The following is a 72,089-nucleotide window of genomic DNA, read 5'->3' as shown; positions in this document are numbered from 1 at the left end:
GCCAGACACGCTAGACAGATAGACAGATAGATAGATAGATACTGCTATTATTACTACTGTGAATAATAATGATAATAATAATAATAATAATTAATATTATTATTATTATCACTACTATTAATATTATATCAATTATTACTATTATTACTGCTATTATTACTATTACTTTTTATCTTTATTGTTATTACTGTTATTATTACTATTATATCACGTGTATAAATCACGTTCTTTGGGAAAGCGTAAACATGTGAGAAAAGTAGCCAGAGATAAAGAATTGTCTACAACAAAAATAGTTCCATCATAAATCAGGGCTATTATTAGATCTATCAGATGCTGTATTCTAACCCACCAGTTACTGCAGTAAGTCTGTTTTTTTCTTTGTAACAGGCTGTTGCTAGGAACGCTAGATTCATAACATCGAATTTCAAACAAAAAATTGTCTCAGATCAGTTATTTCACCGGTAATCAGCTGTGTAATACACAGGATGATGCAGAGAGCTGTTAGATCATGGGTAGAAGCCAGACACAGAGCTGAGGGGTTCTATCCGTCTTCTCTGCGTTTATTTCACTCTAGCTATGACAACCTGCTAACAATATATTATTCCTTACATACATCTTACATGTGAAAAGTAATCCCATGAGCTCTTGTTTCCTTACAGCGCTCATTAGAGCATCCATAGGCTGAACAGAAGTCTGGCATCTTTAAATAACTATGCTGGAGTCAGAGGGAGATGGTGTGTAGCTTAAGTGTTGAGTGGCAAAACCAGCATTGTAAAAAATATCCGAGCAGCTTGTATAGTAGCTACACGTGTGACGATTCTAAAAAATCAAACAGTTTGGCAATCGGTTCAAAATTCAGTGAATAATTCCACTTTGAGATTCAGCAGTACCTCTTGCCTCCATAGATTTCTATGCACTGCTGCCTCCGCTGGTCCCTAAGCAAGATGGCGGCTCTGTAAGCACGCCTCTCGACAGCCTATGAGGCGTTTACCTATATATGTCTATGCCTTTGAAGGGGTCAAGGGTCACTAAATCTGAAGACTTCAAATGGAGACATTTAGTGCAACATATCAAGTATCATAAAAGTCATTCCCAGTGGAATTCAAGTCTGATATTGTGTGGGACTATTCAGAGCAGTCACATGAAGCACTGTATCTGTTTTCAAGGGTCTAGCCCCATGAGAACCTGCTTTTTTCAGCAGTGAGGCCTGCTAGCAGTGATGCAGCCTGAGGCCTTCAGACATGTAAAAAAAATTCCTACTCGGTCATTTTTGGGTCTAGTGACACCAAATCGTACACGCTCCTAGTAGACCACCTCCTGACCTTGCATATTTTTTTCAGAGAGTTTACTCAAAAGGGGCTCGATCACGGCCCTGTTTCTGACTCTACCATTAACCCTTTAATGTCCAAATGCTTCAAAACGGGCTAAAAAGGTCAAAATCTCACACATTCCTTCACCAATTTGGATCAAACTGCACAGGTTCTATATACAGAGGCTAATGTGAACGCTCATGCACGTTTCAGACCACCAGGAGCCCTGAAGAAGGAATGAGGGCCAAAAAAAAACACGTTTTTTCATAAATGTCCCTCTTTTGCTCTCATTTCTCTTCTGTTACACTCAGAGAACTTAAACCTGGGATCTGGTACCTCTGAAACATCTAAAATCTAAATCCACTGGAACTGTTTTGCTAGCCCCTCCCAAACTGGAAGTAGCTCCAGAAACAACCTAGAGTCTTGTGCTTCAAATCAATTGTTCACCAAGGTCACCTGAATCCCCCCTAAAAGTTTCAGCTCATTTGATGCAAAAATTACTAATTTATGGGGCTTCAATGTCCAAAAATGTGACATTTTGACCCTGCGCCAGGGGTCACAGGAAGGTCAGAGAGACACCAAACCAGCACAGTTCAGCTCCAAATATAGCCTAGTATAACATAGTAAAAGATCAGCCCCAGGGTCCCAGTAGAAAAATCTGACCAAGTGTTCAAGTTGGAAAATCAGGTCTTGTCAGATTTTTAAACCCTGAGAGCCTTCTGCCAGTGGAATGAGACCCTCACCCTCATTTTTTACCCAAACGGGACGAAATCTTAACCACAAGTACTTGGGCCCCCGGTGAGTCGGTATGTACAATTTCAGCCTCCTAGGTCAATGGGGGGCCAGATGGTACCTCACATTTGACTGAGTAGGTGTGTTCTCCATTCTCCAAACTTCAACATGGTACCATCTGGCCCCCTGTTGACCTCGGAGGCTGAAATTGTACATACCGACTCACCGGGGGCCCTAGTACTTGTGGTTAAGATTTCGTCCCGTTCGGGTAAAAAATGAGGGTGAGGGTCTAATTCCACTGGCAGAAGGCTCTCAGGGTTTAAAAATCTGACAAGACCTGATTTTCAAACATGAACACTTGGTCAGATTTTTCTACTGGGACCCTGGGGCTGATCTTTTAGTATGTTATACTAGGCTATATTTGGAGCTGAACTGTGATGGTTTGGAGTCTCTATGACCTTCCTGTGACCCCTGGCGCAGGGTCAAAGTTTGACATTTTTGGACTATGAAGCCCCACAAATCGGTCATTTTTGCATCAAATGAGCTGAAACTTTTAGGGGTGATTCAGGTGACCTTGGTGAACAATTGATTTGAAGCACAAGTCTCTAGGTCGTTCCTGGAGCTACTTCCAGTTTGGGAGGGGCTAGCAAAACAGTTCCAGTGGATTTAGATTTTAGATGTTTCAGAGGTACCAGATCCCAGGTTTCAGTTCTCTGAGTGTAACAGAAGAGAAATGAGAGCAAAAGAGGGACATTTATGAAAAAACGTGTTTTTTTTTGGCCCTCATTCCTTCTTCAGGGCTCCTGGAGGTCTGAAACGTGCATGAGCGTTCACATTAGCCTCTGTATATAGAACCTGTGCAGTTTGGTCCAAATTGGTGAAGGAATGTGTGAGATTTTGACCTTTTAAACCCATTTTGAAGCATTTGGACATTAAAGGGTTAATGGTCGAGTGAAAAACCGGCCGTGATCGAGCCCCTTTTGAGTAAACTCTCTGAAAAAAAATATGCAAGGTCAGGAGGTGGTCTACTAGGAGCATGTGCGATTTGGTGTCACTAGACCCAAAAATGACCGAGCAGGAATTTTTTTTACATGTCTGAAGGCCTCAGGCTGCATCACTGCTAGCAGGCCTCACTGCTGAAAAAAGCAGGTTCTCATGGGGCTAGACCCTTGAAAACAGATACAGTGCTTCATGTGACTGCTCTGAATAGTCCCACACAATATCAGACTTGAATTCCACTGGGAATGACTTTTATGATACTTGTTGCACAAAATGTCTCCTTCATTTGAAGTCTTCTTCCGCGAAGCTGTCGGGCTACTGAACAGGTCTCTGTAGACTCTGTTTTCATATCATCACCACCTCTCCCCCGCAAATACACATGCATGCACACATCCCCACATACACACACAAGCATACACACATTCATACACACACTGCACTACTGGACTAGGCTCTTTATTCATTTACCTACTAAATATTGCACAAACTGTTGGTTCACTGCACATATATCTATGTTGCAGATTTGTATATATTAGTGTGTCTCTTTATACTTATATTGTCTTTATGAGAGTGTTTTTATATTTTTTTGATGGCTGAAACTGGGACCAGGGTCAAATTTCATATTGTTTCATGTGCAAATGTGGAATGATACGACAATAAAGTGAACCCTTGAACCTTTGAACCTTGATTTAGTGACCCTTGACCCCTTCAAAAGTGTTTTCACTGCAGACTTGCTCCCAGAGCATTCAGCACCATAGACATAATAAAGAGTAGACGCCGCATCGAGCGCTACTGCCTATTGGGGCTGACGAGCGGTGGGGCCGCCATCTTGGTCCGGTCAGCCGCTCCACTCAGCGCTGTTTGACAGCGCATTTAATCCATTTTAGCTCTGAATATTAAACTGATTTTCACGCGTTTTTTAATTTTTTTTTGCTGCAAACGTCATACATGTAGCTATGATACAGGACAAATGGTTCGGCGTATTTTAATATTCATAGTGGGATTAACAGTAATAGAATATTCTGATATTAAGCTCGACTGTAGACAGGTATTTTGCAAACACTGTAAACACACACACACTAATATATGTTAGAGAAGCAGATAATGGCAGCAAAGTCAATTATTTTAATAATTTGAAGAGACAATATATGATTACGCTATACATACATATATAAACAAAATACTGACTAATGAACACATATTTCTATATAAAACAATAGCTAGAAGTTATATATCAGAGAAAATTATTATATAAATCACATATAGACTATCAATATAATTCATACATATATATTAAAAAAGATATGTCAGAAATGATATTTTATATTTATATATATATATATATATATATATAGTTTTATATAGAAATATGTGTTCATTAGTCAGTATTTTGTTTATATATGTATATATAGCGTAATCATATATTGTCTCTTCAAATTATTAAAATAATTGACTTTACTGCCATTATCTGCTTCTCTAACATATATTAGTGTGTGTGTGTTCACAGTGTTTGCAAAATACCTGTCTACAGTCGAGCTTAATATCAGAATATTCTATTACCTATCATTATTATTATTATCTATTATTTCCGCTATGAATATTACTATGTTCAGCACCCCATTGATTTACACCTGCATTTTGTGCTTCATGGCGCTAGGTGTGCTGTTTGCATGTTGGACATTGTTTTACACAGACACCACCGAAGAAGAAAGGTGCCGAAGTGCTGCACGTTTTGTTTTGTTTTTTTTAAATTGAAACAGGAGTCTGTCCGCATGAATGTCCAATGGGTTAGGAGTTGTCCATGAGTTTGATATCTTCAGTCATGTTAAAAAGTTTTACAGCAGTCCGTTTAGAAATCTGCATTTGTGTATGAAAAACTTCCAAAATATTATAATAGAGCAGACCTGAATCAAACCTGCATCCAAGACCAGCTCTTGTACATGAGTCACCTGCTTAACATGCTGAGCTATACAGGCATCAGATACCCACTTGTCAAAATTATTTAATAAATACCAGCACACCGGCCCGTCGGTCAAACCGCCAAATAATGTTTACACATATTTTGGCCCGAAGCCACATCTAATTGCCGGCCCCTGCGAATGCAAAATATAGCGTTGGATTCGCAATGCTTTTACATTAAAAATATAATATACCGATTCAAAATGCCCTACGTAACTCGCTTAAATCAGACCGAGGAGAAACATGACACACGAGGAATATTTGATTAATTAAACGTTCTATTCAGGTGTGATTAAGACTCAGATATGAAAACAAAATCAAACCCGTTTGCAAACAAACAAACACTAACGTTTTTTAATCTCAAATACCCAAATCCTGCAGCAAAAATAAAGGCATCACATTATATGTATGGGACGATGTAATGCAAAATATAGCGTTGGATTCGCAACGCTTTTACATTGAAAATATTCCTTTGAAATACGTTCTGAGTGGCATGAAAAGTCCTCCGCTTGAAATACATTGGTTTGAATTTCGTTGTGAGCAACACGTAAAATATGAGAAATCGTGTTGGTGCGCACGTAACCATAGATTAATTTACGTGACAGTTTCACGAATCCTTGTGAGACCGGGTTGGCTGATTAATCACCCCTGCAATAAGAACCGGCTCATCCTTCCACTCCCTGCCAGATTGTTGAACAAGAACCACGCATTCAGCTGTCCGGGATCCCTGCCATTCTCCTTCCCCTCCGGCTCTCCCCAGACCAGTCATCACCGGTTTCCCCTGCCTGGAACCCCCACTCCTGCCTGGACCCCCACTCCTACTTGGACCCCTTCTGTCCCTGCCTGGAACCCCCCGCTCCTGCACCCTGGTTTTCCCCCACCAAGCCACCATTTCACCCCCTAGCAATAAAACACTTCATTCCAACCAGCCTTGGTGGTGTGGCTCTCTGCTCGGGTCCAACCAGCTCAGTACGTGACAGTAAGAGGCAGCGAGCAACATCTTTTTGATAAACTTCAAGAGGCCGAAAGGTTTGTTTTTGGATTTGAAGCTTCCTGAAAAGTCTCCGATACTGGTAAGACTTTTCCTGGACTTTTCACATGAACACAAGTGGTGCATGAGAGTTTGACAGTTTGTTTATCTCTTGACGGAATGACGATACATGATGACGACGTCATACGTGGATACGTGGAGCAGTGCCTGTTTTGACTTCTATTTTTTTCTTCTCTCTCTCTCCTTTCAATTGAACTGGCATTAAAAAGAAGGAGAAGAGGGAGAGGGAGGGGGGAAGGAAAGAAAAAACTTTCTTTTTTATGTTCTAGGAAAAAATGGAATATCCAAGTTATTTTTGTTTTTGTTTTTCTTCCTATCTGAGATTATTATAAAGTGGTGAGATCAATTTATTTATGCTTGCTAGTTTATTTGTCTGCTCTTGGTTATTTTATATCGGATGATTTTGTTCATTATCTATGGATAAAATAGGGTTATGTATATGTGTATATATATGTGTGTGTGTATATGCATGTATATATATATATATATATATATATATATATTTCTTACTTTCTTTTTTTGTTTGTTTTTGTACATTTGTTGTGAGCATTTTTTATTCATTTATTTATTTATTTTACCATTCTTCTCAGATATGAGATGTAGTGTAGGGAGACTGGTGCTGGGATTTCTCTTTTTAATCCTAGTATTTTTATTTTCAGCAGAACTAAGGAGAAAATTGTTTCCACTTGTTTGACACTGGTTATGGATTTTTGGGGTGTGGATGCGGGTGATGTGTGTGTATGTGTGTGGCTATATAAAATGGATCCTAGCAGTTGCAAAGTTATTGAGACATAATACAAATATGGTGACTATCACAAATTTGCCAAAGAAGGGACTAAAACTGGCACATTTAAATATCTGTAGTCTTAGAAACAAGATAATAGATATTTCAAATATTCTACTAGAAGGTCATGTACATTTATTAGGAATCACTGAGACTCATCTGGATTTAACATTTGAAGACTCTGCTTTAAATATCCCAGGGTACAGTATTTACAGGAAAGATAGAAATGCAAATGGTGGTGGTGTAGCAATATATGTACAGGAGCATATACCAGTCAAAATGAGAACAGACTTAATGATTTCTGAGATAGAAGTATTGTGGCTTCAAGTCCATATTCCACATTTAAAACCGTTACTGGTTGGTTGCTGTTATCGTCCACCTAAAACAGATTCTACATACTTGGATGACTTATGTGCAATGATAGACAATGTTTGTGATACTAAAAATGAAATTTATATTATAGGTGATTTTAACATAGATTGGAATTCACAACAGTGTCCGTTAAGGAACAAACTGCATTTCGTTTCTGAGGCATGTGGCTTAAAACAACTAGTAACAAAACCAACTCGGATATACTGTAGGAGTGACGGATCTAAAACCTCGACGCTGATTGATCATATCTTTACAAATTCAGCTGATTACTGTACTAAAGCTGTATCAATCCCAGTAGGTTGTAGTGATCACAACTTAACAGCAGTGGTGCGAAAAACCAAGGTTCCTAAAGGCGGACAAAAGATAATATTAAAAAGGTCTTACCAACATTTTAATGAAAATACTTTTATTGAGGATATCCGCAATATTTGTTGGGAGGATGTATTGAAAAATGATAATCCAGAGGAAGCAGTGGAGGCATTTAATAGGCTGTTTTTACAAATAAGTGATAAACACGCTCCTCTTAAAAAGAGAACAGTCAGGAACATAAGAACTGGTTGGATTGATGCAGAACTCAAGGATTGTATGAAACAAAGAGATGAGGCCAAAAAAGTAGCAAATGTTTCAAATTATGAATCGAATTGGCAGATATATCGCAAGTTAAGAAACTATGTAACAAATTTAAAGAAAAAGAAAAAGAAGTTATATTATAAAAATCTGATTAGTAATGAGAAACATGACAATAAGAAATTATGGAGTATTCTCAACAATATGTTGGGAAGGAAGGGAAAAACGACACCATCATTTCTTGAATCGGGAGGTACTTTTATAACAAAGCCACAAGAAATAACTAACCATTTGAATAATTATTTTTGTGACAAAATACAAAAACTTAGAAGTGAGATGGGACAAACTAATAATGCACAATCAGAAACATTAATAAGGAACAGTATTATGGTGGGAAAAAATTGTAGGTTTGAATTTCCTAATGTTACTGTGGAGCAAGTTAGGAAATTATTGTTGGAATGTAAAGAGAAGCCAGCTGGTATAGATAATATTGACTCGAAACTATTGAAACTTGTTGCAGACATTGTGGCAAAGCCTATTTCTCATATTCTAAATTTGAGTATACATAAGTGCATCTATCCTCAGGCTTGGAAAACAGCAAAAATTGTGCCATTGCCGAAAAGTCCAACTGTATCATTCTGTGGCCCCAACAGTAGACCAATCAGCTTGTTGCCAGCTCTCAGCAAAATTATGGAACGAATTGTATTTGAACAAATCCCAAAATATTTTTCAGACAATCACTTAAATACAGATTTTCAACACGCATACAGAGCAGGGCATTCTACGACTACTGCTATGGCCCAGATGACAAGTGATTGGGTGACAGCATTAGATAACAAAAGACTGGCAGGAGCTGTGCTTTTAGATTTTAGTTCAGCATTTGATCTTATAGATCACGATCTTTTATTACGTAAAATGCATTGTTATGGGTTCAGTTCAACAGCATCACATTGGCTTCAGAGTTATTTAGGAAATAGGAGCCAAAAAGTATTCTTTAATGGAAGTTTCTCAAATGGAAATAATGTTTCCTGTGGTATACCGCAGGGAAGCTGCCTAGGACCACTCCTGTTCTCTATATACACAAATGACTTGCCATTAGTATTAAAAAAAGCAAAAATAGCAATGTATGCTGACGATTCAACAATCTATTCATCAGAAATTAAAATAGAAGAACTTCAAAATGTTTTAATGACTGATTTAAGATCTATAGACGAGTGGGTTACAAATAACAAGCTTGCTTTAAACATTGGTAAGACAAAGAGCATTGTGTTTGGAACCAGAAATATGTTGTTGAATGAACCCAAACTGAAATTGGTTGTCAAAGATACAACTGTTGAGCAGGTCATGGAGATAAAACTTCTTGGTGTTGGGATTGATAATAAGCTATCCTGGTCTAAACATATTAGAACTGTGGCCCGTAAGATGGGCAGAGGTCTCTCAACAGTTAGAAGATGTTCTCACATGTTACCTCTGAACATGACCACAGATGTTATAAAAACACTTGTGCTGTCACAATTAGATTACTGTTCTGAAATCTGGTCATGTGCCGCTGCATCAGATTTAAACGTTTTACAAATAATTCAAAACAGAGCAGCGAGATGTGCTCTCAGATGTCCATTTAGAACGAATGTAAACTGGATGCATAATGTGTTGTCTTGGCTAAAGATAAATGAGAGATTTAAAGCATCGCTGCTAAATTTGACAAGAAATATTATTGAATCCAAATTACCAAATATACTCTATCAAAGATTAGATTTCAGTTCCGATGTTCATTGTTATGAAACAAGACATGCCACAGAGGGCAGATTTAAATTACCTTCAGTAAAAGGAAATATGGGAACAAGTCGTGTAATGTACAGGGCTATGATAAATTGGAACTCTTTGCCAAGTGACGTCACTCATGCAAACAGTAAACGGCAGTTTAAATTTCTTTTAAAAAGGCATCTTTTGTTATATTAATTTTTTGGTCCAAAGGTATTTGTTTGTGTTTGTCTTTTTTAAGATCTTTAAGTAGGTGAATGTGTGTGAATGGTTGGGGGGTGGGGGGTCACTTTTATTTTGGTATTATGTGGTGAAAAACAGGTGTAAAATGTTTTCTTTGTAATGCTGTTGGACTGACTCCAGAAAGAGTAGCTGCACATGTTGCAGCTAATGGAGTTCAGAATAAATACAAATACAGTAGATTGATGCATAGCATCAACTTTGTCTTTACAATTTTTTTCTTAAAATGTGACAGTTATGGTGCCGTTTCTTCTCTGCTTCTCCCAGTGTCTTACCTGCCACTAGGAACATGTCACTCTCCAGCAAGATTTGAGAGGTAGATGGAGTCAAGTGATCAGGCTCACCATCAAAGAGTCTTGTAATATCTGTGTTTCCTGAATGGAATGTGGCTAGGTTATCATCTTGCAGCAAAAACTCCATTGTTTCAAACATTTGTGTCAAAACTCAAACAAGATTTTCTTTTAAATTGTTCTCTGCTCCACTGAACCATGCTTCCTTTCATTATTGTAAATGACATACCAAAGTTCAGATGAAAACCAATCTGTACAAGAGAAACTGTCTTTGAGAAGAAGAATCTCTTCACGCCCTCCCCAACAGCGGCATCTCCTGGAATATTAACAAATATTTTAAAATCTATCAACAACGTATAAAATGGATTTACTATTAATATTTTTTGGGAAAAAATATTAAATACAAATGAAAAATACCCTACCTCATGCATTTGCTGATGTGGTTTTTAATTTTATATAAGGGAATGTCTGTGTCACAACTCAGACATTTTGTAAGCGGCCCTTGTTGCTGGATGTTACAGGAACTCTACAAAAAAAAAAAAAGTATATTTAATGTACTTTTCTGATAATGATAGAAACAATGTGCACAATTGCCTGTTTAAATCTACAGCGTATGTAATAGTCCAAAATGGGGAGGTAAACTGACTCACCACTTTAACCCATGTAATGACTTACATTGTTTAATTCAATACTTTTCTGCAGTGGCCTTATAAAGATCGTTGCCTGTCCAATTCCAGTCAAAGGGCTGCAGGGGTAGCGCACACTATATCCAGTGTCCGGGCATGGGATTGTGCACAGGTTTCGGCTTCGCGTTGTACCAGAGATTCTCAGCAACTCAAACCCTCCCGTAGCTTTTAGCTGAGGATAGTTATCCTCAGTGGTCGCCTTGAAGATAAGTGGATCATCATCCCTTGCTGCACAAAGGATTCCATAGAGTTATACTACATCAATACATATTTATGTTGGAAATTTCTAAATTGTCTTTACTCCTTAAACTCTTACACACAGCATTACCTCGAAATGAGATCCGTTTCTCCCCAAGTCCAGCTGCTGTTAGTTCATATTTCACTGCTTTGGTTGGCACTGTGTCTGACATGTGCAGGGGAGCCACCAGGGAGTTTGGGCCCCATGAAAAGAAATTGTACTGGGCCCCTGTAGCGCCGGACATAAGGCCGGCGAAAATATTTTGTGCTGTTTACATAAAACTGTGCATTTTAATGATATTTTTGACTATTATTTCCCATATTTGTGAAAAGGACAATGTGACAGTTACTTGGTAGGGGAAGCATTGAACACTCTGAATACTCTGAATACAATGTTTCATTTGTTTACTGCAAGACTGATTCTCATTCTTCAGCATAAAATTTCCCCAAATTAAATTACATACCTGAATAATACAAAACTTGAACATAAAATAACCTCTTCCATTAAATAAATTGCAATTATCATCTGTGAAGAAACAGATAGAATAAAAAATAAATAAATAAAATACAAAAAGCCAACTGCCTTTTATGATTTCTCATCACCATTTATAGAATCATACAACAAGCACAATAATAAAATCAGCTGGAGATGTTAAACTAAGTAAACAAAGGAGGTCCATTCATAAAGAAAAAACATAACAGGCCAGATACAACCTTGCTCAGCCAAGCTTCCTCTTGCACACATATTTACAATACATATTTACAACTGGGCCTTGCTCAACCTTTCTAACCAAGAGCCCAACGCCGAGCCTTCTCAGTAGCAAAATCATTGATCAGGTCTTTGAAGTCTAGATTTCTAGCCAACTGACTTTCAGTGGACAGCATGGCAAGACTGCAGAGCCTTTCCTGTGACATTTTGGACCTAAAGTAGTTTTTTTTAAACATTTTTAGCTTGCTGAAAGCTCTCTCACCGCCTGCAACACTAACTGGCAGTGTGCAAAATATACGCAAAGCAATACACACTTCTCCAAAGATGCTTTGAGCTGCAGCTTACAAACAGCATTCAGGAGTTCAAGAGGAGACAAGTTAGGGAGGAAACTGGAAGCGTATGCACTGTTAAGGTGTCCTACTTCATTTTCAAAATCAGGTGTAAGATCACCAGAATACTTTGTGATCAATTGTTGGCACAGAGAAGAGATTTTGTCCTCACTAATCTGCCCAACTTTCAGAACAGCAGAAAATTCATTCACAATATTTGCTGTGGTCTGGAACCTAGTTCCCAAGTCACTTATGATCCTGTCCATAGCAGTAAAAACACAGTGTTCTGAAACACAGTTTCTGCACTCTCCTGAGACCTCTCCTCTTCAGAGGTCTCATCATGGAATCTTCGCCTTTTCTTCTGGCGGCTGCAGTTGCTCACCTCCTTCCTCAGTTGTGGGTACTGGGGCTTGTTCAGGGGTGGGGGGCTCACAGGCCTCATAGACAGCAGCTGCTGCTGCTGCACTTGACGTGTCTGTTCAAACATGCATCATTTTGACACGGGGGGGGGGCTGATTAAATATGGGCAGCTTGCTAAATGTGAACAGTGAAATATAAAATTCCAGAGTTTTCTTCAAAAATATGAGCTAATATGGGGAGAAAAGTGAGCTAGCTTAAAAATCAAAGTTAAGATAGAGTAGAAACAACAACAGGCTAATGTTCCAGAACTTTCCACCACATGAACCAAACCCACCTTGTTTTTTGAAAAACTGGGTAACATATTGCCGGCCCTTGGCCTCTCTCTCCTGCCTTATCTTTTTTTCTTTTCGTTTCTGACTACCTGACTTCTGAGGCATACTGTCATCACCCTACTCAGTCTGACTGAAGCACCGGCGTGCAGCAGTTCAGTGGATTCAGTAGGACTGAACCATTTTAGTAAAAGGGGGGGGGGGGGGGGGCTTGAGAAATGTTTCCAAAACAAATAAACTTAGTGTTACCAGCGCATTGTAAATAATATTTATTTGTGATTATAAATTAACAAGATAGTGCCATATTCATTTTGTCAGTATTATAATTTTGTCAGGGGCCTTTCTGGGCCCCTGTTAATGATGGGCCCCTAGAATCCTTCCCCTTTTTCCCCCCTTTTCGGCGCCCCTGGACATGTGATCACATAAGCAGAAGAATGTGTGTGTGTATGTGACACGACAGGCTTTTTGGATGGTTGGAGGGTCAGAGATGAAAGTGGCGTTGAGGAAGGCCTTGCTCTGTAAGGGGCAAACAATCTTGCGACCTCGGCTGTAAAAGGTGAAAAAAACAGCAGTGACAAAGACAAAGTTAAGGTGCAGTCGTAATAGAAACTGATGATGTAACTTCAGTCATAATTTAGTTGTGTGGTCAGCTTCACTATGTTAAAACGATCTGGGCTTATCTAGGCTCTTTTATCATGTGCATAAAGTAGATGTATTTAATATCTACATAACTAAGAGTACAGACATAAGACTAGTTGTTCCCGAAGACTGTATATAGAATATTTGTATAGAATATGTGTTGTATAGAGTAGACTATGAATTTTTTACACAGTCTATGGTTGTTCCACTAACAATCAGTCATAACGTTAACTACTTCCTTCATAGAGTTTCTTTACTTGTATTGTTATATTCTTCTTTTCTACAAAAATACTTAGGAAACATTTTAAATTTCGAGGTTTGCTTACCTTGAACAGGGTTTCGTGGAGTGCGGTCACCTGTGCTAGCATTTGGTAGCGTCGATGCTGGGCTGTTGTTTTGTGACCTTCCATACACCACCTCATTAAAAACACGCTGCTGCTGCTGCTGAAATCCTCTCTCAGGCTCAGGTCTTCCGTTGCTATCCAACCGATTTGCAACTTCCCTGAGCAACTCGGAAACTGTCTTCTGTCCTGCGGCCATTCTTTCTGAAGGGTAGCATGCACTCCCGATTTTTAAGCTTTTCCAGACTGAGCGTCTTCACGTTTGAATCGATGTTGCAAGTGCTGCTGCAATGTCTGTGTAAAGGATCAACCAATTACTGAACTGGCTCCGCCTTTAAGCTTTGATTGACAGACCAAGATATTATGCTGAAAAACGGCATTATGAAATAAAAGGCCATTGTGAAAAAGAACATTTTGAAATAAAATTGACTTTGTAAAAAACGTTTTTTTATTTTATAAAAGCTTGGAAAATTAATAAAAAGTAATTATTTTTTAAAAAAGTATGAAATTGTTGAAATAATCATTATGAAATATTTAATTATAATAATTCGATATTAAAGAATAATAAAACATATTTCATAATAACATTGCCTTATTTCACAATTTAATGGCCATATGTCTGTTATTCTATCAAAATGGTATTTATTTCAAAATGTTGTTTTTATTTATTTAACTATGAATCTTTTGGGGTTCCATACAATGGTGGCCGAGCCCTCTGGCCCAACATTTGATCAAGTATTTTTTCACAAATCCAAGGTGGCAGCCCTATCAGCCAAAGCGGAGGATTATGGAGTGACAACACTGACAGTAGGGTAAGGGTCTTAGCATTGATATGGACTGGATAATGTGCTAGGAATGAAAAGTGCCACATTGTTTGATGGAAATGAAAATTATCAACCCCCTGGAGGGCTAAATTCAAGACACCCCAAAATCAAAGTTAAAAACTGATGTGGCAGGCTGGTCCATCTTTCTGAAATTCCTTGGCAGCAACTCACAATGGTATTCAGTAGTTTGTATGGCCTCCATGTGCTTGTATGCATGACTGACGATGCCGGGACAAGCTCTGAATGAGACGATGGATGGTGTCCTGGGGTATCTCCTCCCAGAACTGGACCAGGGCATCGCTGAGCTCCTGGACAGTCTGAGGAGCAACCTGATGGTGTCAGATGGAACAAAACATAATGTTCCAAAGGTGTTCTATTGGATTCAGGTCAGGTGAGCGTGGGGGCCAGCTAATGGTATCAGTTCCTTCATCCTCCAGGAACTGCATGAGTTCTCTTACCACATAAGACTGGGCATTGTCGTGCACCAGAAGGAATCCAGGACCACTGCACCAATGTAGGGTCTGACAATGGGTCAAAGGATTTCATCCTGATACCTAAAGGCAGTCAGAATGCCATTGTCCAGCCTGTAGAGGTCTGTGTGTCCCTCCATGGATATGCCTCCCCACACCATCACTGACCCACCACCAAACCAGTCATGCTGAACAATGTTACAGGCAGCATAACGTTCTCCACGGCGTCTCCAGACCCTTTCATGTCTGTCACATGTGCTCAGGGTGAACCTGCTCTCATCTGTGAAAAGCACAGGGCACCAGTGGTGGACTTGCAAGTTCCTGTGTTTTATGGCAAATGCCAGCCGAGCTCCACGGTGCCAGTCAGCGAGCACAGCGGGCACTAGAGGACGCTGGGCCCTCAGACCTTTCTCATGAAGTCTCTTTCTGATTGTTTGATCAGAGACATTCACCCCAGTGGTCTGCTGGAGGTCATTTTGTAGAGCTATTGCAGTGCTCATCCTGTTCTTCATTGCACAAAGGAGCAGATACCTGTCCTGCTGATGGGTTGAGGACCTTCTACAGTCCTGTCCAGCTCTCCCAGACTAACTGCTTGTCTCCTGGAATCTCCTCCATGCTCTTGAGAATGTGCTGGGAGACACAGCAAACCTTCTGGCAATGGCACGCATTGATGTTTCATCCTGGAGGAGTTGGACTGTCTGTGGAACCTCTGTAGGGTCCAGGTATCGCCTCATGCTACCAGAAATGACTCTGACCCTAGCCAAATGCAAAACTAGTGAAAAACAGTCAGAAAAGATTAGGAAGGAAAAAATGTCAGTGTCCTTCACCTGTAAACTCATTCCTGTTTTGGGGGTGTCTCATTGTTACCCCTCTAGTGCATCTGTTGTTAATTTTATGAACACCAAAGCAGCTGAAACTGACTAAAAACCTCCTCAGTTACTTACTTGACCAGATCAGTATCCCACATGTTTGACTGACTTGATGAAATACTTAGATTAAAAAGTGCTCCTTTAATTTTTTTGAGCAGTGTATATAATACTATATCATAGTCTGTCTTGTGTTAATGGTATTTTAGCTGTTTCTTCAGACCTGTGATGTGTGCTCTTTTTTTAGGAATATGAAGCAAATGCCATGAAGCAAACAAAGAATCCCTCCTGTCAATGTTAATGTTTCTGTAGTTAACAACTCAAAGCACTTATAAACTAGCTAGCTTAGCAAACAATGGCACGTTTGCTAAATAGCATGACATGAAGCATAAAGTGATTCTAACAACACAAGGTTCTACATGGAAAAATCCCGACTTGCTTCCATTGCTCATGGTGTTTGATCATCACAGCCACAGGGAGAACAATGTTGCTGGGAGCCGACAGAGACGCTCTCCTCTCACCTCTCCTCACAATCTGGAAGTGCGTTCTCACTCACCAAAACACCACCAGTAATTTGAAACTGAAAAAAAGAAAACTGAAGCTGAAACCAGCAGGTTGAAACTGAGAACATGAGATACTCAAAAAGTGTAAAAAAAATCCAAAAAAAAAAATCTGATAATTGGAATTGAAAAAACATAATACAAAAATTATCCAAAAATAACAGTGTTTTTAAAGGGCTGTATTTTATTTTTGAACATTTTCAGCATTCAACATTTTATAATGTCAATACTTTGAGTGTTTGAGTGTAAAAAATAAGTAAAACCCAACATACAGTATGAACCCAGATAACTTTTCAAGACAATGCTTTCTTTTTTCTCCTTTTCCTTCTATTTTTGTCACTTTTCTCATGGATATAATGTAATGATGTCAGTTAACAACAAAAACAACAGCAGCAACAGCAACAAACAACACTGTGTGAGTTGGAGATTAATTTGCGAGGGGGCTAGCCCGAGCAGATGTAGAAGGGCCAGTCACAGCAGCATCCAAATCAATTCAATTCAATTTTGTTTACATAGCACCAATTACAGTTAAATTATCTCGGGACACTTTACAGAACCCATATGAACCCCCAGAGCAGCCCAAAGGTGACAGTGGCAAGAAAACACACTTTAACAGGAAACAAACCTGGAGCAGAACCCGGCTCTTCATGTGTTTTCAATCAGCTCTAAATGTTCTATGGTGGAATCATTGAAACACATGCATTTGTGTCACAAAAACAACTATGCATTATGGTCTTTCCTTTGGTTTATTACAGGTCTTCTGGAAATATGACCAAACCTGATGGGTCAACAATATACATTCTGATATGCTGATATTTCACGTCACCTAGTCGCTTTTGGTAGGAATCCACAAGCATCCTGATATGGAACACCTGTGAGGTGGGATGGATTATCTCAGCAAAGGAGAAGTGCTCACTATCACACATTTAGACAGATTTGTGAACAATATTGGAGAGAAATGGTGATATTGTGTATGTGGAAAAAGTTTTACATCTTTGAGTTCATCTCATAAAAAATGGGAGCAAAAACAAAAGTGTTGGTTTATATTTTTGTTGAGTGTAGAAGAAATACTAGAAATGGAAAAGCTCACATACAAATTAAAAATAAAAGAAGAAAGCTTTGCAACAGACTGTGAAAAATGGCTAATGCATATATCAATCACTAAAAAGACACAAACAGTAACAGAATAAGCAAGTATCCCCAAAGACTCTGTTCATCACACCAGATGTGTTTTATATATTGTGTTTTTTTCTTCTTTTATTTTTTGTTTAGAAGCATGTCACTGTGAAATGAATATTGTATTGCAACAAATGGAAAATTGTCTACTATTTTGCAAAAAACTAAATAAAATAAAAATTGTTTTCAAAAACCGAGGAAAACGATTTACAAACATTATTAATTCAACACTTTTCTGACCTACCACCACTATTCAACTACAGATACAGTCTATGTGTGTTCACGTATGCATGCGTGCACAAACTTGGCCACAGTAGGTATGTCAAGATCATTTTGTGAACCATGGCTTACAAATTCTGAACTTGTGGTTTGTAATATGTGCTTGAATCTAGTTTTAGGGTTTAATGTTAACATTCCTTCTCTCTTCTGTAGAGGATCCAACAAAGACAAAAGACCTTTATTAATCTTAAAATGATTTTTTGGAGCCTTTATTAATGATGTTTTCTTTTTACCAGCTATAAATGTACAAATTGAAATCAATGACAATAGCAGATCTAACATGAAAAAAGAACTAATCAATCAGGTGCAGTGTCATTTTCCATAACGTAGACCATAGGAGTTGAGATTGTATGAGGATAAATCTTGACGTTTCTTTATGGTTTGAGGGAACACCATCTTTGCGATCCACCATCCTGGTCTGGGAAATATTCCATCAGCTGAATGGATTTCAACAAGTGAATTCCCAGAACTTTTTGCTGACTGCACTGTTGATGCTTGGCTTAAATCTCTCAGGACTTTGAGTATTGCCTGGTCTGAAAGACAAACAAAACAAAGATCTCCATGTTCAGTGTTAGTCAGCTCATTCATACATATAACTGGATTTTACAAACAGAAGTAAAAACGAACACTGAAAACCCATCCATTATTTAACCTGCAAACTCCATGCAGAAAGATCCCACGCCCACCCCGGGATTCAAACCGGGGATCTTCTTGCTACAAGGTGAAAGTGCTAACCACTATACCAGTGTGCAGCCCCTGGCTAGAATAGGGCTTCTTATTCTTCTGACCAGGTTCTGAGGATTGTTAGGCAGGAGGAGGCTGTTTTGAGGACCCCTGGGCCTTAGTAGCTGCTTTACCTCTTCTAGCTCATTGGCGATTATCACAGCTATAAAAGGCCTCCTTCCAAAGCCTCTAACGAGCCACCGGATACCTCATGCACAGTGGCAACATTTCTGTGCCTGCTACAGCAGTTCAGCTGCAGTATCTTCAGTAAACAGTCCCAGCCTCCATGCTGGGGAAGAACAGCCAAAGGTAGCATCTAGCAACCCAACAATATGCTGACGCTCTGCCTGCACTTTACATAAGCCTGCAAGTCTCCTCTCCATTATTAAAGCTCATCACCATACTCAAAGCACCAGAATCTTCTAGCACCTGACGATAATGAAGGTGATGAAGGTGGAGGGACACAGTGGGCTCCAGTGTCAGCCAGGTAGGCCTGCATAACTATAGTTCTATTTTGCCCTGCAAGCAGGCCATCCATAACTCTGCACTTCCTGTTAGGGCAGGTTGCTGTATCCAGAACGGAGCTGATGATGCATTAAATTGTTGAAAAACCACACTATCATACGTTGCACCTTGTCAGGAGGAGAGGATTCTCAACAACGTAAAGGTGCTCACTCCTTTGTTTTCAACTGACTACGTGGGAATTCAGTTATCTCCATGCTCGGTTAACTTTGTGGAGTAAGCTGCTGCTGTTGATCTCATGATATTTAGTGCGGGATCTAAAGATCAAGTATTGGTGCAGAATGCTTTAACAAGTTTTCAGAACTCAGTCCGTACCTTGTCTGTAGAAGGTGGATTTCAAACTGATGCTGGTGTGGACTTCTGCTGACAAAGCAGCTACCATCAGGACAACAATTAGTGGTGGCATCGTGACAGTCAGTCTGGTGGAGGAGCTGAAGTTCCTCTGTAATTGGACAAAATGGTTAGTTAGCTATTATTCCCAGTGGAGGTTCAGTTATAGCCAGTTTCAACATTCTTAGTCCTATAGGCATTTACCACAGCCAACCCCCCCCCCCAAAATTCAACAAAGCAACAAGTCTACTTTACTTTCATGATATTCATTGTCAAATGATATTAAGAAATGCATATACGGGGTGTCCCAAAAAAATCTATACACACTTTAAATAATTGTAAACTCGGTGTTTATTATAATTCGTTTAATTTTCAACATGTAAAAGAATTTACAAACATCATTCTATTGTTTTGTCACCACCTGTTCTCAAACTGATGTCCGTTCTGGTCCAGACACTGCTGACAACGTGAAGCGATGGAACAGCACACACCGTGAAGCAGTTCCTTGGTATCTGCGTGCATTCACGTTCAATGGTTGCCCTCAATTCAGTGACTGTTGCAGGTCTCATTGGTAGACTTTGTCTTTTAGGCATCCCCATAAAAAGAAGTCTAACAAAGGAAGAAAGAGTGCTGGAAACATTTCAGCAAAGTCCAAGAAAGTCTGTGCGGCAAGCTAGTATGAGGTAGGCATTTCAAAATCATCTGTCCATCGCATCATGAAACGTCAATGGAAAAGTTACATTCCAAGATTATTCCATGCTCTTAATGATGATGATCCAGATCAAAGAGTACAGTATTGCGAGTGGTACTTGGAACGATGTACCGAAAATGCACGCTTTCCCACAAAGATTGTGTGGAGTGATGAAGCCACATTCAAATTAAATGGTTCCAGGAACTAGACTTCTTTTTATGGGGATACCGCTTCCAAATGTGTGAGCGTGGAGGCATTTTGTTGTCGTGTTTGATGAGGGTTTTGAAATTGTGTCCGTCATTTAGTGCCAGTACCAGTGTGGTTCACTATTGAATGATTTGCAGCAGCAATTCAAACAGGAACCTCACACAAGAAATGTACTTTAAGGACCTGATTCAGTCCTTTGCTGAGGACTTGTATAGGACTGATTACTCCTTATACAATCCATGTCACTCACAGTCCCATATTTGAAAATATACTTTATTTCTGAGGAATACAGCTGCACACTGCAGGTGTGACAAATAGTACTGATACAACACTGGTCTAATCATATGATTGCCTTTAAATTTCCTGCTCTGCATCTGCTGTCAGCTAACTACACAACACAGCGGTCTGTCGTGGTGCTTCCCAACCTGCCCGTCCAGCTCCAGTCTCCAAGTCATGCACCTGGAGATTATGAGAGGACCAAAAGCCCACTCCAGCCAAAGCACAAGCAGCAAAGCATGGTGCCCCCAGCCCCCTGGACTCTCCTTGCCCCTCCATTAGCAGCACAGTGTGTAATCTCTCAAGGCTGTAACTTCCCATGATGAGCACCTCTCCCCTACTCTCCTTGCTCTCTTTTCCACACAGTTATATATCACCATTACATGTCACTAACTTTGTTTTTTCCGATGGTTCTGTGTTTGTTGTCTCTGTGAGAGTCTCTGGACCTGGAGCTACACATCTTGGATCTGCAGTCGCTGGTGTCGCAGGTTTTGTAGCCAGACACCACAGCTGACTTTCAACAACTGCACAGTCTGAGGACATGATGGGAATCTGTCTCACCTTATCTGACAGCTGATTGGTTGAGAAGTTGGCTCAACAATAATTCATTTGTGTCTCTGCGGCCCATCATTGGCTCTGTGTCTAGCCCATTTTTGAGTCGGTCTCTGCCCTTTGTAAGCTGTCATACCAGTCTAGCTTTGGTTGTAATCTGTCTCTGCTCTGTCTCTAACCCTGCTTCCATCATGTGAAACGTCTCACCCAGTTCACTCGTTTGTTGCTGCAGGAACATCATGAGCTTTTGTGTGTGGCATCTGTCTAATCATTATTTTATCCTCTCTATAGTCAAAGCTCTAGCACCATGGTAAGAGTGCTTTCTTTATTTTCTTTGGACGTCCTATACTCATTTTTTTCCTCCTACCTGGGAGCCCGCTGCCTGATAACATTTCTCACTGGAGTCTAACCACCAAAACACCTGTCATAAAATGTTAACATTCTGCAATAAACTTCTGTTCTCAATCTTCTTCAATTGATCTGTCCTCATTAAAGTGTTGCTTGATCCTTTCCAAAGAATGGGAGATTTTGGGTTGCTATACAATATTTTGACCCACTCTATGAAAGTGTTGCCGAATCCAAGTGTGAAGTAGATAAGGCCACTCTATCATATCAAACGCCTTATGGGCATCTAAGGACAATGTAGCCGCTCTGTCATTTTTGCCATAATCTGTGTATATGATATTAAGGATTCTGCTGACATTGCAGAAGGAGTACCTGCCCGGAATAAATCCTGTTTGGTCTGGGTGAATGATATTTCCTACTTTTTTATTGAGCCGTTTTGCTAGAGATTTTGTCAAATTTCTTCAGATCGTCGTTTAGTAGGGCAATAAGTCTGCAGCTACCCAGGTCTGTTTCATCCCTGTCCTTTATAGTAAAACACAAATATTTGCTTCACTGAGAGAGGGTGGAAGCTGCCTGTGTCCAAGCATGTCTCGGATCTCATTCTCAACAGAGAGGGTACAAGAACCCCGTGAAAGACTTTGTAGAACTCTGACCCAAACCCATCCGGACCCGCTGCTTTGCCTGTAGGGAATGCTCTGATAGCATCCTGTAATCTGAGTCCAGTCTTTCCCTGAAAGCTGCATCAGCTTTTGGAAAGTGGAGAGAATCAAAAAAAAAATTGAAATCTTCCTGCGTAGCTGTTGATTTTGAAGTGTATTTTTCCAAGTATAAGCCCTGTGACAGACTGGTGACCTGTCCAGGGTGTCCCCTGCCTTCACCTGAGTCAGCTGGGATAGACTCCAGCACCCCCCATGACCCTAGTGAGGATAAAGCGGTGTAGAGAGAATGGATGGATGAATTTTTCCAAGTACAGTTCTTTGAAACATTCATTTATGTCCTTTAAGTCTGTAAGCGTCTTTCCAGATATAGATTTTATTTTATAAATTGCTCGTTTTGCTTGTTCTCCTTTTAACTGCTTTGCCAGTGACTTCTGTGGCTTGTCATCAAGCTCAAAGTGCCTCCGTTTAAGTTTCAATAACAAGTTGCCTATTTGTTCTCCCAGAATCGTATTATACTCATACTTTAAGAATTGTGTTATAATCTGATTGGAGTACTGTATTTCTGTAGACCTGCTCAACAGTTTGTAGCTCTTCTTCAATCTCTTCCACTCTGCCTCGCTTAGTCTTTTTCAGTGTTGCTTCATAAGAAATAATTTGCCCTCTAATATACACTTTAATAGTTTCCCACAGTATTGTGTCATTCTCCTCCCCATTGTGGTGTGTAGTGATGTGTGTTTTAAAAGCCTGGTCCTCTAGAAGATAGGGATTAAAACGTCACCTGTAGACTTGTCTAGAGGAGCACAATTTAAGATAGAGATTAACAGGACTGTGGTCAGATATTATTATGTTGTGATATTTAGTGTGGTTGGTGTTAGAAATTAATCTGGAATCTACCAGAAAACAACTGATTTGTGTGTATGATCTGTGTAGATTAAAAAGAATAATCCTGATCAGACGGATGCTGCAGTCTCCAGATATCCATCACCTTCTTTGTTTTCATCAAATTATTAATGGTTTGTACAGCAAGAGGATTAGGTGGGGGGGCAGAAGACAGCCTATCCAAATATGGGTCCAGGTAGCAATTAAAATCACCCCCGATCACTGTGTGGCTTGACTCATCATCTGGAGTCAGATAAAACACCTTTCAAAACAAAGCTCAGTCATCCTTGTTCGGCCCATATATATTCACTAGAGAAACAGTAAATTAACTGATATGTCCAGTTACAATTATGAACCTGCTGTTTGTGTCAGTACTAGATGATTGAAATCAAAACGACACAATCTTCTGAAAGAGAATGGCGACGCCTCGGGCTTTTGATGTGAATGGTGACTGTGAGATTCAGTTAGCCCTGAGTTTCCTGAGCTGGGCGGCTTTCACATGGGTTTCTTGTAAAAAAAAAAAAAAAATGTCAGATTTCAATTCAATTCAATTCAATTCAATTTTATTTATATAGCGTCAATTACAGTCAAATCGTCTCAAGACGCTTTACAGAACCCATTTCAGTGATTTAAAATGTGAAAAAACTTTGCTTCGTTTAATTGGGTGACCCAAACCGCATATGTTCCAAGAGACCAGGACATGAAGTCCAGAGCATTGTTCACAGATGGTACCTTTTGCATTAGGGTGAAATACAAAGTTAATATTCAGCCAAAACAATTAACAATTAACCCCCCCACACACACACACACACACACACACACACACACACACTCAAAGCTTCCCCAAGCAAAGTATATTTACCATCATCTAAGATTTCCGGTAAATAAAAAAAGAACACCTCCATCTAACCGCCCCTCATTGGCACACAGAGTAAAGAAAAGAGTAAATTTAGCAATGAAAACAAAAACCACTAAGGTAAAAGTCTGCTCAGAACACGTTTAGACTCTCTTTGTCTGCGTCTAGAAAATGTAGCTTTCAGAGTTTTTGATTTATGAAAGTCTTAGCCTCATCCGGATGGTTGAACGTTTTTACTTGTCCTTTGTAATGGATGTGGAGTCTGGACAGGAAACGTAGCAAGTGTCGGGTCCGTGTACTTTACGGCCATCCGTTTTCCAGATTGATATGGGTAAACGAAAAACGGGACATCATCCGATTTTCGATTTCCGTTTGGATGAAAGTAAACGAAAAACGGGAAACGAGCCGTGTCCCGTTTTTCGTTTGGAAATCGAAAATCAAAAAACGGAAAACGAGCCTATATCTGATTTTCTACTGTGGGTTTATTTCACACAAGTCAGGAAATAAAATACAAACGTCATTCCCTTTCATGTGTCTCGCTTTGCCTTGGACAGGTGTCGTGTCAAAGTAGTTACCCCCGATAGAAATTGTATGCCCTGCCGCGGGAGCGCGCATGCATTCGGAAGGGTGGCGTTATAATCCTGTGTTTAGATATCAGCGTAGATTATTAATAAAACAAAATGTGGATTGTTACGATCATGCTTTGATTGTCAAACATGTTTGGTAATGCAGCACGTGACATTTCTGTCTGAATAAATGCTTTTGCTATACATGGCGTGTTGCCCAGTTAATAGTATTCATCGCGCTGCCCAACAATGTCTTTTCCTTCTCCTTTTTGTAATAAAGTGTAATGTTGCTATGCGATCACCCTGCTAACTAAACGTAGGCTCAATACCCTCTGGGTGGGAACTAGATTCAAACGCTGTAATTCAATCTTTAGAGCAATCTGTCCAACTTCTGATACAGTAAAATCAACACCACTGTGAGCATTTTATCACACTGCCAGACTCAATTCCACCAGGGTATCTTATCTTCAGATATTGGCGTTTTTGTTTTGTTTGTTTTTGGTTAAATCCCCTCTCTGTTCATCATCAAAACTTCATAGCATTTATTCAGAAATTCTGAACACAGACAAATGACGATACAGGAGGATCTACCAGAACATGTAATGAGGAGGATACACATTATTTCAGGCTGATTGTCTGCACCTGTCAGAAAATGTATCCCCCATCTATATTACTCAGGTGATGTCCTAACATCATGTGGTTTGTTCTGCAGACATTTCTCATCATGCACAACCACATTTGTGAATTACAACTAGTTTCATTAATCACAGCTAAAGTTAACGGGACACGGCTCGTTTCCCGTTTTTCGTTTACCTTCATCCAAACGGAAATCGAAAATCGGATGGTTTCCCATTTTTCGTTTAACCATATCAATCCGGAAAACGGATGGCCGTAAAGTACACGGACCGTGTCGAATCTCCTGCTCTCTCAGCAGCTGCAGCACCTCATGGAAGCTCCGCCGCTGCTCCATCACCTCCGCAGTGTAATCGGGAAAGATTAGGATTCAGTTACCTTGGTATTCCATCGAACTCTGTCTCCCGAGCTGCAGAATCTTTTCCTTCTCCTGGGCTAGATGCACCCGTGTGATTATCATGGGGGGTCTGGATCCTTCTGGGGGTTTGGGCTGTTGGACGTGGTGCAATCTGTCATTAACTACCGGCTTGGTGAAGTCGCCTAGCAGCTTAGGAATCTGGTAGACACAACCTCAGTCGGCCTTCCTTTCTTCCCACCCTCTGGGATTCCAACAGTTTTGATATTGTTGCGCTTGAATCTAACTACAAGATCCGACAGCCTGGCCCGCAGCACTTTATTCTCTTTCTGCAGTTCAGTGACTGAAGTTTCCATCACGTGGATACGTTGCTCGTGACCTGCAGCCTGACTCTCGGTAGTAGTCATTCTCTCAGTTAGCTCCCACTTGGTGGACAAAATGCTCTGAAAACTCTGCTCAAACTCATCAAACTGCTGGTTAAAGGAAAACAGAGGCATACATGACAACCTGTCCCAAGCGAGTGGAAGCTCGTCTTCCTCCTCAACTGGTAACCTATCCGGTGATTTCTTGCTAGCTTGAGTGCAGCTAGCATTAGCTGCTGTGTTAGCCAGCACATGGCCAGCTCCTTTTCCACTTCATCCAGTTTTAACAGACATTTTTATGTTCCACTTACTGGTGGTGTAAAAACAAAATAAAGGACAACAGAAAAAGCGAGTCAGGAGTTCAACAAATTGGTTTTGAATCATGAGATATGGCGTGTTGTGAGGAGCTCTAGAAAAACACGTCTACACTGCTCTCATCTCGCTAGCGCCCCGTCACACCTCAGTTTTGGCTATAATCTGTCTCACTTACAGACCATCAACTTAGTCAGTCAACACATGTACCATTCCCTTCTAAAAACAACAAACTCAAAAATGTATTTTCCTCCTCCAGCTGTCTTCAGTCTGCTGCCCCACTACCATCTGCTTTTCCTGAAGCTCCATGGTTTTCTACCTCCATGTCCTTGCCACAAAGTGTTGACAAAATGGTATGTAGCAGGATAGTCCTGCCCAGGGCAATCATAATCCTTTTTGCTAGACGGCACTATACACAGTAGCTTTTGTTCTAAATGTGAAATATAAAACTTGGCCTGAAGTTGTCATGACATTTTTTTGTTTTTGTTGCATGTTTTCAACTTTATTTATTTGTTGAATTACTTCTCTAATTTAACATTTGTTTTATTGCAAAGCACTTTGTTTTCAAAAAGTGCTATATGCATAAGTTAGTGTTGTTATCTTGTGAATTATGTCTCTCCTATTTCCGGAATTTAAAAAAAAAATGACATGATTGAAAAAAAATCGAGCCACTGGAGTCAACTCCAACACCCAAGGAGAGTCAGATCCTTTGACGTCGGAAGGACACTCCTCCACCTGTTTTATGACATTGGGATTACATCGGCCATCTTCTCTGCAGCCATCTACTGGGACGGTGTTGTTGTAGCAGCAGACAGAAGCAACGAGTCCTCTTCAAACTCTGTGGAGTGGGACATGGGCTAGGTGGCCATCACAGGTAAAACTATCAGCCTCCCAGAGTGCTCCACCTTCAGAAAGAGTGTGTGAAGGAGTTTCTTTGTGCCTGCTGCTATCAGACTCCACAACCTCCACCCTTGCTCCCTGCAGACAGCTACAGACTGATCCACCAGACTGTACAGCTCAAGCACAGGAGCATCTCATATGATTAGAAAATAGTGGAAATAGTTCAAGATTTTTCATCAGAAATTGCTCAGAGTGAAAATGATGCATATTCTAGACACAGTACATAAACTGAAAGTTTTCAAGTCTTTATGTTTTACTTTGATGATAACAGCTTACAGCTCATGAACCACCAACCCAAAATCAGTCGTATAACAGATTATTTCAACAGATCAGGAAAGATCCATTCAAAAAAGGATTTATAACGCAGAAATCTGAGTGTTTTCATGTGTGCTCTGTCAATACTTAGTCAGGGGTCCCTTTGTTCTATTATTTTGATGTAGTTCGGGTTAGGGTAAGGGTAGAAAAATAGATCAAATTTGACACTACATGTTTGAAGCATCTCTACCAATTTCTGGGTTACCATGGTGACGAGTACTGCCCCGTCTAATGTATGATTGGTTTCCCAAAAAGGAGCAAAGGTGAAGGTATAAAATCAATGTCAATTCTACATGATATGTGATGTGTTATCAACAAATTTAATCCAGCAAAAGATATGTTTCAGTTAAAACATAATTGAGAATGCAGTGTAGTTGTATAAGAACGCAGCAGTATTATTGTGGAGGCTGGGCTGCAGACAGGGACACTGATTGGTCCAGGAACCTTGTTGCTGGGGAATGCGTCACACTGACCTCAGCATCAGCACACCCCGAAGAGATGAAAAACTTGACAGATTTTTGATCAATAATTCATCAGTGTCTGTTCTTTTAGTCCCTGGTCATGTTTGTAATGTGCCATGCATATAAAATAGTACACAGAGACCATGATCTTGGTTTCTGTAGTGGTAGTTATGTCAGTGTAGCCTTGGACCTTCACCAAAAATGTTGCCATACATTAAGCAGTGAGTAGCAAATGCAGCTTTACTGTAGCTAAGCTCTGTGAACTATAACCTTCACCTCACCACTCAGTCCACTGATCACTTTGGTCCAGACTGGAACATCGCAGCTATTAGACAGACTGCTGTGACTTTTTTTTTCAACCTTAATTTGTCGAGTATTTGGGATGACGTCTTTAACATTAATGACAGCAGCCTCAGCTTAACTTGATGAAAGCACTGAAAGTATCTGAACTGTAGATAAAGACCAACAACAACATGAAAGAACATCTGCCACAGGTTTCAAAAGACTGTGTTCTGACTCCACCGTCTGGACAGATACTGCATTTATTTCACCATAAACATGGATCCAAAACAAAGATCTGCATGCATTTCTGTAAACTCTTAGTCTTCTTTCACTCCTTTTCTGTCATTGACTGAATAAAAACATCTTCCTGCCCTGTTCCCTTATGCTCTGTTTCCATTCAGCCACTACTATGTTTTCCATGTTGTGCTTCTGTAAATAATGCACTTTTCTAGTACAACTGTTGATCCGTGCAGCCCACCAAACCACAATGTGGTGTTATGTGTTTGATCACAAAACAATGTGCTGTTGCTCCTTAATGGTGACAACAGCCACAAGCATGTTGACTTTGCAGCCATAATAACAGTAAAACACTCATTTTCTCTGCTTCACACAGACACATGCATACTGCTGCCAGGACTGTGGAAGTTTTTGCCATCATAATTTCACCTTCATGTCATCAAACAAAGCTCTGATAGAGACAGACATAAAAAGTGATGCTCTGGACTTACCTGTGTCCTGAATGCTGGTGCTGACAGAGACCCCTGGAACTGCCTGGGCTAAAGGTCTGCTTTATAGGATGACACCAACTGCGTCATCATCACTGGTGGTGGTGTGTGGTGCCACATATTTACCAGCACACACACTGCACAATTACTCTTCATTTCCTTCCTGTTCATCCATCTCTTCATGGAATTTGGTCTCACAGAGATTAGTGACATTCCAAATGTTGATTCCCATGTCTGCATTCTGATTGGGTTTGTTACTGCATTGGTCTTTCCATAATAGACATGAGATGAGTTTTGTGCTCAAGACAGAACCGTAGAGGTCATGACAATAAGCACTGTGTAAAAGTGAAGTGGGCTCAATAATAGAAACTAAAAATATACAATGGAAGGACATGCATTTCTGTGACACAAGAAAAGTAGTTTTATTATTTTTCTCTGTTTCTATTGAAATTATAAAGCAATGACATATTATCATATCCATAATTTAAACATGTAACCTCATCCTCATCATTTAATAGAAGCGTGACGTGATGAACGATGGTGTGGTGGCTGTCGGTCAGAATCAAATTTAAACCTAATTGAAGAGCCGCTGATGCAAGGCTGGCATGTAGGGTATGCAGACAAAAGAAGACCACTGTCCAAACAAAATCAGCATTTGTGGTAGTTTGTTCTTTCATTGCTGGTGTCTTGCTGCTGGCCGAACACCTGCCTACCTACTTAAACACAGAGTACTTACAGCATTACCATGCACTTCCTAAATAAATAAAACTAATAATAAATTAATTATAGTACTACAGAAAACTAAAAATACCCTGCCTAAAACAGACACATCGAAAGTAACACATGTAATTATTAAACAGCATCAGTAATGACCTCTATTACAGTGAGATCTACAGTTGAAGACAAAAGTATTTGCACCCGATGAAATTTTAGCTTATTTTACTGCCTAGTTTCATTTTGGATGCTCACATTATTTTACTTTGCCCACAACAAAGTTATTTCACACGAAAAAAAACGCAAACTGCAAGAGCTTGCAAAAGCTCCGGTATATTCAGAACAACTGCTAGGATCCTGATGAGAAGCAACACCACATCACACCCGTCCTCCATTCACTCCACTGGCTCCCCATATCCTCCAGAATCCACTGCAAAATCACTCTTCTCGTCTATCAGTGCACTTACGGCAATGCTCCGGAATACCTTAAAGAACTCCTCTGTCATCAGCCATCCAAAGAAACCTCCGCACCAATACCTGTCACCTCCTCCTCCTGTCCAGAACCAAACTCAGGACAATGGAGACAGAACTTTCAGCTCAGCTCCTCACATCTGGAACTTCCTCCCTTAGAGCTCCACAGACAGTAGATGTTTTTTTTTGTTTTTTTTTAAAAAGGCCTAAAGACCTTTCTTTTTAACAAAGCTTTAATAAAACGTGCCCCTGAAATTTCTGTTTTATTTTTTATTGGTATTTTTATCTGATTGTTTTGTTTTTATCTGTTTTATATATTAAGTGTAGCACTAAATTAATTTTGCCTAAATGAAAAGTGCATTACAAATAAAATGTATTATTATTATTATTATTATTATTATTGTTGGGGCTGCACAGTGTGCAGTGGTTAGCACTGTCGCCTTGCAGCAAGAAGATCCCCGGTTCAAATCCCGGCCTGGTCCTGGGATCTTTCTGCATGGAGTTTGCATGTTCTCCCTGTGCATGCGCATTCGTGAAACTGTCACGTCAGTTTTTGTTTCGGTTTCGTGCGCACCAACACGATGTCGTCATGTTTTTCGTGCCGCTCACCACGAGCGAAACCCGCTGTGGTAATCACATCTGAAAGTGGTTTATACCGGCGGATTTATGACGATCAAAGCTGTCCATCAGCGTTTGCGGCCGCCGCTGTGGCCGCCGCTTCGGCCGCCGGACATTCTTTAAATTCCTATGCAAATTCAGCGGATTCATGACGATCAAAGCTGTCCATCAGCGTTTGCGGCCGCCGCTGTGGCCGCCGCTGTGGCCGCCGCTTCGGCCGCCGGACATTCTTTAAATTCCTATGCAAATTCAGCGGATTCATGACGATCAAAGCTGTCCATCAGCGTTTGCGGCCGCCGCTTCGGCCGCCGCTTCGGCCGCCGCTTCGGCCGCCGGACATTCTTTAAATTCCTATGCAAATTCAGCGGATTCATGACGATCTAAGCTGTCCATCAGCGTTTGCGGCCGCCGCTGTGGCCGCCGCTTCGGCCGCCGCTGTGGCCGCCGCTTCGGCCGCCGCTTCGGCCGCCGCTTCGGCCGCCGGACATTCTTTAAATTCCTATGCAAATTCGGCGGATTCATGACGATCTAAGCTGTCCATCAGCGTTTGCGGCCGCTGCCGCAGCTGTGGCTGTGGCTGGATGTCTGGCGGCCGCAATGGCGGCCGCGGCGGCAGACGCAAACGCCGATGGACAGCTTAGATCGTCATGAATCCGCCGGTATAAACCACTTTCAGATGTGATTACCACAGCGGGTTTCGCTCGTGGTGAGCGGCACGAAAAACATGACGACATCGTGTTGGTGCGCACGAAACCAAAACAAAAACTGACGTGACAGTTTCACGAATCCCCGTGAGACCGGGCTGGCATGCGTGGGTTTTCTCCGGGTGCTCCGGCTTCCTCCCACAGTCCAAAAACATGCTGAGGTTAATTGGTTACTCTAAATTGTCCGTAGGTGTGAATGTGAGTGTGATTGTGTGTCTGTATATGTAGCCCTGTGACAGACTGGTGACCTGTCCAGGGTGTCCCCTGCCTTCACCTGAGTCAGCTGGGATAGACTCCAGCACCCCCCATGACCCTAGTGAGGATAAAGTGGTGTATAGAGGATGGATGGATGGATGATTAGTCTGATTAGATGAAGCCTCAGTGTGGAGATGGTTGTTATTGTGTTTGGAGCAGCAGAACTGAATGTAAATGTGATGTTTACAGCACTGACAAAGTAACATTTCATCATTTTCTGTCTCATTTTGTTAATGTTGCACCTGTTTAGGGTTCTTTTTGCTACATTTTTGGACATTTTTGTGTCTGATTTTTGCCACTCCTGTCTCATTCTGTGTTTCTTTATGTTGTTATAAGCTTGTGCTTCATGTTTGTTATGGTGATTTCAGGATGTTATCACTGTTCAATATTGAGATGGTTGTTGTGCTGTTCCACTGTAATGTGTTCGGTCAGAAACACGAGGAGATGCCACTGCAGTTAGGTGCCTTTACTTACCACTGTCTCACATGAAACACATACAGTTGAAGTCGAAAGGTATGTGTGTGTGGTTCTACAAAAAAGAACAAACCACATTATTAACATCGATGAAATAACATCTACTCTGTAGTCTAGCTCAACAATCTAAATAAATACACAAGCTAACAGAGATACAGCATGTAATGTACTTTAACAGTTTTGTACACAAACAATCACAGGTCACAACTCCAACTTATGCATGGTCTGTGCAGCTCTGTATCTCTCACAGCTTCAGTCTCCTCTCCACCACAGTCAATTGCACTGCCAGTAGCCGTAACATCCTATTGGCTGCTGGCTGAGGTGTCATGAGGTGTGAGAGTGTCACTCACATGAGAGAGAGAGCGGGCAACCTGGCTCACAAGAACACTGCAATAAATCCTGTTTAATGTTTGTCATTTTACATCTCTTTAAGGACACTTTGTGCTCTAATTTGTTGTTTATTTGGCTCATTTTTGTCTTCAAGGCTGTTTTTGGTAAAAAGTTTGTCCATTTTTGTCTCATTTTGGTCATTTTATAGATCAGATTAGATTAAACTTTACTGTCATTGCACAGAGTACAAGCACTGAGACAGTAAATGCATTTTTTAAAGTCCATTGTGATGTCAGGGAGAAGACCTAACAACGGTTACCACATTCTATATTCTGAACAAAAACATGTCATAGCGCACAGAAGCGATCCAGCGCTTTCCCCTTGCTTAACCAGCACACATCATTGTGAAGCAGCAAGTCATCGTGGGTGGCATCTGCTGACTCAGTCACAAGTTGTTGGAAAAGCCTATGCTGGGTGCTTGATGTACCTCTGACAAAATGAATGACTTTCATCACTTTGTCCATCACATCCTTGAGCTCACCATTCAGTCTGGCACAGAGGACTCTTTGGTGGATGAGGCAGTGCAGCACATGCATTTGGGGGGCGTGTTCTTTCAGCCTGCTCACCAGGCCTCTGTGCTTTCCCACCATAGCAGGAGCCCCGTCTGTCACGATCAGGTTAACCCTCTCAAATGATAAGGAATGCAACTTAAACCATTCTTCCAGTTTCGCATATATAGCTTCTCCAGTGGTGTGCCCTTCTAGTGGAATTAGAGACAACAGTTCTTCCTTGAAATCCTTCCCATCAAAATATCTCACATAGACGCACAACTGGGCTACATCCGAGTCGTCAGTGCTCTCATCAATGGCTAAGGAAAAGTAGTTTGTGTGACTGACACCGTCGATAATTACACCCTGCACCGCATCAGACAGCGCTTCTATGCGGCGGGCCGCTGACCTGGCAGAGAGCGACATCTGTTTCACTGACTGGATCACACCATCCATCGACTTGTTGGCATCAAGTTCCTCCAAAACTGTCACCATCATCTCCTTGAAGACCTCTGCGTCAGTGAATGGCTTGTTGTGCTTTGTGAGCACCCAGGACGCTTTTAGAGATGCTCTAGTTACCTTCTGTTGGGATGTGAGACCTCACACCAAGATCCTGTTGCTGTGTCCATAAGGACTTTTCAGGGCTTCGATCTTGTGCTTTCGTGCCTCTGTCTTCTGAGGGAACGCAACCTTGAAGTTAGCATGCTTCGTTTCATGGTGCCGTCTAATATTGTATTCTTTGCATACCGAGACAACTTCGTTACAGATCAGGCAGGTGGGCTTTGCATTAATAAAACTGGGCAGGATGAATGAATAGTTCTCTGTCCATTCGTCTTCAAAGATCCTGTTTTCACTGCTAACTTTTCTCTTTAGATTTTTTGATAGTGCCATTTTTCCACAGCTAATAGCAACACGTGGAAATGTGTGTGTGGGGTGGTTGTTGTTGTTTTTTAACAAATGTGCAGATAATTAATAGCGCCCCCAATGGCCAGTCAGCAAATTTAACTTCCATCAGCCAGCTTGAATGTCTCAGTATGTCTGTTGTGTCATTTCACGAGCGCCTATCATTTTCATCCTCCCCTATTAATTCAATAAATTAACCTTTGTTTTGGTTGTGGCCCGCCATGTAATGGGTTGGAAAAAATCTGGCCCGAGGCCAAACTTAATTTCCGACCCTTGTCCTAGAATATTCTAGAGTGGTATTGGTAGTTGAAGGATTTAAATCTCACAGGAAATCTTTATTGGGATTTGGTGAAGACAGTTGCAGCAGACATACTTAAGAATTATACTGAACTAGAACACTTTCCCATGAGGAAGGAACTCAGATTCTTCGCTTGGATTACCAGAAGGTATTGTTTGGTTAAATATCTTATTTGCAAAAGGTTATAAGAGTCATAAAATGCTCCAGCAAGTTTTAAAGACACTTGTCATTAGGGGGTTGAATAATTTTGTTTGCAACTGTCATCAAATCAAATCAAATCAACTTTATTTATATGGCACTTTTCATACAATATAGTAACACAAAGTGCCTCACAGAGGATAAAAACAGGAACAACACAATATAAAACACTGTGAGAAACCCAAAACCTCCCACCCCCCACAAATATACACACAGATACACAATCACATATACATTCACACACATACGTAGACATACGAACAGACATACAGACCCACACACACAAACATACCAACACACACACACCCACATACACCATCTGTTGGTAAGAGGTATAGAGGAGACATTGCAACTGTATATACAAGATACAGTGTAACTAAGTATTCAGACAGAGAAACTGAGACAGTTGTTCTTTTGTAATGTTTTCATGTCAGATACTTCTCAATAAATCCTCAGCAAAAAAGAAAAAAAACGTGTGTTTTGATATCTTCCTAACATTTTGTCAAATTGTGCAACGAGTCAATCAAAATTGAAAACCCTACAGAGCAGTCACTCATTATTCATTCTGTCTTGCACACACACTAAGGCTATGTTCAGACTGCAGGCTGCAGTGACTCAAATCCGATTTTTTTGCCCCTATGCGACCTGTATCGGATCTTTTCATGACAGTATGAATGACACAGATCAGATTTTTTCAAACGCGACCCAGGCCACTTGGACATGTGGTCCTAATTCTGATACGTATCGGATCTTTTGCCATGTGACTTCAGTCTGAACGGCCAGGTCACATTTATCCGACCTACAGGTCATTGGTACACGACAAACGTCCCTATTCTGCGTTCAAGCTAAACACGTCTTCGGGCTGCTGAAGATGTGTGTCTTGCCGTGAGAGTGTTAAAAAGAGGCGCTCACATATGTAGGTAAAGGTCGCCCTTATCATTCTGAATGAAGTCTGCATCTGTGAAGCCTCTCACATCACTATCCCCCACTCCTGGCTGTGACTCTGCACCCACACAGTTCTCTGGACAGACGTTGCTGCCACTGCCCCACAAAACACCAGGGTCAACATCCTGGCTCTCTTCCTTCTTGACCTTCTCCTTTAAACGATTAAGTTATAAATATGCAGGCTCCGGCTGGACAACAACTTTAAAATGGCCAGACATGCTCTACTGTTAGCATCCATGTTTACTTCTGTAAACACTGAACACGCTCTCTGCGTGTCGTTGTTGTGTCCTCTTCTGCGCATACAGGACACTTTTGGGTTGTGTGAGGTTCACACAGGAGATCTCATACAAGTCGCAAGTTTAATTGGAAAAAGCAAAATGCGCTGCTTGTCGTCACTTTAAGACATCTGCTCATGGCATTTTACTTTTACTTTAGGATACTACATGTGTATATTCTATAGCCTACTTGTTTAAATCATGAATTTTTATTCATGAGTAGATTTATGCTGATGATTGATAAAAATATGACACCACATTATAGTCAGAATAACAAATGCAGCCAAAACACAAAACAAGAGAGAAATGCTACAGAATCAAAATCAGAGAAAACTTGATTTATTTCCAGGGGTCAACTAGGTGTGCAAAGAGCAGCACAATAAAAAAAGGAGCAAGAGAAATAAAAAACACAAAAAAGGTGGGTGGGTGAAAGCAGCAGATTATGTGCAGCAGCAGGCCTACAGCCAGTGACAGGATGAGTGTTGCTCATAGTAAAGTCAGCAGTGTCCATAAGTGTCAGTGATGCAAAACAACCAATTATGTACAGCAATAGTTTCAAAAAATAATCAAGTCTATTAAAAGCAGCAGTTAAGATAGCAGATTGAACAGCGGAATGTACCAAATTATTTAAATGTTTAAAATTCTTATGCATGAGAAGGTTATTACTTACAAATGACAAAATTACAAATTGTTTTGTCACACGCATGTAGCATGATGCCACCTAGTGGTCTGGATGACGTGCCAGAATGTTAAATGCAGCCAAAAACGAAACAAAGCAGAAACCCTATTTCATGCCAGCCGTGTCGAAACTGAACTAGATAACTTGGTTTGTGGTGGTGTGTAGCACTGTGGTCAAATCCTGATTTCGTGGTAAAGTTCAGAGGCTGTCATGTTCTTGGAATGGCAGAAGTAAATGTACATATGTCTACTGTGTTTCCAGCTATCTGTGTGTGTGTGTTGACCTGATCCTGGTGACAGCTGAGCATGCTTTGACTGAACAGAGAGCCTCTCTCTCTGTATCATCCCCCTGCTCCCCACTAATAATGACACATTGTCTGAAGCCACACCGAGGCAAAGTGAACACCAGGAGCCCTCTGCTGTTCTGGCACTCATCTGAGAGTCCACAGGAGATGAAGCAGCAAAGAACAACAACAGGATTACAACAGCCCACGTTGGTGTAACCTTCATGATCACCGAGCAGAAACAAAGTAGTAAGTTCTCTTCAAACAGTGCATGGATGTACATGTGGTTTCCTCATGTTATTCAGGCAGCAGAAGATCGGGTTTCATTTTACGCACCCTGCACCTTGAGACTCAGAGATACTGATGCTATTTTGCTGTGGTGTTAGTACATTTTTCTTAGATAAAAATGACAAACTACAAGTTAAAAAGAGAGTCATCTTACTTGATTTTACATTTTTGTCTCAGGTGCAGCGCCTGGCATAATTACTGCAGCAATTCTCCCTTTGTGCAGACAGTTTTCACACATTTCACAGTGTTTCACACAGATTACTCACATGAAGAATAGTGTAGTACGTAGTCTAGCTGAGAGGGGTAACTTCCACTGCACTACACTTGCATTTTTACTCTATAGGGAGTTAATGGTCCTGATGATGGCATGATGATGTTCAAATACACTGCAGCTGTGACCGGTTTGTGTGCTCTAATCAGTAATGTGAAAATAATCAGTGTGTAAACAATTGTCCATTCATTACATTTGGAATGGAAACAGCCTTCTCTCAAAGCCCAGATATGTCCCATCAGGGCCGGTGCTCACAAACTCCTGTCAGCTGTCACAGTAAACATTCCTGTGGCACTCTGACCAAACAACCAACAATGCTCCTTTGGTCCTCTAATCAAGGAGGGGAGCCCAGCCAGACCGCTATTCAAACTCTTTAAAGTTAAACAGACCTGACAAATGGTCCAGATAACTAGTGAAAGATAATAGTGTCATAGCTAACAAAATGGGACTTCCAAATTCAGTGGTTATTTATCCCAAGGTGTGCTCTGATTACAAATGAAGACTAATTAACTTCAGGCCTTCACCAGACAGTCCATTCCAGTAATGATTATCCTCTGCTTTTATAGAAAACCATTCATGAAGTGACCAAATGTTACATGATCTGCTCCTCCTAACTATAATCACATTGACACCTTTGTTCAACTTTTCAGTAAACAAACATAAGCAAACTTCTGTTGAGAAAAATATTTCAGCACAAACTGCTCTGTTTAGCAGCTTTTCTAGAGGTTTGATTACTTTTAAGAGTGGGATAGTTGAATTACTTTTATCGTTCCCTGATCATTTCAAACTGTTTTGTGCTGCAGATTCATTAAAAAATCCAAAGGATCATTTCAAATCCCAAAGCAAAAATTTAATTTGAATTGAAGAAGTCCACAAAAAACAGTTACTTTTAAATGAATTCATCATTTTGTCAAATCCCATGAAAAGTGACTATCCTTTCCCCACTGATACACACAGATCGTTGTATGTTGAACACCTACGGGCATATAGCCAAAAACTTTTTATTTCATTAAAAAAATGCTGTGCACACAGGCCCCGAGCTTATTCTGTTAAAAGTCATATATTGTGCATCTAGTTAAAAACCTGAAGTGAGGAACCACAGTCAGGTGGAACATAAACCACCAACAGGTCAAGTAGCTGCAGTCATCAGGGTGTCAGCAGCACCTTGGTGGCTCTAAGTTATTGAGGACTATTTAAAAGACCCAAAGGTTACATCTTCAACACCATCATAAACCTGAGCTTTCTTTTAAACTGACACAGAGAAAATGCAATGTACTTTAATGCATACCACGGTGGGGACAGAAAATAAAATGCATCACGAAATGAAAAACCTATTTTCATTGAACTTTCATACAAATTCAAACACATTCAAATACTAGGTGTCACCATTTTTACCACAAATTCTAAATCCTGGTAGACAGCCTGATCCAAGTAGTGCAGAGCTGTGGAGTTTCAAACTGACAAGCATTTCTTCTAACAGGTAAAGTAGCATGAAAAGTATCTCCCCCCCCCCCCCCCACACACACACACACACAGAGAAATATTTTCCTTTCATTTTTCTCACACTTAAATGTTCGAGATCATCAAACTAATATCTATATTTATTGAATATTAGACAGAGATGATCCACTAAACACAAAATACAGTTTGTAAATGTATATTAAAATTTATACTGTACAGCCCTCTGTCAGGGACGAGCTGGTGGATCCAAGCAGAGAGCCACACTACCAAGGCTGACTGGAATGAGAGTGTTTATTGTTAGGGGTGAAATGGTGGCTAGGTGGGGGAAAACCAGGGTACAGGAGCAGGGGGTTCCAGGCAGGAGTGGGGGATCCAGGCAGGAGTGGGGGATCCAGGCAGGAGTGGGGTTCCAGGCAGGAGTGGGAGTCCAGGCAGGAGTGGGAGTCCAGGCAGGAGTGGGGGATCCAGGCAGGAGTGGGGGTCCAGGCAGAACCGGGGGGTTTGGGCCAGACACAGGGGGAGTCCAGGCAGGGAAGAACCGGTGTTAAGAGGTCTGGGGAGAGCCGGAGGGGAAGGAGGACGGCGGGGATCCCGGACAGCCGAGTGCGTGGTTCTTGTTCAATACTCTGGCAGGGAGTGGAAGGCTGAGCCGGTACTTATTGTAGAGGTGAGTCATTAGTGAGATAATCGTCAGCTGTCCGGGAGCCGTGGAGGTGGTTGATTGCCTGAGTGGAGTCAGCTGGGAAGCTAGACTCCACTCAGGCACTGAGCTGCAGGAGAAGATACAGGGCAGAGGAGCGGATGGGAGACAGGCAAGACAGACAGGGCAGAGGAGCGGATGGGAGACAGGCAAGACGGACAGGGCAGAGGAGCAGATGGGAGACAGGCAAGGCAGAGGAGAAGGGAACTGTGACAGTACCCCCCCCTCAACGGGCGCCTCCCGGCGCCCCATGGACCCAACCAAAAATAGGCCCACCGGGGCAACCAAGGAGCAGACAGAGACATACAGAAGGACACAGGGACCAAAAGGACAGGAAGGGCAGAAAAGACGAGGGGAACCGACAGGAGGGAAGGACGGGAGGGACCGAAACAACAGGAGGGAGGGAAGGGACGGGAGGGGAGGGGAGGGACCGAAACGACAGGAGGGGTGGGAGGGAGGGAAGGCTGGGAGGGACCGAAACGACAGGAGGGAAGGACGGGAGGAACAGGAAGGACAGGAGGGAGAGAAATGGGAAAGGGACTGAACTAAGACAAGACAAGACTGGGCTGGACTGAACTGAGCGGAGCTGAGGGCAGGACTGAACTGAACTGGACTGAGAGCAGGACTGAACTGAGAGCTGGACTGGACAGGACTGGACAGGACAGGACAGGACTGGACTGGACTGAACTGAGAGCAGGACTGGACTGGACAGGACAGGACTGAACTGAGAGCTGGACTGGACTGGACAGGACTGAACTGAACTGAGAGCTGGACTGGACTGGACTGGACTGAACTGAACTGAGAGCTGGACTGGACTGGACTGAACTGAGAGCTGGACTGGACAGGACTGAACTGAACTGAGAGCTGGACAGGACTGAACTGAACTGAGAGCTGGACTGGACGGGGAATGGACAGGGCAGAGGGTCCGCTCCGGAGGACGGACCGTAGGCTGGACAGGCCGGGGATGGACAGGGCGGAGGGTCCGCTCCGGAGGACGGACCGTAGGCTGGACAGGCCGGGGATGGATGGGCCGGAGGGTCCGTTCCGGTAGGCGGAGGGTCCGTTCCGGCGGGCGGACCGTAGGTCGGACAAACCGGAGGGTCCGATCAGGAGGGCGGCCCGGAGGTGGTACAGGCCGAGGCCGGACGGGCCAGAGGGTCCGCTTCGGAGGATGGCCCGAAGGCGGGACAGGTCGAGACTGGACCGGGCGGAGGGACCGCTTCAGAGGGTGGCCTGGAGGCGGGGCCGGCCGAAGCTGGACTCGCCGGAGGGTCCACCTCCGAGGACGGCCCGGGGGCCGGACAGACAGGCGGGGCCGCTCCGGCGGACGGCCCGGGGACCTGACAGACAGGCGGGGCTGCTCAGGAGGACGGTTCCGGGACCTGACAGACAGGCGGGGCCGCTCCGGCTGGCGGCACGGGGACTGGACGGGCCAGGGCTTGACAGACGGGGGCCGGACAGACAGGAGGGACAGCCCGGGGGCCGGACAGGGCAGAGGGGCCGCTCCGGCGGACGGCCCGAGGGCCGGACAGACAACTGGGTTGGAGGCCGGACTGGGGGCGGAGCCGGGCCCGGTGGGTCCTCCGGGGCGGAGCCGGGTCCGGTGGGTCCTCCGGGGGCAGGACTGAACACTGGGCCAGGGACCCCTCCGGGGGCGGCACAGGATCCAGGGGCCCCTCCGGGGGCGGCGCAGGATCCAGGGGCAGCGCAGGATCCAGGGGCCCCTCCGGGGGTGGCGCAGGATCCAGGGGCCTCTCCGGGGGCGGCGCAGGATCCAGGGGCCTCTCCGGGGGCGGCGCAGGATCCAGGGGCCCCTCCGGGGGCGGCTCTGGAGGGGAGGCGCAGAGCCTCTTACGGGGCTCGAGGGAGGCCTTAAGCCTTTCGAAGGCAGCCGAAGTCCTGGGGGCTGGAGGCGGAGCGTCGACCACCGTGGGAACAGGAGGCGGAGCGTCGACCACCGCGGGAACTGGAGGCGGAGCGTCGACCACCGCGGGAACTGGAGGCGGGGCGTCGACCACCGCGGGGACTGGAGGCGGGGCGTCGACCACCGCGGGGACTGGAGGCGGGGCGTCGACCACCGCTGGGACTGGAGGCGGGGCCGGGAACTCCTCTGGGGCCGGAACTGGAGCCGGGGGGTCATGGTGCCTCCTGGCTTTGCGTCTTCGACGACCAGGCCGTTTGACAGGCGGTTCCATAGGCGGCGAGGAGACTGGGCCCGGTTGGCTACCAGGGGAGTCAGCAGGCGGGTCAGTCAGAGGAGCACTCAAGAATTCACGACTGTAAGCATTTAAATGGTCGGCTAATCCGGGTCGCTGGCCTGCTAGCTTGCGGCCCAGGATTATGCTTGAGTCTTGGGGATCTTCCCTCCACTTTTCCCACAACTCATATAGCACGTTGAAAAAAATGCTATGCTCCTCGCAGGAGGAGAAGATGTCCACGGGCGTGTCTTGGGTTAGGGTCTGGGTGTCGGCTGGGTCCGGGGCTGGTGGCACTGGTGGAAGGGAAAATGGTTCGGGCTGGGCTGGAGACGAGAAAACTTGGTTGAGCAGGGCGACGAAGTGGTTTAATTGTGCCTTTGTGGTGGCAACATCATGTAAGGCTTGGCTGTATTGAATTATCCGGATCGGGTCGGGGGCTTCCTGGGATATCTGGCTGGCTAAAACGGTGAGTTGAGAGCACATCTTCTGATAGTTGGTTGTAAGCAGACGGAAGGTTTGGTGAAATTGCCTGATGTCGAACGGAGTAGGCAGGTCCGGCCTTGGCGGTGAGTTCTCCGGGTCCATGTTTGGCCAGAGTATTCTGTCAGGGACGAGCTGGTGGACCCAAGCAGAGAGCCACACTACCAAGGCTTACTGGAATGAGAGTGTTTATTGTTAGGGGTGAAATGGTGGCTAGGTGGGGGAAACCAGGGTACAGGAGCAGGGGTTCCAGGCAGGAGTGGGGTTCCAGGCAGGAGTGGGGTTCCAGGCAGGAGTGGGGTTCCAGGCAGGAGTGGGGTTCCAAGCAGGAGTGGGAGTCCAGGCAGGAGTGGGGATCCAGGCAGGAGTGGGGGTCCAGGCAGAACCGGGGGGTTTGGGCCAGACACAGGGGGAGTCCAGGCAGGGAAGAACCGGTGTTAAGAGGTCTGGGGAGAGCCGGAGGGGAAGGAGGACGGCGGGGATCCCGGACAGCCGAGTGCGTGGTTCTTGTTCAATACTCTGGCAGGGAGTGGAAGGCTGAGCCGGTACTTATTGTAGAGGTGAGTCATTAGTGAGATAATCGTCAGCTGTTCCGGGAGCCGTGGAGGTGGTTGATTGCCTGAGTGGAGTCAGCTGGGAAGCCAGACTCCACTCAGGCACTGAGCTGCAGGGGAAGACACAGGGCAGAGGAGTGGATGGGAGACAGGCAAGACAGACAGGGCAGAGGAGAAGGGAGCTGTGACACCCTCATTGCTATTAAAGATTTGTTTAAATATTTTTCCATAAAATCAAGGGCGCACTTGTTTTTAATATATTTTAACTAATACATTGTTTACAATCAAAAGCATTACCTCAGAATCATTTGTGTACAATCCAAACAGATGTCCTTTATTTTTGGCTTGTTTGTCGTCTAAGAATTAAATGACATTGAATAAAGGTATTGTTAGCTGTGTGAGCAGCTGGTGTCTATCAGCTTACTGTTCAGTGTTGCATATGCAGCGTTCACTGATCAGCCACAGCATCATGATCCCTGACAGGCTGACATCCATGTGTTTGACCCACCGAAGCATTGCAGCTCAACTTACCCACCCCATGTGTTCAGTTATGCATTTTGTTGGATTAACAGTATGCTTTTTTAATGGAAAAGAAGGTCTGGTAAAATATGAAGAACATATTGTGTGTGGTAGATATCACAGCATTTGAGATGCAGGAAAGGAAAGCACATTGACACCAGTAAAAGGAAACTCAACTTAAACTTTATTTGTATAGCACTTTTCATGCCAAGAACAACACAAAGTGCCTTCACAGATTAAAAACAAAGAAGACAATAAATAAGTACAATTAAATCTAGAAATAAAAATTAAAAACCCAACTCTCCACCCTCCCTACATACAGACAGCATTCACATGCAAGCCACACACCACAACACACACACACACACAAAAGTATCACATGACATCATCATCATGACATCATCATGACATGGAAACACTTCAGTCTGCTTCTGATGTCTGCAGGTAGTTTGTCCTGAGAATGTCTCTGCAGTCTGTGGTGGCTCTGGCCTTGATCCTGGACTTCCTGGGCACTTGGCATGGTCTGACAGCCCCTCTAGGTGAGACAGATGATGAAGTGTTTGATCTGGAAAACTATGACCTAACCAGTGAGATGGAGTGGGGAGGACTGGACATCACGTTTATGGAGACAGCTATGGACTATGATGACTTCGACAAAAGGTGAGAGGGAGAAACCTATATTATGAAAAGAGACATGTTTTAGGGAGAACATGTCACTTGCTGAACACCTGTATAGATATAATTTACCAGTGTTCCTAAATGGTAGATGCTTGCTGGCACGGCTGTGGTGTACTGACACGCCAGCTGCAGAACCCAAAAAGTAGCAGGAAAAATGAAATGAAATGAAAAGAGGTTGTAATGCCAGATTTGCCCAAACTGAGTGCTTTTATCCACAAAGGCTGATTGAGAATAGTTTTCTCTGAATGGAGTTGGAATTTCACTTTAAACATCAATACCACAGCTTTTTTTTTATCGTTATTTTACAGGTAAGATCAGTTGAGAACAATTTCTCATTTACAATGGGTGACCTGGCAAGAGGCCCCAGCAGAAGAAAGATAACAAATAAACAAGTACAATATATAAGAAATTACACACGTGTTTAAAGAGAGATTAAAAAACACCCTGAAACATTCACCATGTGCAGTGGTCAATACCACAACTGATCTTGTTCGTTTAATTGTGTAGGCCAACTAAATATTCGTTATTATTGGTAATATTCCCGGGCATAGATGAGGGTGATCATAACTGAATGCTACTTTTTCTTCTTACTGACTTGGTCAAAATCTGCCTGCCTGCACCGGTACTCTCTATGGCTAAATTAGGCTATAATAAAGGTCTCAGACTGGTCTCCCCAAACTCCTGACTTACTGTAAATCCCATCAAGAATCTGTGGACTGTGATGAAGAAACAAGTCTGTCTCAGAGAGCCGACACATTTTGTTTACCTGGACTAAATCTATCAAGAGGAGTGTCAAACATACGACCAGAAGCTTGTAGAAAGGACTGACTGCGGTGAAAAATGGCCAAACGATGTTACTATTTTTTTATTGCTGTTTGATATTTTGACCAGCAGATTTTATCATCCTTTCAAAGACCTTTAATACATCTATAGAAGAACCAAAATGCACATGGGTTTTTAAGATTCATGATAGAAGTTCAGAGCTACAGGAGCCAGTGGAATCTCCTAGACTGCCAGGATACATATGGGTCTTACAAGTGTATGGAAACTTTGTTACGACTTCCATCCAGTAGCACACATACAGTACTGGGACAAAGTCTTTGGCAGGTGTGAAGATAATATATATATATATATATATTATTATATATTCAATTAACATATGCAAAGTGAGTAACACAGAAAAATCTGAAATCAATTATTTATCTTCAAAATAGCATTAATTGTTTTAGGTACATTTTTCACAAAGTCAGGGATGTTTGTGGATTATAGGCAGTGTCTGAGTAAACAGTTATCCAAACAGGTCTGAATGATCATCAATGTCAAGGTAGGCTGAAACATCCTCATTAACTGAAACAGAAACAGCTGTGTTGGAGACGTAGATGGTAGACACAGTAGATGGTCAAGGAAACTTAGTGCAGCAGATGACAAACATACCTTGCTTACTTCCCTTTGAAAGTGAAAGATGTCCAGCAGTGCTATCACCTCAAAACTAGCAGAAACCAGTGGGACCAGGTCCACTCGTCTATGGTCCAGAGAAGTCTGACCAGAAGTGATCTTCATGGAAGAGTTGCAGCCAACATGGAAACAAGGCCAAGCGACTCAACTAGGCATGATAACTCAACTAGGCTTGGTCGGAGGTGGTGGTCTGTGGTCACAATCGGCACTCAGACGGAGCTGTCTCACCTCCAGGATTGAGCCTTTCCAACTACTATGCGCCTCTGTCTGGTGACGATCCGGTCCACCCAGCTGACGCTCCGGTTCACCGGGCCGACCCTCCAGGCCACCAGGCTGACGCTTCGGTTCACCAGGCCGACCCTTCGGTCCACCCGGCCGTCCCTCCGGTCCACCAGGCCGACGCTCCGGTTCAGCAGGCTGACGCTCTGGTCCACCAGGCTGACGCTCCGGTTCACCGGGCCATCCCTCCAGTCCACCCTGGCGTCCCTCCGGTTCAGCAGGCTGACGTTCCGGTCCACCAGGCTGATGCTCCGGTTCACTGGGCCATCCCTCCGGTCCACCCGGCCCACCCGGCCTTCCCTCTGGTCCACCAGGCCGACGCTCCGGTTCAGCAGGCCGACCCTTCGGTTCACCAGGCCGTCCCTCCGGTCCACCCGGCTGACCCTCCGGCTTGTCAGGCTGTCTCCCCTGTCCATCGGGCTGATACACCTGCCGCTGTGGCTCTGGCTGCTCCTCACCTGTGTCTCCATCTGCCTCCGGCAGCGGCGGGTATTTCATCAGCAGTGGATAACAGCACGGGGGCTTCACACTCCACCGCGAAGGTAAGGCCCTCTTCCCGTCCGACGCTCAGAAAGCCTTCCATGCTACTCTCCCATCTCAAACACAGTCCCACCACAACAACAGCTCGACCGGCCCTCTCCTGATCCACAACCACCGCCTCCTCCTCGTCCCCTCTTTTCTCCGACAACATTAATAGTTGGAGATTCCATCACCCGACATATCCATTTCTTCAATGCTATCACACACTGCTTTCCTGGAACCATGGTCCCGGTAATCCTGGGTAAGCTCCCGGGCTACTCCACTTACTTCCACCTTCCATCTACCGAGTGATAGTTCATGTGGGTTCTAATGACATAGCTCGTCAGCAGTCTGAGCTGACTAAGAAAGATTTTAAGGAGCTTTTAAACTTTTTAAGGAACTGCAGTAAGTCTGTTTTTATCTCCGGCCCCATTCCCACATTAGGTCGCGGTTCTGGTCGTTTCTCCCGAATCCTCAGTCTCAACACCTGGTTAATGTCTGCATGTAGAGCACATAGTGTGGAATACATTGACAATTTTAATCTGTTCTGGAACCGCCAGTCTCTCTTTAAAACAGATGGCATTCACCCAAACTTTCTAGGCTCACAAATGCTTACCGCTAACATTCAACACGCTGTTCAATCATCTCCGGGTGATTGACTGTTTACACACCACCCCCTTCTGCGCTTCCATCTCCAGATCCATCTCAGGCTGCTGTTGACAGCACTAGCTCCCCCTGCTGGCCTCCTTTGACCCCTACATCACCCTCCCATCTTGCTATTCAGCCTGTTATCACAGATAGGTCCTCTCATCACTATGCTACACATCACATCCCTGTCATCATCCGCAGAGAGTGGACCCCACACAACAAATATTGCAATCTTGAGTCACTTGGTCAGCTGATGCCACTCCGCAGGACACTGAGGAGGCGGGGCAGGGGAGGTGGAGTTATCCCGGACAACCTCCTTCGTCTAGACGTTACATCTCAGCCAGCTGATAATGTGGAAAAAGTCCGAATGGCTCTTCTTAACGCCTGATCACTGTCAAATAACACTTTCATCCTCCGTGACTTTTTTGATCCCATAAATGGATGTGATGTTCTTGACAGAGACGTGGTTGCGTGAAGGTGAACTGACACCCCTGCTAGAACTCTGTCCCCATGAATGTGGGTTCTTCAGCTCTCCAAGATGGACAGGGAGGAGAGGGGAGGGGGTTGGCCTCCCTTTTTAAGGACCACTTAAATGTAACAGACTTTGATCTTTCGTACTTTCTCAAGCTTTGAATTGCAGCTTTTTTTACCATAAAAGACCTCTGTTGTTTTAATTGCTGTGATTTATCGTCCCCCAAGTATACACGATGAATTTTATTCTGAATTTGCAGACTTTTAGCGTCTTTCTGTCAACAATATGACAGGATTTTAATTGTTGATGATTTTATATTCACAATTGTTGCGGATGACAAGCCATTGTCAAGGATTTTTTTTAAACTTTATTGAGTCTTTTAATCTGATACAATTGTGTCTGGTCCAACATCAGCGTGGACACACTCTGGATCTGGTGCTTGGTTTTGGACTGTCCGTTTCAGTGAATGAAACCTGGGTGTTGCCAGTTTTAGATCATTCTCTGATTTTATTTGATGTTGGAGTTCCCAGTTTATCTGTTTTGGGTACAGAGACAAAAACAAGGTCGTCTCCATACATCAGCCCCAGTGCCTTACAGGACCTTAACTTAAGACTGCCTGATGTGGTTGATCCAGTCTTTCTGCAGGCTTCCCCGGTGGGTTGTCTCACTGAATCTTTTAATGATGCACTTAAGCATCTGCTAGATTCTGTAGCATCAGAAAAGACTCGAAAGCATCCAAATAAGAGCCATACTCCCTGGTTAAATGCAGACATACTAACCTTGAGAAAGAGTTGCAGAAAACTTGAACGTCAGTGGCGTCACTCTAGGCTGGAGGTGCAGTTATGGCCTATTTTCGCTGCCCTATTTTCCAAGACGACACTCCTCTGACTCTCTGACCTGCTGCCTGGACATCGAGCGGTGTTCTTGCGAGTAACGTGTATTACCCTATCATGAGTACTTTTGACTCAAAGACAAGACGTGTCTTTCTTGGAGTGGAGCTTTAATATACAGGTTTGCCATTCTTGAGTACAAAACTATGTGAAACTACAGGTTGCTTCTCCATCTTCTCTGCATAAACTTTGCGCTCTCATGTCCCAGTCAGGGGAAAACCCCAGCAGCACATCCGGTGGAGTGACACGTCAAAATAAGAGCGGTAATTTCACAATAAAACTCTATATTAAAATGCAGTGAAACGCGCCTGAAAGGCAGAACAATTTATTTTCCAAAGTTACAAGAAGCCACAACAGAGGGCTGAAAGAGCCGCATGCGGCTCCGGAGCCGCGGGTTGCCAACCCTTGCACTAGAGACTTTACAGTCTATATTGGACTCTAGTCCTGTTTACAATGTTCTATGCATCTGCAAAAAGAAACGCCTTTTCATAGTTAGTTATTGTTTAAAGAAAAGCTGAAGAGACAATGTTTTTTTTATATATTTGCACTTATTCAATTTGAACGTATGTGTGCTGATACAAGATCAGTCAGTTGGTATTTCACCCGGTCGCCAAAGAATAGGTGTTAAATTGCGATGTATTCCTTTGTTTAATTAGAGACAAATGCATTTTATATGTTTTACTCACACATGTATTCCTGCTAAATGAGCTTTGTTTATCACTGTATCGACACTTTTGTACTACCTACCTATTTGATTCATATAATATGTTGGACACAGCTATGTCTTCACACATTGTGTTTTAGGCTACCAATAATGGAGATTGTGTACCAGTTTTATGTTATTTTGATGGAATGGAATTAGTGTTAATTGCCAATCCATGGGTGGGGGTAGTGTTTGTGGGATGTGTCTCATTGTCAAGTGTAGCTCCGGCAGCTCAGTGTGTGAATGCGGGCGAGTGAGTGCGTGCACGTGGCCGAGCCGCGCTGCGGGTGCACGAGCAGAGCGAGCAGGCAGACGCCCGTGTGTGTCTGAGAGACGTAGAGGAGAGACGACTGAGACGGCGACCAGGGCAGGTAGTGAGCAATAGCATGTTGCTGATAACAGTGCAGTAGTTAATAAAGAGCCCTTCTCTTCGGCAAAAACGGCCTCTGTCTTTTGGGTGTGGTTTGTGCCACCGCCGCACAAGTGTGATTGATTGATTGATTGATTGATCATTTATTTCAAACCAGCTTCTGACATCACCAAATCAGAGTATTTACATAAGTGATTTGAAAAGGGGATGGATGAAGCAAAGCTTATAAATTCCAACCCCCATCACCACCAGACCCCATACAGGACCACACTCTCCCGCTACAACACAACATATAGACGAGACAAAAGACAAAAGACAGGCCCATTACACTTCAAACCCACACCACTCCCCCTTTTGAACACTAAACATCACAATTAGGTAGATACACAATACATCCCACAGATCTTTGAAGCATCTACTTATGCTAATACATCCAACAACATAACAATGTTATACAAACACATTTTGGGGGGAAAAAAAGAGAGAACAGAAAAAGGAATAAATATATTCTCGTTACCAAAAGCATTTTCTGGCTGTGGTAATCATGGATCACCCAAAACCCAGGCCTAATTGTGAGTGTGCCTCTTATGAATGTAATGTAATGTGTGTATGTCAGTGTAGGTGTATCGCCACAGCCATGCATTCTTAAAGTACCTGTGGCCTAGCAATGGAGGCATCAGTCTTCCATCCCCTCCTGGTAATTACTCAGCACTTGTCTTTTAAATAGTTTTTTGAACTGGACAAAATTTTTGCACATTTTTATTTCTTCTGAAGACTGTTCATAGCAACACTCTTTCACTGAAATGCACAAGGATTTTAGGGTTGCCTTACTTTCGGCTGATATAATTGATCCGTTCCCCTCAGTTTATATTTATGATGAGCATCTCTATCTTGAATAGAGCTGGATATTACCAGGAAGGGATTTTTGTGATGCCTTGACATAATTGTGGCATTTTCAAATCGACCAAGTCATATAATTTAAGATTAGATGAGTTGAGAAAGAGTGGATTGGTGTGATGATCGTATCTGACATTATGAACAACCCTAATAGCTCGTTTTTGCAGAGTGACTAAAGGTAATAAATTTGTTTTATAACAATTCCCCCAAACTTCTAAACCGTAATTCAAATAGGCCATTATAAAAGAATCATACAGGATGGATAATGCATTTGGATTTAGTACTAAGCTACATCTTTTCATCACACCAATACACTTAGCAACCTTCATACGTACATAACTTATGTGAGGCTTCCAACATAATTTTTCATCAATGACTACGCCCAAAAACACATTTTGTTGTACTCTTTCAATAATAGTATTATCAACGGTTATTTGAATTGGTAAATCGTTTTTACGAGTTCCAAATGTCATAAGTTTTGTCTTTTTTAGGTTTAGTGACAATTTGTTCATATTAAACCATTTTTTCAGGTTATGCAGCTCTATAGTTATTTCATTCAAAAGTTTTCCAAATCTATCCCTGAAAATAGCAAATTTGTGTCATCAGCAAAAAGTATAAATTTTATGATTTTAGAGATTTACAGATGTCATTAATATAAAGCAAAAACAAAGAAGGCCTAAAATTGATCCTTGCGGAACACCGCACATAATATTTCTACAGTAGATTTATGATGATCAGCTGAACAAACTGCTTTCTATTTGAGATAACTCTGTAACCAATATTGTGGCGTTCCTCTGATACCATAACTATGCAGTTTTCTTCAGTAGAATTCCATGATCGATAGTATCGAAGGCCTTTTGCAAATCAATAAAAATTCTATAATAAATTTCTTTTTCTCAATACAATTTGTTATTCTTCTACCAAGTCAATAAGAGCCAGCGATGTTGATCGATTTTGCCTGAAACATATGATTATTAGATATTAAGTTATTTTTTCAATGAAATTGAGTAGTCGTAAATTAAATAATTTTTCTAAGATTTTAGAAAAATTGTGGTAGGAGGGAACTGGATGGTAGTTTGGTAAAAGGAATGTTTGTCTCCAGATTTAAATAAAGGAATCACTTTTAGCTATTTTCATTTCAGATGGGAATTTACCCTCTGAAAAGACAAGTTTGCAAATATATGTAAGTGGTTTGTAATTGCCTCTCCTGCTATTTGACGGTCCTCATATTATGCATTAATAATCTTGTGATGTTTGTTACTACAAGCTTTGATATCTTCAACAACTCATTCTTATCCGTGGGAGTAAGAACATGGATTTGGGATTGTCTCTCATAAAATTCCTCAAGTGGCTCTTTACCATTTCAATTTTCCTCGGCTAATTCTGGCCCAATATTCACAAAAAATTGGTTAAGTCTATCCACCATTTCTTTCTTGTCACTGATTACCTTACTGTTATCAGAAATACTCTGGATAACCTGAGCTGTTAGAACTGCCTCCCATAACAGTATTCAACACCTTCCACATACCCTGAATGTTATTTTTCTTGCTGTTGAGTAATTTAGTAAAATAGTCTTTTTTACTATCTCTTAGAATATTAGTTAATTTATTCTTGTATTTTTTATATTTTTGTTCAGTTTCTGTGGTCTTATACTTAAGAAATTGTTTATATAAATAATTTTTCTTTTTACAAGCGTTTGCTAATCCTTTTGTAATCCATGGTGTACTTAGGTCATTTTCCCCCCAACGTTTTCTCACTGGACAATGCTTGTCATAAAGCGAAATGATATTCATAAACGAATTATAGACTACATCAACATCTAATTCTTCACATATAGCCTCCCAGTCATGAGAAAGTAAATCCCTTTTTAAATCTTTTAGTGCCCGCTCAGATTTCAGCCTGCAGCAAGTAAAGGTAGGATTTTGTTTGACTATTTTATAGTTCACATTGTACACCATAAAGACAGGGAGATGATCACTAGTATCATTTATTAGTATACCACTAACCACATTACCATCTAAAATATTAGTAAATATGTTGTCAATTAAAGTTGTGCTATGATTTGTTATTCTAGTTGGTCTTGTGATTAATGGATACAAATTAATACTGTACACTGCATCAGTAAAATCCTCGGTAGCTTTATGTTTCTTTGTATTCAGTAAATCTATATTATAGTCGCCACACAGTATAATGTCTTTTTTTGTTTTTCCAACAAATAATCTCTCCACCCACTCTCTGAATATATTAATGTCTGATCCTGGAGTTCTGTATATACAACTTACTAGTATAGTCTTTTGCTTGCAACACAATTTCCACAGTTATGCATTCGAACAAATCTTCCACCGCTAACATCATATCTTCTAGGATTTTACAACTAATATTTTTATCAATATATAAAGCCACACCCCCTCCTGTCTTCTCTTGTCTATTTTTATAAAACATTTCATAGCCATTCATTTTAAAGTCAAAGCCTCTCTTTTCATTTAGCCATGTCTCTGAGACTGCTATTATATTAAAGGGTAATTTAAATTGAGACAAATAATCTTTAATATTTTCAAAATTACGATATAAACTTCTGCTATTAAAATGCAAAAGTGAAATCTTATTATCAAATACAAACGTAGTATTAAATGATGTATTTGTATAGTATGCACAATTATTTTTCATATTTAGAAAAATATTACAGTCTGGATCAATATTGTTCATCCTATGAGCTTTATAATCAGAATACTCAGGAACATCTAAATCCATGTCCAAATCCTCAGATGAGGATGAATTGTCACTGTCATAATTGTGCATAACTTTGTCTCAGAAACATGACACTGGGTGGAAAGTGTATGATCAAAGTGAAAGGGCCACAGACAGACAAACAAATAGACTGACAAACAAACAAGCAACAGACAAAAACACAAGACAGGACAGATGACTGCACACGAAACCACAAATAAACATAAACATTCATACTCCTTAAGTGTGGAGTCAAGTCTTGGGAGTTAGCCCCGAAGGAAGCTACTTCGGCCCTGGAGGAGACGGTTCTCCCCTGTGTTTCCCGACCACGGTCAGGAAGCGGACTGCAGGAAAGGTTAACAACTGAAATGATGGTCATTGGACCTGAAAGAGTTAATCCTCTGCTTGATGACTTTACTCTGTCTTTGGATGACTGTGCTATTCATTGTAATGCAGAGTTAAGAATCTTGGTGTACTCTTTGATAAAACCCTCTCATTTAAAGTCAATATTAAAGAGGTGACCAGATTAACCTTTTTCCACCTCAGAAATATCTCTAAAATCAGACCAAGTCTGTTATTTCAGGACGCAGAGGTCCTAATTCATGCTTTTGTTTCCTCACAGTTGGACTATTGCAATGTCCTTTTATCAGGCCTGCCAATGAAGAGCCTTCATGGTCTGCAGATGGTTCAGAACCAGCAGCTCGCGTTCTGACCAGAACAAGTAAACACGAGCATATTACTCCAGTGCTGGCCTCTCTGCATTGGCTACCAGTTCATGTTAGAGCAGACTTTAAGGTGCTGCTACCAACCTATAAAATTGTTCATGGAATTGCCCCGTCTTATTTATCCAGCCTGCTGAATCTGTATGTCCCCGCTCGGGCTCTCCGTTCCCAGGGGACTGGACTTCTGTATTTCCCAAAGGTCTGTAAAAAGACGGTGGGGGAACGGGCTTTTCATTCCAGGCACCTACATGGTGGAACAGTCTGCCTGCTGAAATCAGGCAGGCATCGTCCATTAATGTATTTAAAGCTAAGCTGAAGACCCACTTGTTTTCTCTTACATATGAATCCTAAATTGTTTGTTTTACTGATGTCTTTTTTAATTGTTCTGTTTTTATTGTTTTTATCTGTTTTTATTTCTGTGTACAGCACTTTGACGGAAAGCACTTTATAAATAAAGTTATTATTATTATTATTATGCTATACTGTCCATATGAACCTGGTGTTTTTTGTTCATGTGCACATACTGTTTCCATTGTGGAGAGCTTGACTGTTCTGTCATCTGAATGGATGCTCCCTGGGTGACTGTTAAAATAAGCAATTGTGTTGTTCCTTTGAAATTGTGTTCATGGCTCTCTCCACATTTTTTTAGACAGGGACCTGGTTTTGTTAGTCTGGTTTTGGGGTGTGGAGAGCAGGATAGCCAGGCAACCAGTAAACAGGGAGATTTTTGGACCACTTTGTTTACTTTCAACCCAGTTTCCACAGAATACGTTCTGTACAACTAAACACCATTCTTCATTATGTTTTAGGGTGAACATGCTTACTGCTAGGTGATGTCTGTTTGTTCCATGTTTTGTCTAACCCTAACCCAGTAATCCTGGTGTGTAACTTTAACCAAGCTTCAAACATGTAAAACTGTGTAATGGTATTTTCCTAACTCATTTTTTTGTACCTTTCAGAAAACTAAACCTTTTTTTTTTCCCAAACACCCAAGAGCTGTTGTGGGCACCACTAAACACCAGCTGGAATCTGTGAATACCCAAGAAGCGAAAATTCATGAATATTTTGTTAACACCGTTTTCACAACGTAGATAAGTTCCCCCAGTGCTATTATTTGTACAATGATCAAACCACAAGTTATGAAAACATTCATTGATATTTATGCAGTAAGAAAAATATTAGAACGATTCAGATGAATTCAGTCTAATCTGAGCTGTTACTCTGTTCCTGGCTGCCATTGGAGGACAGATTGAGGTGGCTAACTTAACACCAGACATCCCATCACCAGCCAACCAGCGTACCGCTCAACACCACAAGAAGGAGGGAACCCTACCTCCATCCCCTACCACTGTGAACTCTACGGGAGCAGGACTCTTTGGCCCTGAGACTGGTCTGGGTAGGTCAAAGCATCAGCTGTCATTAAAGGACATCGCTCTTCAGGGTTCTGTATGTGTTAAGACTCTACCCTCTGGTTGTGTGCAGGTATGCCTACTTGCCTACTGTGTGTGTGTATTGCTGGGAGTGTGTACTGTGATGACATGGGCCTGGATCAGATCCCACTGCTGCCCAAAGACACCACCCATTTCTATGGTCGCTTCAACAAGATCCGACATGTCAAAAACACAGACTTCATCAACCTCAGTGAGAAATCCCTCTGGACACCCTGACATTTACTGTAAACTCACGGATAAATGACATATCACGGTTGATAATATTGTTTTTTAAAAGCTATCTATGCATTTTTTTTACATTTATTTTTACAGATAAGCTTCGGTCCATTGATTTAACAGGAAATCAGATCTCAGGAATGGATGAGGATGTCTTTCACTCCCTGCCACAGCTCCAGGAGTTACTGCTAGCTAATAACAACCTGCAGCTTATACCAGAGCTGCCGATCAGCATGAAGCACATCGATCTACGTCACAACAGGCTGGTCAGCCGGGGGATGCATTCTGAGGGATTCAAGGTAAATGTCCTGCATGCAGTTTGCCTCATACAAAAATAAAACACACCAAAAAATGTTTATTTTATTTTTATTTTCAAAGTGAGAGTGATGACTTTGCTCATGAATATGTGTTTATGGGCTGCACAGTGGCATGTGACATAAATTCAGCCTCTGCTTAACCTATTTTAATTTTTTTTTAATTTTGTTTCCTCCTTAATTGCTTTTCAACATTGAATCATGGCCAAATTAATTTTGCTCTTTTGACAAGAATTTACAATGTGGGAGATACTGACTGGACTGTGTGAAACAGTGGTTCATGATGAAAAATAGGTGACAGATCTTATTCAGAGAATTCAACAAGATCCAGAGGGTTGGTATTCAGTGGTTGTGGGGTTCATGTTGTGGATATCTTCACGGTTTACTATGTAGAGATGCTTTCTTCCTTTTCCTCCATGCAGGATATGAGTCATCTGGAGTTCCTCTACCTGTCTAACAACCACCTGGATTACATCCCTACACCGCTTCCACTCAGCCTCAGAGTGCTGCATTTGCAGGTTCACTTATCTTATTAACAGTCACTACACGCATGAATGTTTAAATATTAAATAATCTACATGAAGTCAACACACTTTTCACCAATACTGACCACCAACACATTTATACATCAGTCTTAAACATCAACAGTAACTTTCTTGCTCTCCAAACAGTATAACAACATCCAGTCGCTACATGAGGACACCTTCTGTAACCTCCACGATCTCAGCTTCATCCGCCATAACCTGGAGGACATTCGTCTAGATGGCAACCCCCTGAACATGAACCTGTTTCCTCAGGCCTATGTCTGCCTGCCCCGTCTGCCTGTAGGGAGTAACTGAAAGCTGCTAGACACCAGAGTCCAGGCTCCAAGAATAGAAAGTGCTTTACTGTAATATGTTGTGTGTGAATATTGTAATTTTGGGGATAACTATATGGGGTCTGACAGCTGTTTAAAATCCTCAAAACTTTGCCAGAATATTCAACATGTTTAAGACAAGAATCTGCAAAATTCTAATTGGGTTACTGTAGAAGGTATATCATTTAAAATGTAATGGGACCTTATGTGGTTGTTTATGGCTAGCATTTAGCAACATTTAACTGTTCAGTATTTACACAGCATCATACACATACTTTCTTTTATATTTGTAGACGAGCTTAGCTACTAAATACACTGTCAACTGTTTCTCTAGTTTTGTTGGTTTACTATAGTAGTATACAGCAGTACAGGTAGTGCACAGTACAATGAATGTATCAACAGTTTATCAACTGAAAAAAAGAAAATGAAAGACATTAAAGATAATAGTTCTCTGAGGTTTCATTCTTAAAATTGACCCCTTGTCACATTATCTGCTTATCTGCTGTTAGGATACAAGCACTGATTAGATGAAGTTCTAATTTTTGTTATTGCAATAAATTGGAGAAACAAAATCTTCTTCAGACTTAACCTCCTGAACCTTTGGCTAATCCACTCAGTCTTCCTTTATTTAGAGCTGCGCTACTCAACCCGCGGCCTGCAGACCACATGTGGCCCTGCAGGCTGTAATGGTCCGGCCCACGGCTTACTGTAAGCAGTAAAAAAAATTCTACTTTCAATGAAGACAAAAACTTTCTGACATGCTGATATCTGAGGGCAATATGTTTGACCTACTGACAAAAGGCAGGTAAATGTTGCAATTGTGGGATGTACCAGTTGGTGGCGGTAATGCACCGATATGCTGTTTGCTCACCGCCAAAACAAAAGACTCAAAAGAAAGACTAGTCGAAGTAGAGTTCATGGCTGCCGCTGGTAAAGTTAAACGAAAGTTATGTGATGACACAGGACAGAATTTGCTTTTGTGGAGGTAAATAAACAAGCCAGTGTGCCTTCTTTGCCAGAAACAGTCCATTCCAAAACGAGCGAATCTCCAGCGTCACCACGACAGCTGTCACAAAGACTTTAAAACTGACTATCCACCAGGTAGCAATATAAGAAAGACAGGATATGCCAACACGGTCTCACGGGGATTCGTGAAACTGTCACGTCAGTTTTTGTTTCGGTTTTGTGCGCACCAACACGATGTTTGCGGCCGCAAGCGCCGATGGACAGCTTAAATCGTCATGAATCCGCCGAATTTGCATAGGAATTTAAAGAATGTCCGGCGGCCGAAGCGGCGGCCGCAGCGGCGGCCGCAAACGCCAATGGACGGCTTAGATCGTCATGAATCCGCCGGTATAACCACTTTCAGATGTGATTACCACAGCGGGTTTCGCTCGTGTTGAGCGGCACGAAAAACATGACGACATCGTGTTGGTGCGCACGAAACCGAAACAAAAAACTGACGTGACAGTTTCACGAATCCCGTGAGACCGGGCTGGATATGCACTCTCCTCGGAAATCTTGTGGTCAACAAACCGTTTTGAGATTCAGCTGTAAAGAAGTGACAGAATCACGGAGGCATCGTTCAGAGTAGCGTGGAACGTAGCACAGAGTCGGCGGCCTTTCACTGAGGGAGAGCTGATAAAAAAGTGTTTTCTGGACTGCAGTGAGTCCCTTTTGCTGAGTTTAAAAACAAAGCTGAGATCACCGGCAGATATCCAAACTGCAGCTTTCAGATTCAACCCTCAGCAGACGTGTGGAAAACATTTTGGATGATTTGTTCGTAAAATTGATGGACGATCTAAGAAAAACGCAGCACTTCCAGCCTGGCCATTGACGAGTCCACCGATGTGTCGGACACGGCGCAACTTATAATATGGGCTCGTTATTTTAATGGCGACGCATCGTGGAGGAAATGCTCGCGCTTTTGCCACTGACGGCTGGTCAAACAAGAGGAGAGGATATTTGTTGGCACTCATGGACTTTTTCCGGGGACCAGGGAGAGAGATTGATTTGGGAAAACTAGTGTCAATTACCACCAATGGTGCACCGTCGATGGTCAGAAAAGAAAGAGGACTTGTTGCATTAATGAAAAAAGAAGACACATTTCCAACTTTTTTGCCTACTATTGTATTCTTCACCAATAACAGCTCGGCTGCAAACTCAAAGGTGGTGAACTGAAAACAACGATGGGTAAAGTGGTGAAAGCTATTAACTACACTGCTCAAAAAATTAAAAGGAACACTTTGAAATACATCATATTTCAATACGGGGGAAAACAAACTGGATATTAGCATTGATATGGACTGGATAATGTGCTAGGAATGAAAAGTGCCACATTGTTTGATGGGAATGAAAATTATCAACCCCCCAGGAGGGCTAAAGTCAAGACACCCCAAAATCAAAGTAAAAACTGATGTGGCAGGCTGGTCCATCTTTCTGAAATTCCTTGGCAGCAACTCACAATGGTATTCAGTAGTTTGTATGGCCTCCATGTGCTTGTATGCAGACTGACGATGCCGGGACAAGCTCTGAATGAGACGATGGATGGTGTCCTGGGGTATCTCCTCCCAGAACTGGACCAGGCATCGCTGAGCTCCTGGACAGTCTAAGGAGCAACCTGATGGTGTCAGATGGAACAAAACATAATGTTCCAAAGGTGTTCTATTGGATTCAGGTCAGGTGAGCATGGGGGCCAGCTAATGGTATCAGTTCCTTCATCCTCCAGGAACTGCATGAGTTCTCTTACCACATAAGACTGGGCATTGTCGTGCACCAGAAGGAATCCAGGACCACTGCACCAATGTAGGGTCTGACAATGGGTCAAAGGATTTCATCCTGATACCTAAAGGCAGTCAGAATGCCATTGTCCAGCCTGTAGAGGTCTGTGCGTCCCTCCATATTTTTTTTTCTTCTTTTTTTTTGTCTGCAAGTCCGCTCAAAAATGACACCAACCACTCATGGTGTCATTGCTTAAGCTTCATGTGCAATTTTTTTCTTCTTTGTGACTGTGACCATCACCAGCTCTCATGGCAAATTAACCTATCATGTTTATTCAAGCTGTTTCCTACATTATGCCATTGAGGGCTGTGCACACCCAAGTGAAACATAAAACAAACACAGGACAGACAGAAAGGTGAGGCATAGACAGTGTTCTAAGAGAAAAGGTGCATTTTATTTGTTTGTACTCTTTAATTCACACCTTAAAACCAGTTACAAATCTAAAACCCTTCACAAACACCAGATACGACAAAATCCCAACTGGATCAATCATGAAGATGTCAGGAGGCCACAAGAAGGATAGATAGAGCAGAGTGAGATCCACAGACACTAACCCAGCAACCTCCACTGACTCAGCAACCGGAGGAACACACTCTATTGAGTTTTGGTAGGTGCCGGTGTGGTGGGTCTGGCATGCATGAAAACCTCCACCAAAAGGAGGGAGCTGTCCCCTCCAGCACAAGGAGGTCCACACAGCCCCCCCGCAGGAGCCACCAAGCGGAGACCCAGCCCAGGAGCCCGGAGCGACCCCTGCCGACACAGCCAAAGCCCCAAGGCCCACGCAGCAGAACGGGCCATAGCAGACCCCCACGGCGCCCCACCGGCCCACAGCCCCACTTCCCCCACGACCACCCGCCCCCCCATCCTCCCCCACAACCCGCCCCCCCGCCCCCAGACCCCAAACCCCCGCCCCCCTTGTGTGAAGCTAGTGAAGTGATTTAAGAGGAGCGATCAACCGAGCTCCACCCAGCCAAGCGGAGGGAGGTGCGTGGGCGCCCAGCGCCCCCCATACACCCCCTCACCCCCCAGCCCCGGCGCCCCAGCGGGCAGACGGCGTGGGCCAGGCCAGAACACCCCCGCGCACCACACCCGGTCCCCCTCCCCCTACCCTCCTCCTGTGCGTCCCTCCATGGATATGTCTCCTCACACCATCACTGACCCACCACCAAACCAGTCATCCTGAACAATGTTACAGACAGCAGAACGTTCTCCACGGCTTCTCCAGACCCTTTCATGCCTGTCACATGTGCTCAGGGTGAACCTGCTCTCATCTGTGAAAAGCACAGGGCGCCAGTGGTGGACTTGCAAATTCCTGTGTTTTATGGCAAATGCCAGCCGAGCTCCATGGTGCCGGTCAGCGAGCACAGCGGGCACTAGAGGACGCTGGGCCCTCAGACCACTCTCATTACATCTCTTTCTGATTGTTTGATCAGAGACATTCACACCAGTGGTCTGCTGGAGGTCATTTTGTAGAGCTATTGCAGTGCTCATCCTCCCAGACTAACTGCCTGTCTCCTGGAATCTCCTCCATGCACTTGAGAATGCGCTGGGACACACAACAAACCTTCTGGTGATGGCACACATTGATGTTTCATCCTGGAGGAGTTGGACTGTCTGTGGAACCTCTGTAGGGTCCAGGTATCGCCTCATGCTACCAGAAGTGACTCTGACCCTAGCCAAATGCAAAACTAGTGAAAAACAGTCAGTAAACATTAGGAAGGAAAAAAAATGTCAGTGGCCTTCACCTGTAAACTCATTCCTGTTTTGGGGGTTGTCTCATTGTTACCCCTCTAGTGCATCTGTTGTTAATTTTATGAACACCAAAGCAGCTGAAACTGATTAAAAAGCCCCTCAGTTACTTACTTGACCAGATCAGTATCCCACATGGTTGACTGTCTTGATGCAATACTTAGATTAAAAAGTGTTCCTTTACTTTTTTTGAGCACTGTATCTTAGAGGCCATGCTCTTAAGCACAGACAGTTTCCGCACCTTGGTCGAAGAATACGACACACAATATGAAGACCTGACGCTGCATGCTGAAGTGCGATGGCTGAGCAGAGGCATTGTACTGGAGAAGTTTGTGGATTTACTGACGGTAATTCGAGCCTTCATTGTGCAGAGAAAGCATGCCGATCTGTATTATGTCAGCGATGCTGCTGCTGAGACAAAAGCTCATCTCTGTATTTCCTCACGTCCTGTTGAGCACTGTTGGCCTTGGGTTGTTTTGACTGATGAGAGGATGACAACTTCCATCCATCCATCCATTGACTTCCGCTTATCCGGGGCCGGGTCGCGGGGGCAGCAGGCGAAGCAGGTCGTTCCAGACGTCCCTCCCCCCAGCGACGCTTTCCAGCTCTTCCTGGGGGATCCCGAGGTGTTCCCAGGCCAGACGAGACATATAATCTCTCCAGCGAGTTCTGGGTCTGCCCCGGGGTCTCCTCCCAGACGGACGTGCTCGGAAAACCTCCAGAGGAAGTCTCCCTGGAGGCATCCGAATCAAGTGGCCAAACCACCTCAACTGGCTCCTTTCGATGCGAAGGATCAGCGACTCTACTCCGAGCTCCCTCCGGATGTCTAAGCTCCTCACCCTATCTCTCAGGCTGAGCCCAGCCACCCTACGGAGGAAGCTCATTTCGGCCGCTTGTATCTGCGATCTTGTTCTTTCGGTCACTACCCAAAGCTCATGACCACAGATGAGGGTTGGAACATAGATGGACTGGTAAATCGAGAGCTTCACTTTACGGCTCAGCTCCCTCTTCACCACAACAGTTCGGTACAACGCCCGCATTACTGCTGACACCGCACCAATCCGCCTGTCCATCTCTCGCTCCATTTTCCCATCACTTGTGAAAAATATCCCGAGATACTTAAACTCCTTCGCTTGGGGAAGCAACTCCCCCCCCAACCCGGAGGGAGCACTCCACCGGTTTCCGGCAGAGAACCATGGCCTCGGACTTGGAGATGCTGAGCCGCATCCCTGCCGCTTCACACTCGGCTGCAAACCGCTCCAGTGCGTGCCGGAGGTCATGGTCTGAGGACGCCAACAAAACCACATCATCCGCAAAAAGCAGAGAAGCGATCCTGAGGCTCCCAAACCAAAAACCCTCCCCACCATGACTGCACCTTGAAATCCTGTCCATGAAAACCACAAACAGGATTGGAGACAAGGGGCAGCCCTGGCGGAGTCCAACACCCACCGGAAACGTGTCTGACTTAATGCCGAGTATGCGGACACAGCTGTCACTTTGGTTGTACAGGGACCGAACGGCCCATAACAACGAGCCTCGGACCCCATACTCCCCCCACAAAGACCCTCGGGGGACACGGTCGTAGGCCTTCTCCAGATCTACAAAACACATGTAGACTGGCAGGTCATACTCCCATGACCCCCTCAGCAGTTCCACAAGGGTAAAGAGCTGGTTCGCTGTTCCACGACCAGGACGGAATCCGCATTGCTCCTCCTGAATCCGAGGTTCGACTACCAAGCACTTGAACTCCCTAAATTTGAAGCTCCAGGGAAACAACAAATTGTTCCCTGCCTTGATGAATGATGTTTCTGCATTCATGGAGAAGCTCTCTCTTTATCAAGACCAGCTTAGTGACAATGACTTCACACACTTCCCAAACCTACGTTCACAGGTCAGTCAGTTGTGCAACATCTCATTTGAACCCGCTATCTGTGTTCAGTATTTGGGTGAACTTGCCAGTGAGTTTTCCAGTCGTTTTGATGACCTATGGACGATCATGCCAATGATTAAAATGGTGGAAAATCCATTCAATGCTGACATGAGGGATGTTTCACAAAAACGAATATCCTTCCATCCGTTCTCTATACACGGCTTCAACGCGCACAGCGCAACTCACATTTCCGGGTTCATTATTACACACAGATGAAAATATTCCACAAAAAACAGCCATAATCCAACCTTTTACATCCAGACGACACAAGCCAGTAAACTATTTTGTCCAAAACATGTCCTGAAGTCGGTATAAAATCCACGAATTGGTCGTTTTCAAGGAAATGCACCTCGCGATGCACGTCCAATATTCCCTGTATTTTTCGTCATTTTTTAAATTTAAAAATAGAATATTAGCGATTTTTTGTACTGAAAATGGCTGGAATTGACTGCAGCTTAAAGGGTTAAAATACTTAGGCATAAAAATTTCACCTAAATTATCTGAATTAACTCACTTAAATTTTGCATCACTACTGGATAACATCACCAATGACCTACAGTGCTGGAACAATCTCCCTATATCTCTTATGGGACGAATAGCTACTATCAAAATGAAAATCCTATCAAAAATAAATTACTTCTTTGCAATGATTCCATTCAAACCAACGTCCAACTGGTTCCAGTCGCTGGACTCGGCTATCACAAAATTCTACTGGAATAATAAAAAAGCAAAAATCAGTCCATCTACTCTTCAGAAAAGTAAATCCGAAGGAGGTCTAGAAGAACCAAATTTTATGCATTATTATTTAGCTAACCAGCTACAATATCTTATTCTATGGACACAACCTACCGGAGATGCCAACTGTTGGTTAGAATTAGAACAGGATTGCAATAGCATCAGACTTTCAGACATACTCTTTATTACAACATCCATCAAACGACATAACTGTTTTAAAAACCCAATGATTTCCTCCACCTTGACCGCTTGGTGGAAGGCATTAGAAATTACAAACTCTAAATTGGAGCCCTGTAAGTTTTCTCCCATTTGGTACAACCCTGATTTTCAAGTTAACAATCAGCCGCTCCATTTAGCTGTTTGGGAGCAGAATGGAATCACACATCTCCACCACCTCTTCTCAGATAATACGTTCATGTCATATACAAACTTGCTTCAAAAATACAAAATAAAAATGGGAATTTTTTACATTATCTACAAGTTAAAAATATTATTAAGAAAAGAATCCCAACACTTCAAAGCACACTCCGGCCGCCGGCATTAGCTGAAGCAATCATAAAGCTTTCTCTGACAACAACTAAAACCCTCTCTAAAACATATAAGTTACTCTTAAGCACTGATACAATACATTTACCTATTTCTAAATGGGAGTCAGACCTATCTATATCTCTGGAACCAGACTTCTGGACTCAAATTTGCGATAATGCATTTAAAATGACAAAACACACAAACTTACAACTCATCCAATACAAAATCCTCCATAGAACACATATTACTCAATATATGATGAACAAAATGGGATTCTCCGACGCCGACATCTGTCTCCAGTGCTCCCAGAACACTGCTGATACTTATTTTCATGCTCTATGGCTGTGCACCCCATAAAAAATTTCTGGACCAATGTCTCAGAAAAGCTTTCCGCAATCTTAAACTGCAGGATTCCTTTATCTCCAAGTCTGTGTTTACTCGGCGACTTAACAACAACGGACCTACCACGCAAACAATCTCAATCTTTACTTGTAGCCCTCGCCATTGCCAAAAAACAATCCTTGTTAACTGGAAAAATAAGCAATCTCTGAACATTAACCTCTGGTTGAACCTCCTAATAAATCACATTTCAATGGAGAAAATCTCTGCTTCAAATAAAAATCAGTTGTTAAATTTTATACAAACATGGTCACCGTATGTTAACTCCCTTAACTTAAACCTGGTAACCTGACTCTGCCTGTTAGCGAGAACCACCACATCACCCCAATATATGTTGCTGCTTATGTATGTTGGCATTGTGTAACTAATGATTGTCTTTAGTTAGGAACCTAGTCGCTGTCAGCAGGACCGAGCGGGCCGCATCGACGACAACTTACAGTCATCAACTCCTCAGGATCCTCTCTCTATATGCATGAATGGCTAGCTTGGTGTCACTGCATGCTTGGCTAATTTTCCAGGTGCTGTCCCCTGTGGCTCGATGTGGTTGGCCTTGCTCCCCGGGCGGCGCTCGGTTTTGGCGGTCACCAGGTCGCCACGGGCGCCGGGGGTCGTGGTGGGCTGGTGGCGTTGTGCAGGGTGGCTGCTTCCGTGGGGGGGGGGGGGGGGGGGGGCGGTTCGGCACGGTTGGGCGCCTGGTTTGGGCGTCCGCCGGGTCGCCATTTGCGACTAAAAACATCGTGGGTGGCAGCCTGGCAGTCGTCTGGGTCTGGCGCCCGGTCGGGCTGGGCCGCCTGTCGTGTTTTCTTCATGGGGGTGGCCGCTTTGTGTGGTGTCGTTGGCCTCCCGTGGTTCCTGGCGCTCGCGGCGGCCTGGCGACCGTCTGGATCGGGCACTGCCCCCCGGGTCTCTGCTGGGTCGCGCTGCATCTCGGCCATCTCCCGGTGCCGGCGGCGGGTGCTGTGCAGGGGTGTTGCCCGGGGGGCTTGGGACAGCGCTGTTCCGGCATGGCCTGTTGCTCTTCCTCTAGCGGTTGCGGTTCCGGTCTGGTGGGTCGTGTGGGTAGTGTTCACCAGTCGGGGAGCTGGTGAACTCAGTAACAGGGTAAATCACAATAGGTATACTGGCGTGACCTCCGGGGCTTCTCCCTGCCGGGCCCGAGGGCCCGGGTTGTTGTGCCTCCCCTGGTGCTCCTTCCTCTCCCTCCCTCCCTCCCTCAAGATTCAATTCGATTCAATTCAATTCAATTTTATTTATATAGCGCCAATTACAGTCAAATCGTCTCAAGACGCTTTACAGAACCCATATGCCTGACCCCCAGAGCAGCCCAAAGGCGACAGTGGCAGGAAAACACCCTTTTAACAGGGAAGAAACCTCGAGCAGAACCCGGCTCTATATAGGGGGGACCCATCTGCCTGCTGGCCGGGCGGGTTGAGAAGGACAGAAGAGGGCAAGGGGGAGGGATGGGAGGAGAGGGAGGGGTGGGAAAGCAAGGAAAACACAACACACATTTGGATACATGTATGACAAGATATGTGGCACAGACAAAGCATAAGCTAACATTGAAAACTGACTCATAGTTTACTCTGATGATGTACGGCTCTGACATTAAACATACTCCATATATAGCTAGCAGTAAAATTCAAACAGTATGTAAGTTAGCATAACAAGTATAGTGAAGGCGATGCAGAGTTGACTGGTGGAAAAGGGGAGCTGGAAGCAGAGGGCTGGAGGAAGGTCAGCAGCAGCATCCCACAGTGGACATGATGGAGACTGAACCAGCTGGTGGAACATCAACCACAGATCTGAAGCATCCAGCTCTGGGACCAGGGACACTCGGAGAAATAGCACAGGGGGGAACAGAGTGAATGTACTGCAATAACGGTATACATATTAAATGTAAAGGTAGATAGAGAAGGGCTCAGTGCGTCAAGAAAAGTCCCCCAGCAGCCTATAGGCCTATAGCAGCATGACTAGAGGCAGAACGAAGGGACGTCCAAGAGGGAGTCAGCTGTGCAATGAAGACACAAGCCGAACCCCTGTGGGTCACCCAGTCAGCCCCAACTATAAGATTTGTCAAAAAGGAACGTTTTAAGCCTGGTCTTAAAACTAGAGAGGGTATCTGCCTCCCGAACCCAAACTGGGAGCAGGTTCCACAGGAGAGGCGCCTGATAACTGAAGGCTCTGCCTCCCATTCTACTTTTAGAAATTCTAGGAACAACAAGTAAGCCTGCAGTTTGAGAGCGAAGAGTTCTACTAGGATAATATGGTACTAACAGATTTTTAAGATATGATGGAGATTGGTTACTAAGAGTTTTATTTGTCAGAAGAAGGATTTTAAATTCTATTCTGGATTTAACAGGAAGCCAGTGAAGAGAATCAAGTATAGGGGTAATATGATCTCTTTTGCTAACTCCTGTCAGTACTCTCGCAGCAGCGTTTTGGATCAACTGTAGATGTTTGAGAGAGCTATTTGGACAACCCGATAATAAGGAATTGCAATAGTCAAGCCTGGAAGTAACAAAAGCATGAACTAATTTTTCTGCATCACTCTGAGACAGAATGTTCCTGATTTTTACAATATTACGCAGGTGAAAAAAGGAAGTCCTACAGACTTGCTTTATGTGTGAGTTAAAGGACATGTCCTGGTCAAAATAACTCCAAGATTCCTCACAGTAGTACTGGAGGCCAACGTGATGCCATCCAGAGTAACTATTTGCTTTGAAAGCGAGTTTCTAAGATGTTTGGGGTCAAATACAATGACTTCAGTTTTGTCTGAATTTAGCAGTAGGAAGTTAAAAGTCATCCAGGTTTTAATGTCCTTAAGACAATCTTGCAGTCTAGCTAACTGATCAGTTTCATCTGGCTTCATAGATAAATACAATTGTGTGTCATCTGCATAACAATGGAAGTTAATACAATGCTTCCTAATAATATTGCCTAAAGGAAGCATGTATAATGTGAAAAGTATCGGTCCTAAGACAGAACCCTGAGGAACTCCATGATTAACTTTAGTATGCTCAGAAGAGTTATTGTTGACATGCACAAACTGGAACCTATCTGATAAGTAGGATTTAAACCAGTCCAGTGCTGTCCCTTTAATGCCAATTGAATGTTCTAGATGCTGTAATAAAATGTTGTGGTCGACTGTGTCAAACGCTGCACTAAGATCTAACAAAACAAGTATAGAGACTAGTCCATTATCTAATGCTATGAGAAGGTCATTAATAACTGTCAAGTAAGATGCAGATGTTGAGGTCTCAGAGAGGACTCAGGCTCATTATGACCCTAAGGTAACAAAGGTTTTGAAGTAGACAAATAAAGATCTTAAGAAGAAACATTATAAGTTAACCATATGATTATGCTTGCTGAAATATATATATACATTTTTGAAGTGTTGATTTGATTAAAGTAATGATTCAGATGATTTATTATGTTCAGATTGAGAAGAATGATTTAAGAAGTAATACTGTGTGAAGTAATCCTTGTTTAGGCTCTGTGTGTGCGTACAGGCCTCATAGGCTTGTGTGTCCAGGCCTTAAGAAAGCAGAAGTGCAGTAAACAACAGTCACCATGACTCGGCAGCCACAATGACATTGCAGCCTCCTCAGAAAAAAGGGAAGTTTGGGAAAAACCCAAAAGGGTGGGCTGAAATGTGTGTGTGTTAAACAGAATGTGGACACTGTGTATTTGCTGTAACAACATGACTTCTGTATTACTGCTGTATGTGATGACAAAGTTGATTGCATAAGTTAGACGGTGTCAGAAGGGCGTACCTAGCCAGTTTTGTGTGTCTAGAGAGAGTATAAGAATGGGAGAGCAGAGACATTACTAGGGAGTCGTTCGCCGGAGCCGCCAGAAGAGCTGCAAAGGGAACTTGGCCGGAGTTCTGAAGAATCTTCACCTTCCTCTTTTGCCCAAGAGACGGGAAGACGACGCGGGACTTAGGCTCCAGAGATCGCTGAGGACATCGTTGGAAGCAAAGTCTTTTTCTGACTTTGTTCAACAAGCGAAGACCACACTCTGCCAAACGGAGAGTCCTAAGAGGTTCTGCAGTTATCCAGAAGAAACCAATAGAGGGAAGAACCGACTACACCCAAAGAGGCAAAGGAGGCAACAGCACTGGGCTGTTCCCCTCCCCGGGGCTGGGAGACCCAGTGACCCACTACAGCCTGAACAGACGAGGGTTTTCCATCACCACCATACCACAGAGAAGACAGCTGGGGCGTAAGCACTAACGTTCCAGCCGATTCCAGAGGTAACTGCCAGACCACGATTGGCTTACAGGACTCCTCCGCTCCCCCCTGCCGAGGGATAAGATCCTTTTGTCCACAAAGAAGACATCGTACCGAGTCCTCCGGACAACTGAGTGCTTTTCCCAGACGCAAGACAAGACCGAGTGATACGGTAGTGGCCACGCTGTTCGCTCTCTCTCCTAAATTTAATAATTAGAGAAGATTGTCAGGTACGCTCAATTTAGTTACTTTAGTCTCATTTTTAATCAGAAATAATTAATTGTTTAATCATGAATTGATGCTGTGCTCTTGCTAAACTTGCTTAATAAAACGCTTTATTGCATTTAAAGAGAAGCCTAATGAAATTATTATAAACCACTAAAAATCTGCATAGTGGTAAAAAGTTAAGTTGATTGTGTGCATTCAATCCAATGGTTCTTGAAGGTTACTTAGTCCAAAGTGAGAGTGTTTAAACATTACCCCTGAGGTTAGTTTTTTCCAAACCTCTAAAACGAACTCAGGAATAGCACCAAGTGCAGGCAAGTCCTTAGAGAGAAGCTGACCGATAACGAATGTGAATGATAGATCAATTCTACTACTTAGAAAGGCTGCTTGGTGGGATAGCATTTATCAGATAAGAGGGGTGAGACATTCGGATGCAAGGCAGTTAGAACCTGGGCGAGTGTCTCTCGATTCCAGCTTAATTTATTCTGCTGAAACCTGTTAGGTGAAATACTAATAGGCAGATAGAATCTAACCCTTTAAATGGAGAGCTGGACCAGATTTAACCTGAGGTAAGGGTTAAAGAAGGCTAGACTGGTGGACATAACTTTCACCAGAGCTGTTTCTGTGCTATGATGCACTCTGAAGCCTGACTGAAACATTTCAAACAAATTATTCCTTTGTAAGTGTTCACATAATTGATTTGCAACTGTTCTTTCCAGAATTTTAGAGAGAAATGGTAGGTTGGATATCGGTCTATAGTTAGCTAACACATCTGGATCTAAAGTGGGCTTTTTAAGCAAAGGTTTGATGACAGCAACCTTAAAAGCCTGTGGTACATAGCCTGTTACTAGAGAGAGATTAATCAGATCTAACATTGAAGAATTAATTAAAGGTAAAATCTCCTTGAAGAGTCTAGTTGGGATAGGATCTAAAAGACATGTTGATGGTTTGGATGTAGAAACTGTTGAAATTAGTTCAGAGAGACATATAGGAGTGAAGAATTCTAAAGATTCATCAGGTCTAACAGCCAATTCAAAAGCATCTGTGACATTTGTAGGAAGGGCCAGATTAATTTTATCTCTAATCAGAACTATTTTATGTGTAAAGAAGCTCATGAAGTCGTTACTGGTTAAAGCTAAAGGAATGCAAGGTTCAACAGAGCTCTGACTCTTTGTCAGCCTGGCTACAGTGCTAAAGAGAAACCTGGGGTTGTTCTTGTTCTCATCTATTAAAGATGAATAATAAGTTGTCCTGGCATTATGAAGAGCTTTTTTATAGATTACTAGACTATTTTTCCAAGCCACATACACTTCCTCTGAATTAGTGGAATACCACTTTCTTTCCAGCTTTCGGGATGCCTGCTTTAAAGTCCGCAGCTGGAATTATACCAAGGAGCAAGTCTTCTCTGAGATAGAACTTTCTTTTTTACAGGTGCAACACTATCAAGAGTTGTACGCAGTGAGGCTGAAGCATTATTAACATAATAATCCACTTCTGTGGGGGTAAAATTATAATATCTGCCTTCTGATTTATCAGTAAATGTTGCTGAAGTAAACAGTGAGGGTATTATTTCCTTAAATTTAGATACTGAATTGTCAGACAAACACCTACTGTAATGATATTTGTTCTCAGCTGCTAAACAATCCTTTACTTTAAATTGAAACGTTATCATAAAATGGTCAGAAAGAAGAGGGTTCTGGGGAAATACTGTTAACTCTTCAATTTCTAAGCCATAAGTCAGGACAAGGTCAAGAGTGTGATTAAAACTATGAGTTGGTTTATTTACATGTTGAGAAAACCCAATTGAGTCTAATAATGAATTAAAAGCTGTTGTAAGGCTGTCGCTGTCTCTGTCAACATGAATGTATGGCTATGGCTATGTACCACAGGCTTTTAAGGTTGCTGTCATCAAACCTTTGCTTAAAAAGCCCACTTTAGATCCAGATGTGTTAGCTAACTATAGACCGATATCCAACCTACCATTTCTCTCTAAAATTCTGGAAAGAACAGTTGCAAATCAATTATGTGAACACTTACAAAGGAATAATTTGAAATGTTTCAGTCAGGCTTCAGAGTGCATCATAGCACAGAAACAGCTCTGGTGAAAGTTACTAATGACCTTCTCATAGCATCAGATAATGGACTAGTCTCTATACTTGTTTTGTTAGATCTTAGTGCAGCGTTTGACACAATTGACCACAACATTTTATTACAGCGTCTAGAACATTCAATTGGCATTAAAGGGACAGCACTGGACTGGTTTAAATCCTACTTATCAGATAGGTTCCAGTTTGTGCATGTCAACAATAACTCTTCTGAGCATACTAAAGTTAATCATGGAGTTCCACAGGGTTCTGTCTTAGGACCGATACTTTTCACATTATACATGCTTCCTTTAGGCAATATTATTAGGAAGCATTGTATTAACTTCCATTGTTATGCAGATGACACACAATTGTATTTATCTATGAAGCCAGATGAAACTGATCAGTTAGCTAGACTGCAAGATTGTCTTAAGGACATTAAAACCTGGATGACTTTTAACTTCCTACTGCTAAATTCAGACAAAACTGAAGTCATTGTATTTGGCCCCAAACATCTTAGAAACTCGCTTTCAAAGCAAATAGTTACTCTGGATGGCATCACGTTGGCCTCCAGTACTACTGTGAGGAATCTTGGAGTTATTTTTGACCAGGACATGTCCTTTAACTCACACATAAAGCAAGTCTGTAGGACTTCCTTTTTTCACCTGCGTAATATTGTAAAAATCAGGAACATTCTGTCTCAGAGTGATGCAGAAAAATTAGTTCATGCTTTTGTTACTTCCAGGCTTGACTATTGCAATTCCTTATTATCGGGTTGTCCAAATAGCTCTCTCAAACATCTACAGTTGATCCAAAACGCTGCTGCGAGAGTACTGACAGGAGTTAGCAAAAGAGATCATATTTCCCCTATACTTGCTTCTCTTCACTGGCTTCCTGTTAAATCCAGAATTGAATTTAAAATCCTTCTTCTGACATATAAAGCTCTTAATAACCAATCTCCATCATATCTTAAAGATCTGATAGTACCTTATTATCCTAGTAGAACTCTTCGCTCTCAAACTGCAGGCTTACTTGTTGTTCCTCGAATTTCTAAAAGTAGAATGGGAGGCAGAGCCTTCAGTTATCAGCTCCTCTCCTGTGGAACCTGCTCCCAGTTTGGGTTCGGGAGGCAGATACCCTCTCTATTTTTAAGACCAGGCTTAAAACGTTCCTTTTTGACAAATCTTATAGTTGGGGCTGACTGGGTGACCCACAGGGGTTCAGCTTGTGTCTTCATTGTAC

The 72,089-nt window shown here is 42.8% G+C and overlaps 2 protein-coding genes and 1 long non-coding RNA gene across 3 annotated transcripts; 1 reads left to right on the top strand and 2 right to left on the bottom strand.

The window, feature by feature from the left end:
• Window positions 1–10,480: 10,480 nt before the first annotated feature.
• On the bottom strand, window positions 10,481–11,353 carry LOC127534030 (uncharacterized). The gene is made up of 3 exons (XR_007941952.1): window positions 11,080–11,353; window positions 10,741–10,979; window positions 10,481–10,591 (listed from the first exon to the last, which is right to left on the bottom strand). It is a non-coding gene; the product is annotated as an uncharacterized LOC127534030 (long non-coding RNA).
• A 6,710-nt stretch (window positions 11,354–18,063) lies between these two features.
• kiss1 (KiSS-1 metastasis suppressor) lies at window positions 18,064–28,933 on the bottom strand. The gene is made up of 3 exons (XM_051948232.1): window positions 28,825–28,933; window positions 19,431–19,557; window positions 18,064–18,403 (listed from the first exon to the last, which is right to left on the bottom strand). The coding sequence occupies exons 2-3, from the start codon at window positions 19,519–19,521 to the stop codon at window positions 18,183–18,185; spliced, it is 312 nt and encodes a 103-aa protein (XP_051804192.1). The 5' UTR covers window positions 19,522–19,557; window positions 28,825–28,933; the 3' UTR covers window positions 18,064–18,182.
• A 7,654-nt stretch (window positions 28,934–36,587) lies between these two features.
• optc (opticin) lies at window positions 36,588–56,750 on the top strand. The gene is made up of 7 exons (XM_051948230.1): window positions 36,588–36,765; window positions 43,432–43,646; window positions 54,594–54,743; window positions 54,830–54,988; window positions 55,111–55,313; window positions 55,751–55,846; window positions 56,000–56,750. Exons 2-7 carry the CDS (start codon window positions 43,448–43,450, stop codon window positions 56,165–56,167), a joined length of 975 nt encoding a protein of 324 aa, XP_051804190.1. The 5' UTR covers window positions 36,588–36,765; window positions 43,432–43,447; the 3' UTR covers window positions 56,168–56,750.
• Window positions 56,751–72,089: the final 15,339 nt, after the last annotated feature.

This window comes from Acanthochromis polyacanthus, chromosome 5 (genome assembly GCF_021347895.1).
Source record: "Acanthochromis polyacanthus isolate Apoly-LR-REF ecotype Palm Island chromosome 5, KAUST_Apoly_ChrSc, whole genome shotgun sequence".
Lineage (NCBI taxonomy): Eukaryota > Metazoa > Chordata > Actinopteri > Pomacentridae > Acanthochromis > Acanthochromis polyacanthus.
This window is presented reverse-complemented; position numbering and strand designations above follow the sequence as displayed.

Coding starts and splice junctions, on each gene's coding strand:
- kiss1 (XM_051948232.1), bottom strand. CDS start 19,521: ATGCCACCACTAATTGTTGTCCTGATGGTAGCTGCTTTGTCAGCAGAA. Junction 18,404..19,430: donor ATCCACCTTCTACAGACAAG/GTACGGACTGAG, acceptor TTTGTCTTTCAG/ACCAGGCAATACTCAAAGTC.
- optc (XM_051948230.1), top strand. CDS start 43,448: ATGTCTCTGCAGTCTGTGGTGGCTCTGGCCTTGATCCTGGACTTCCTG. Junction 43,647..54,593: donor CTATGATGACTTCGACAAAA/GGTGAGAGGGAG, acceptor CCATTGGAGGAC/AGATTGAGGTGGCTAACTTA. Junction 55,847..55,999: donor TCAGAGTGCTGCATTTGCAG/GTTCACTTATCT, acceptor CTCTCCAAACAG/TATAACAACATCCAGTCGCT.